The following is a 72,089-nucleotide window of genomic DNA, read 5'->3' as shown; positions in this document are numbered from 1 at the left end:
GTCTCTGTTGACCTGAAACAAATAGGCTGCCAGAAATTTCTTCCGCAAAGATGGGTTTATTCAGGATCAGCAGAAAATTGCAATTCAGGGTCTGCAACCATGGTGAGCCCTGTACAAGTCCACCCACAGCAGGGTAAGGAGAATGCTTTTTTAGAGGGCGAAATGAAGTTGGGAGGGATATAGTAAAAAACAAAACAAAACAAAACAAAACAAAACAGAGTCCATGGTTTTTCATTGGCTAAGTCCTTGCCAGGAAAGAGAAGTCTTTCTTCTTCCTGTTGGGCTCTGCTATCATCACAGGACATGAGAGCTCCCCCTTCTGCTCTCCCAACTCTGCTCAATTGAGGTTTCTGTTTATTAATTTTTTACATCTCTGAACCATCAACATCAAAACACCTGGGAATGTTTTAGAAATGCAAATTCTCAGGCCTGCCCAAGACCCACTGAATCAGGGACTCTGGGGCTGGGGGCTCAACAATCTGTATTTTAATGAATCTTCTGGGTGACTGCAATGCACGCCAGAGTTTGAGAATCACTGGACTGGGCAAATCGATCTGAGAACCACCAGTAAAATCGGGAGGGTCCTTACAGGTGAGTGCATGTGGAAGTGGGTGGACTACTGCACTGAACTGATCACTCAAGAGGCTCTGAAATGTCAGATTAAAAACTCCTTACAGACACAGTACTTCAGAATGGCTATGTGAGGGCTTCCCTGGTGGCGTAGTGGTTAAGAATCTGCCTGCCAATGCAGGGGACACGGGTTTGAGCCCTGGTCTGGGAAGATCCCACATGCCGCGGAGCAACTAGGCCTGTCCGCCACAACTACTGAGCCTGCGCGTCTGGAGCCTGTGCCCCGCAGCAAGAGAGGCCACGACAGTGAGAGGCCCGCACACCGCGATGAAGAGTGGCCCCCGCTCGCCGCAACTGGAGAAAGCCCTCGCACAGAAACGAAGACCCAACACAGCCAAAAATAAATAAATTAATTAATTAATTTAAAAAAAAAAAAAGTACTGAGTGGAACAAACATTTAAAAGAAAAAAAGAATGGCTATGTGAGAAACCTGGTGGACCCTCTCTATCCCTACCATTTCACTGGTGAAAATTGTTAAACAATCATTTAAAGTCTCTGGGGGGAAAAATTTTTTAAACAAAGTCCCTGGAAATCTACCTAAGGGTATACGGCAAATCGAGAAGCATGGATTCAAGAAAATCTCTTAAATCTCAGTGAGACTGTGAGAGTCTGTGGCATTGGGGCCAGCACTTACTGCCTACAGACATGCACACACACACACACACACATACACACACACAGAGCAGGTCCAACTACTCCTGGCAGGGGCAGCTTATAAGACAGTGACCCTTTTTCCCCCCTAGCCACAGTCATAGGGTCATAGTTTCACCCCAGAAGGGGTGTCTCTCATCCCAGCCTTCACCCCAGCTCTATTCAAGGCAAGCACAGTCAAGAAGACTGGGCCTCCCTTCCCCCACCTAACTCCCATCTCTAGGGTTCAGGTTCAACCCCAGGAGCATCAGGCTGAATATCTGAACTGTGATCACCCTCCTTCCCCAGCTCCCACTCAGAGGCAGAGTTTCCAAGAGGCACAAGTCAAGAAAACAAGGCTGCCATTTCCCCAACACAAGCTCCTGTAGGGCAGTGGTGTCCCTCCAGGAGAAGCTGATTTGTTCCAGGTTCCACCCAAGGGAAGGGACAAGACAGAAGTACTGGCAGCTCTGCATCTCTGCTTAGAGGGCTGTCTTTATTTGGAACAGAGTGTGGGAATTCATGCCATTGGAAACAATAAAGATCCTAGTGACAAATGATAAAAAAAAAAAAAAAGAAGGGTAATAGCTCCAGAAAACTAGTAGCAACAAAGAAAGAGCAAACCAACCAGTAGTTTAACAATGAGAAGCAGAGAAAGAGACACCTTGCAAGGACCCTACTAGAATCACATTCATGTGAGGGAGCCTGGAAGTCTGTGCACATGTGCTAGGCTGCACCCACTCAAGACCAATCAGCACATGCACTTGAAAGCTACTGGTGCCTGATGAACCTGGAACAAACTTGATATATAATTGGAATATATGTTGTGTAATTAATTAAAGAATCCTCAGCTAAAACTGGGGTCAGGACAGGCTTGTCGGGGGAGCTCTCATACTCTGCCATGCATCATCAATTACTCCAAACAGAGACACATGCCTACAACTCCAACAAGAAGGTGTTGCCTACTTTACTATCCAGCAGGAAGAGGAAAACTTCTCTCTGCCCAATGGACAGCCCAGTTAATCAGAGACTGTAGCAGCCCAACCAATGAGAAACATCCATCCTTTGGATTCCCAGATTCCTCCAATAGACTCTTTGGTTATTACAGGCTCTCCCAACTCCTCCCTTTTCCCTATAAAAGCAAGTTCCCCTTCCTGGTTTTCTGTGTTTGCCTGTGGTTTACCATAGTTGGCGTATCCTGAATTGCAATTCCTCTGACTATTCCTGAATAAACTTGCTTTTGCTGGTGAAATTACTGGCTATTATATTATTAAAGTAGATAGATAGATAGAGAGATAGATAGATAGATATCACATTTTCTTTATCCATTATATTAAAAATAAGACAACAAGCCCAAAATGGAGTCACTTATGCTAAGCCCCATGTCACCAAAGCAAGACTTGACTTAATTACTGTTCCAACCTCTTCAGAAATGAAACCTTAAACCAGGCAATCAGGAATCACCTGGTCACCTACTGAGGTGATCTGCCTGATTCATCCCTTCCATCCCATAAAGGAAAGTGACCTTGCCACAACTAATTTACTTTTTGCTAGTATAACTTCCTTGTTCCAACTCCCTTCTGCCTATAAAAGTCTTTTATTCAGTACAGCTCCTTGGAGCTCCTTTCTACCTGCTAGATGGGATGCTGCCTGATTCATGAACCATTGAATAAAGCCAATAAGATCTTTAAAATTTATTCAGCTGAATTCTATTTTTTTTAACAATCTGTTGATGGACACTTAGGTTGTTTTCATATCTTGACTATTGTAAATAACCCTGCAATGAACATAGGAGTGCAAATATCTCTTTGAGATTCTGATTTCACGTTTTTTTTTTTTTTGGCTGCATCAGGTCTTATTTGCGGAATGTGGGATCTTTTTGTTGCAGCACACTGGCTTCTCTCTAGTCGTGGCACATGGGTTCAGTAGTTGTGGCACATGGGCTCTCTAGTTGTGGTGCACGTGCTCAGTAGTTGCAGCGCAGGCTCAGTTGCCCTGCAACATGTGGAATCTTAGTTCCCTGACCAGGGATCAAACCCACATCCCCTGCATTGAAACGCATATTTTTAACCACTGGACCACCAGGGAAGTCCCGAGATACTGATTTCATTTCCTTTGAATGTATACCCAGAAATGGTATTGCTGGAACATAAGGTAGTTCTATTTTTAATTTTTTGAGGAACCTCCATACTGTTTTCCATAGTAGCTGTACCAGTTTACATTCCCACCAACAGAAATACACACTTTTTTAAAAAACACACAATAAGAGTCATGGAGCATAGCAATAGGAAATTTGAATGTATCCATTATCTATGGCTGCATAACAAACCACCTCAAAACTTAGTGGCTTAAAATAACAATGACCTATTATTTTTCACATTCTGTGTATTCTTTTGTGAATTTCACCTAGACTCACTCATGCAGCTGCATTCAACTGATGACTGGGCTGGGCTTCATCCACAGGTCTGGAGCATTGGTTTGCCTCCTTAAGGCCTCTCATCCACTAGTAGGAAGACAACTTTATTTGCATAGCAACTGGATTCCAAAAGGGCAAAACCCAATGCACAAATACTTATCAAACCTCCTTTTGAATCAATTACCCATTGGCTGGAGCAAGTCAAGTGGCATAACGTATTCGATGTTGGAGTGACAACACAAGGATGGGAACACTGGGAGACATGATTCCATGAGGACCATTCAAGCAACAGTCTAACACACTCTTTCTTCTAGGCACTAATAATTCATATCCTTCCCACGTGCAAAAAATATAATCACTCCCTCCCAAGACTCCCAAACTCTCATCACATTATGACATCAAGCTTAGGAATGAAGACTAAGATCTCATCATCTAAATTTTAGAGGTCCAAGTATAGATGAAGTCCTTCACCTTGATCCTCTTGATCCAGAGACCTATGAACTAAAAAGGTGATTTGTCTGACCACTCCACACATACTCTTCACCCGAAGTACAGTGGAGACACAAGGATGAGATAGTTACAGTTGACATTCCTGTTCAAAAGGGAGAGGGTGGCAGGATGAGATATACACAGCAGTAACTGGTCCAAAGCAATTTTTAAATCCAATCAGGCACAGACTGACAGTTCCCTACACTCTGGGAACAGGGAATGTTCTCGATTAGTAAGCAGTTCTGTGCCCTAGGAATGATTCCCTAATCTGTTTTTCACTTCTACTGTTAGCTCTACCCTCTGGGCACTTGGCTTCACCTTGTGAGACATATATATATATATATATATATGTCTAGGATAAGATATATTTATCTTATCCTACTTCCTACCCGTAGTTAGTTGGAGCCCTAGAGGAATCCTTTAACTTGTAACTCTCAAGTCTCTTTTATCAAAGAGACTTGATGACTGGTGATATCAAAAATTTTAGGTGTTGAATCATATATAAGCATAGAGTTGGGTTTGCTTTATGATCTAATTGGAAATTTTTTAATAAATGATTTAAACATTTACATTTATTGATAGGGCAGATAAATATTTAGTCTGAATTCTGCAATATTTTTAAGTATTTTTTATGTTTTTAAAAAATTGTTCACTATGTGGTCTTGTTACCGGGACTGTTGCCCCAGAATCATACCCCTGCCCCTCCCTCGAATAGAAACCAATTACTCTTATCCAAGTGTCAAGAGGAAGCTGCAAAGAGATAAAACAAGAACTGGTTAGAACCAACTAGGCCCAAGATGGCGGAAGATTTGACTCCCAGTAGACCTTGAGCCTCACTATATGCTCATTGTAATACATTAGCTAAATGACACACCCACCAGCACCATGACAGTTGACGACTACCAAGACAACTGGAAAAACCCATACAAGGACTGAAAAGGAGAGCTGCATCAGTTCTGGGTCCAAACCTCACCCCTATTCTCAGATAACTCATGAACATTCCTCCCACTCTTTCCAATTCCCTCCCTTTTACCTCGATCCTCCTATGTATTTGGTATCTCTGCCTGATCTGGTTTGAGAAGTTGATTTGCAAACTAGGTTCCTGTTTGGCCGTTGTTTGGCCACTGAGTAAAGCTTGTGCTGTTCCAGTCTCAGCATGGGTTTCATTACTGGCTGAGTGAATCCAATCAGAAAGAGAACCTCCCTGGCTGAGACAAAAGGTCTTGGCCCAGGCTAGGACCCTGACGCGGGTCCAGCCGACCAATTCAGTAACAGTGTGTGTGCGTGTGTGTGTGTGTGTGTGTGTGTGTGTGTGTGTGTGTGTGTGTGTGTTTGGTTTTCTGGTATTTAGGTAAAAGATATTCAATTAGATTTGGCCTTTTGAGTGATCATCTTTATAACTATATAGTACTGCTGGCACAGTGAGACCAAACAATACCAAAACGTCAGAGTTTGGAGCAGAGAAAGGTTTGTCGCAGGGCCATGCAAGGAGACCTGTGGCCCATGCCCAAAAAAGAAAAAAAAAAAAAAACCTGAACTCCCCAGAGAGTTTCAGCAAAGTAATTTTAAAGGCTAGGTGAGGGAAGGGGGTCACGGGATGTGTGATCAGCTCATGCACAATTCTCTGATTGGCTGATGGTGAGGGAACAGGGTGGTGTCACAGGGGTTAACATTATCAGTCCTTAGGCTCCAGGAGGCCTGGGGCTATGTGCTCATGGTCATTAAGTAGTTAACATCTTCCATTGGGGGTGGGGGTGGGGGGGTGGTGATTTCACATCTGTAAAACAACTCAGGAAATGTGCATTAGATACTGTTATCTAGGTACTTCAGAGAGGAGCTAAAGCAGAGGATACGGGGGAAGGGCCTGCCCTGGGAAGGCCCCATAGGGTCCTGCTTGGTTACAGTACCCATAGACATCCCTCTCTTTTTTAACCAGTATCTACTAGTTCCCCATTGGAGCAATGATATAATTAGCATATTTTTTCTTTCTACCCTCTTTCCACCACCATCTATGTCAATACATTATCTTTCTTAATGTTATTTCTATATGGCCAAATATGCTATATTTTTATTACTTGATTTTTCAGCCTTGATTGATGTTGTAGGAAAGCAGTACCACCATAAAATATGTCTCTTTGGCATATTAATTACTTTAAGCTGGTTATTTTCTAAGAAACGGCAGACATAGGAAAACCAAGTAAGAGTTACCCTTTTGTAAGAAACATTTACATTTACAAGGAAAATCTCCATTTGTAAGGGTGTCTCCCTCTCTGCACCTGGAAGAGGAGGATGAACAAATCTCTAAAAACTCTTATCAATAGAGAAAGCACTGGCTTAAATCTACATAACAACCTTACCTTTGTTTGCTGTGCTTTTCCTGAAGTTCTCACTTCTGTCTCTTGGGATGCTTACCTTTGAAACCCAGACACCATTCTGTAAGGAAGCCCCATGTGGAGAGGCCTAAATGAAGAGGAATCAAGAACACTGACCCTCATGCCCAGTGAGTTTCCAAATGACAGTCAACACCAACTTGGCAGCCTTCCTGGAAATGGATCCTCTAGCCCCTAGCTGACATGCCCCAGCTGACACCATGTGAAGCAGAGATGAGCCTCTCCAGCTGAATCCTGCCAAAATTGCAGATTTATGAGCTAAATGAACAATTGTTTTGTTTTAAACTTCTAAGCTAGTTTGTTACATAGCAACAGATAATTGGAAAAATAGTAGCACTTGAAGCTCTTTCCTAAACCAGGTGCCCAGATCAAATCAAGTGGCTCCTAGAGTGCTAAATGGCATGCCAATGTCAACTATTCTACCTATTCCTATATGCAGGGAATTTATTATTCTAACTCATTTAGTCAGCTGATGTTGACTAGTACACAACATGATGTATTGGTCAATGTGCATGTGCCCCCTTGGCTGGCCAACAGAGTGAAGAGAATTCCATTGGCTATGATACCCAGGCCAAGGAGCCCAGGCTGGTCTATTGTTGATCTAAGGTTTGGATGACTTCACTGGTGATTTTGTCTAGCATGACTGACAGATTGCATACTTTTGTTTTCAGCTTAATTTCCCACTCCCCATGAATCAGACCACAGATGAAGGTGTAGAGGGTTATGTCTCTTACTCTCCCCAGGACAGTCATTCATTTACACCTGCTCCAGAGGGTAGGTGTGGGAGCATGGAGGTGAGTCCTGAAAATTTTGTAATGAGTACTGACTCCTCTAGTGTGTGGTTATGTATCCACAAGGCAAACAAGAAAAAGTCATTTTTATAAATTGGAAGAACATCCCAAGATGGATATAGTGACCAGTCTGGAAAATGTCATATTTAGTCATTAGAGTCAATCAGTTAATGACTGTTATTCCTACTGGTGGGCATGAACATGGTGTGGAAATGGACAAGGTCTGCATCTGGGTCAAACTACTTCAGGGCTTGTTGCATTATTCCCAAAAAATGACAATAAAATAAAATGCTATATGACCTAATCAAGAAAATAAAAGATAAGTGATTGTGGACCTGAAGTAGCAGCAACACTAATGTTAGAGGAAAAACACATATCCCTATTTCTGGTTTCCATGACGAGAAACTTTCCCTAAGCACATGCCATGCCTCTCTCCACCCTTTTACATGCTACATCATCAGGGAATAAGGATGACTTATCTGATGGTAAATTTGAAGAAAATTAGTGAACGTGTTCAGATCAGTTCTATCCTTCTTTCAAATTCAAAGAGTGGAACAAGTGTTAGGGACTCACAATTCAAATAAGATTCTCTCTCTCTCTCTCTCTCTATATATATATAGATAGATAGATAGATAGATAGATAGATAGATAGATATAGATATAGATATAGATATATCTCTCCTCCCTCTGTATTAATTCCATTCTCTCCCTCTTGTGGTGGGGAGAAGGGCAAACTCAGCATATATCACATGTCCATCATTGTGACCAGAAAGACAGAACACTGTGAGAGCCAGACTGGGTCAAATAGCCACACCTATGTCCAACAGGGTAGGCTACTGAAGAACCATGTGGAGCAGAGAAGGGACAGTCCTCCAAAGGAGATGGAATGAAATTTCTAGGAGGCAGAAGAATTGTGAACCAAGAAAATACTATCCAGATGCTAAGCCTGGATTTCTGTTAGCTAAACCCCTTCTCTTTCTCACCAAATCCAGTGCCAAGTACTCAAAATCTGCCTTCAAATATAATAAATGTATCCCATCCTTTCTGTTTCTACTTGCAGAAACCAAATCAAATCATCTTTTACCTAGACAAATGCAACAGCTTCCTAATACATTCCCCATTTCCTAAATCAACATAGCAATAACTCATGTTTAAATGGTATTTTACATTTTACAAAGAGTGGTAACAGTAGCAGTGGTGGTGGCAGTTGTGGTGGTAGTAGTAACTGCAGTATTAGTAGCAGTAGTAGAAGTAAGAGTCACAACAGTAGTAGCTGCTACCACCATAACTCTCTTGACATGCCATAATGATCAATAATATTGTTCTTATTTGACCTTCACAACAATAGGATAAAGTAGGCATGGCCATATCTTTATTTTATAAATAAACTCAGAGAGAGAGGAGTGGTGGCTTGCCCAAGTTGACACAATGTCTCAGTGGCAAAGCCAGGACTTCTTTGACTAATCTGGGGCCTTTCCCATTGCATCCATAAGCTCTGCAAGAGAGTGAAGATGAGGCTACTAGACAGCAAGTAGATAAAAGACATTGGAACTTATTGATTAAGAAATTGGACCCTGGACACATGAAAAGATGCTCAACACCACTAATTATAAGAGAAATGCAAATCAAAACTACTAAAACCACCTCACACCTATGAGAATGGCTATCATTATGGATTTAACAGATACAAACTACTATGTATAAAATAGATAAGAAACAAGGATTTACCTCATAGTACAAGGAATTATACTCATTATCTTGTAATAACCTATAATGGAGTATACTCTGCAAAAATACTGAATCACTATTCTGTGCACCCAAGACTAACACAACATTAGAAAGCAACTATACTTCGATTTCAAAAGAAAAGGAAGAATTCGGGCCCTCGAGTCAGGATCCCCTAGGCAAGTGGCTTATGTCTCTCTGCCTCCACCTGCACACTGTAAAATGTGGACAGCACCAGATCTACCTGACAGGGTGGCTGAAAAGATTAAACGTGATGGTCCACTAAAGCATTTGGCACAGTGTCTGCTACGAGGTCAATGCTCAGTAATTGTGAATCATGGTTGTAAATATGCAATTAAGGAGATAATGTTAGGAGCCGCTGGGAAAAACTTGTCAGAGATCCTTGTTCTTTACTAAGAGAAAGGCAATTTGGGGTGGCGATCAAGGTGTCCCGCCCTTTTCCACTGATTGGTGTGGCAGTGGACAGGGGACTTCGTTTTGATCACTTTTAAATGTATGAGGAAATCTGTCAAGTGGCTTCTAGGAAAGCCTGATAAAGGGCCAGGAATGCAAAAAGAAGTCTCCCTTAGCCACCCCTTCCATCCTCTTATTTGGATGTTCTCCTGTGCAGACAAGATGCTTCAAGCGCTAGAAGCCAACTTGTAACCTTGAGAATAGATATGGCTGACTCAATCAGTCAGCAGAGAAACCACAGCAGTTATGTGAACATGGAAATTTTAATATGAAGAACTGTTCTCTAGCACTTAACTACTAAAAGGGGTAAAAAAGGATACTAAGAGGTCCAGAAACAGCAGATGGGGAAAAAAGCAACCTCTAGGCTGAGGGAGAGTGGACGATTGACTACGGACCTCACATACTCTCTTCAAAGAGGGCGGGCTGCACAGGGCAGTGATGGAGAAACTCACCAGGGGGAGCTGGCCAGAGCTGATCCGTAGAGGTGGCCCCGGGGGGAGAGCAGCTGCCTGAGGGTGCAGCCAGGGCTGCTACTGAAGTGGCCACCAGGTGGGAAGAGCATGGCCTGAGAGTGGGGCTGGAGCTGGTCTGTGAGAAACACAGGGCTCCTGAGCCGAATTTCAAATGGAGAAGTGGAACTGAGGAGAGAAGTAGCTTTCTGCCATCATCCTGCCAGAGTTCTTCCAACACCCTCTATTGATGAAGCTTAACATCAGGCCAGCTGGCAAAAGAAGCCATGTTTCCAAGGTCCAGATCTAGTATCGCAAAGCAGGGCAAAGAAGGATAGATTTGGAGCTGAGAAAGCACATCTACATACTGAGGATAGCAGAGAGAAGGATCCAAGAATGACTTCATCCAGCCACAAAATCCCTCCCTTTTTTCTTGTTGGCTAAATAATAAATATTCCTATGGTTTAAGCCACTATCCGTTGCGTTTTCTGTTTCTTGCAATCTAACACATTCTTAATAGGAACAGCAAGACTGTTGGGGTATCTTTAGTGAGCTGTCCACCTAGTAAGTGAAGCTCTGCTATATGCTTCCAGTCAGGTCCAAATGCATTGTGGAGGACCCTCTGTAGTATCTCAGGCCCCTGAACTAGCACCTTAAGGACTGCAAAATGGAAAAACAACCATGTTGCTGTGGACAAACACATAGTTCTTTACAGCCTCTCCTTCCTCCATCACTGCTGTTCTTTCCCCTGAGATGTGAAGTTCAGCTCCCTGCAGGGCCAAGCACACAACCATTCCCACTCCTCCTAGTCACCCAACACCAGACTGGACTCACAGAACAGGACTTTTCTGCTTTCCTTTATGCCAAAGGCTCTCTTGCTCCTAGGACCTCCTCTCTGTATGGGACAGAGAAGGAAACGAGGAAACACGATTTGCTGTGCTTTTCCGCTCTACTCTCTCAGAGAGATATCACTTTTGATAGTCAAACCTCATCTAGAGACAGGCACATTTTTTGATGCCAATGGTAGCAGGGTCCAGAGGCAACCTATCTCCCTGGAGCCTCTGAACACCTTTAAAGACATCCTTTTTTTAGTTGTGGGTGCCACATATGCCAAGGAGGAGCCAGTTCTCATCTCTATGACATCTGGTCTCTTAATAATAGTATTATTATTATTATTATTAATCTATGCACTAAACCAGCAGTTCTCTAAGTATAGCTGGGAACTCCCGGATGTTCCAAAGATACTTTCGGAAGGTCCTTGAGATCAAAATTATTTTCATAAGAATACTAACACACTGCCATTTTCACTCTCATTTTCTCCCAATGGGGTTCTCCAGGGACTGCATTGCATGCAAAGTCACAACAGATTATAAAGCACAGTAGATATGAGAATCCAGCTGTCTTCTATTTAGCCATATTTTAAAGAGATTTGAGAAAAGGTAAAATAATGCCATTATTCTCAGTAAATTTGTTTTGGAAAACCAGTTGTTCATTAAAATTATGTTATTTATCATACCGTGTAATGGGTCTATTATATTTTTTTTTAATTCTGAACAATTTTAATCTTCCCTTAGAAGTTTCTTCTTCTTTTTTTTTTTTTTTTTGCTGCGTGGCACATGGGATCTTAGTTCCCCAACCAGGAATCGAACCCATGCCCCCTGCATTAGAAGTGTGGAGTCTTAACCACTGGACCACCAGGGAAGTCTCTAGAAGTTTTTTCTTTAAACAAGAAATTCCATTCCTTGCTTAGTTAAATTCAAATTCCAATATTTTGTTCAATAAGCATTTCACTGCTATTTAATGGCTGCATGTAGGGTCAAATTTGTATTGTCCTAAATTTGTAAACAGTCACCATGCCTCATGCATGTTCTAAGTAATGGCTAGTGTACACAGTGATCTCTCAGTTGTTTTAATTAATTGTAATTTTTAATAAATTAATAATTTTTTAATTTATAAAAAATACTGTATGGGGTTCTCAAAAATTTTTAGGTATGGTAAAGGGCTTTATATGGATATTTTTTATTTCACATTTTTGTTAGTGTTTTTTAAAAAGCAAGAATAAGCACAATTATAAAATTTGATGATTACCTGGAGTTGGAAAAATAGTGAATATGCAAGAAGATAGAATCAGAAGTCTCAATTAGCTATAGCAATGGTCTGAACCCAACAAAATGAAAAATATAATTGAAACATCCTTGGACTTAGAGCTAAAAATCATCCACAGGAAGAAAAGGGAGAGTCTAGCAGAAGTCCGTGTGAAAAATGCTTATTCCCTGGAAACCCTAGGGAATACTTGGGAGCACACACACCATAAATGAAGCACTCTCAAAAAAAGAAAAGAAAAGAAAAATTCTTAGATTTTTTTCATTGACAAGCAGTGGTCAGAAAAAGAGCGAGTAAAGTCTTAGGTTTGTTTTGTTTTATTTGCTGCTTTTTTTTCTTTTTTTTTTTTTTTTTTGCTGCATTGGATATCACCTATACAAAATGCTGACTAAGAATGCATAACCTCAATCCAATCACAAGGAAACATCAGACAAAAACAAATGAGGAACATTCTCTTAAAGCAAAAATAGGGAGAACTGTATTATTCAAAAATTACAATGTTATAAAAGACAAAGAAAGGCTGTAGAAATACTCCAAATTAAAGGAGGCTAAAGAGATAAGATAAACTGAAATAGGTTTTACTGGGTGTTATCGACTGAATACTTGTGTCCCCCCAAAATTCATATGTTGACGTCCTAACCCCCAATGTGACTGTATTTGGCGATGGGGCCTCTAAGGAAGTAACTAAGGTTAAATGAAGTCATAAGGACAGGGTCCTGATCTGATAGATTAGTGAATTATAAGAAGAGACACCAGAGGGCTCGCTTGCTCTCTCTCCATGCATGAGTACCAAAGAAAGGCCACACAAGGGCATGGTGAGAAGGCAGCTCACTGAAAGGTGGGAAGAGAGCTCCCACCACAAACCAACCATCCTGGCACCTTGATCTCAGACTTCCAGCCTCCAGAACTGTGAGAAAATAAATTTCTGTGTTTAAGAAAAGAGAAAGAGAGCTTCCAAGTTGGTGAACACATGGAGATTCAAGGAGGGTAATATACTCATAGAGCATGTTGCACCCCTTCCCACATACTTTGCCCTATGCATCTTTTCCATCTGGTTATTCCTGAGTTATATCCTTTTATATATTTCTCCTTTTAGGAGAAATTAGGGAAATAAATCATCATTAGAACATCAGAGTAATAAACACTGTGGACATGATCCACAAATCAATACTAAAATTAATGGGTGCAAGTTTAAGAAGAAACGAGATATTTGCATAGTCTCAAACTATCGCTTTCCCAATCCCAACGAAAAAATTATTAATTGCAAAGGCAAAAACAGTAACTAAATAGTAACTACACAGTGGAGAAACCTGTCAGATACTACCTTAACTTTGTGCTCAAGGTAAACATCTAATAAGATTATCTATATCATATACCCCAATATGATACATTAAGAAGAGACATTACTTCTATGGTATTCTCCCCAATAATGCATAACTTCAATCTAGGTATAATATCAAACAATACCAGAAAATATCATACAAACCAAACCAAGGGACATTCTGAATAACTGGCCAGGTTGCTTCAAAAGTCTCAAGGTCATGAAAGACAAAGAAAGACTGAATAACTGTCACAGATTGAAATGAAGAAGACATGACAACTAAATGAATGCCATCCTGATTGGATCCTGGAACAGTAAAGGACATTAGTAGAAAAGCTGGTGAAATCCGAATGAAGTTTATGGTTTAGTTAATAAAAAAGAAAAAAACTGATAATCTAGTAAGTAAAATGTTTCTCTGAGTTCTGTGAGCCACTCTAGCAAATTATTCAAACACAAGGAGGGGGTCATGGGAACCTCTGATGTATAGCTGGTCAGTCAGAAGCACAGGTGACAACCTGGACTTGTGATTTGTATGTGCTGGGATGGAAGGGGAGGTTTCGTGGGACTGAGCCCTTAACCTATGAGACCTGATGCTATCTCCAGGTAGAAAGTATCAGAAATGAGTTATTCGCTTGGTGGTATTAGAAAACACACAATTGGTGTCAGAATTGGGATTTACTAAAACAGCCCTAGTTCATGAAAACATGTGGCTTGGGAAGAGAAAGGATGAAAGGACAGGGGATGAGGAACTTTTGATTCCTGGGTGGCTGTGTGGTCACCCATGGTATAGAGAAGCAGCTGTGCCACAATCTGTTACTAAAGGTAAAAGTTATCAGTGGAATTTAGAGATAAATCCAATTCCCAGGGAGTTCATTCACTGATTGCATAAGGAAATAAAAACAAATAAGAGAAAGGCAAGATATTCAATCGCTTGGTGGGAGGAGGACAAAAGCAAGCAACTATTGAAAACAGGGGTTACAGTGTAAGGAGTTGTTTCATTGTGAATCAGTCTTATCAGCTTCCTGAGGAACCTTCTAAAATGGATTATGAGAATACTAACTTAGGAGCTGTGTCTTTGGTTTTGAATGGTGCAGAGTGGAAGAGTATGTTTGGGTTGATCAAGGACCCACAGCTCACTATGGAACTGAAGGGGAGCAGAGTTTGCCACCCCAAAATGTCTCTTTGGCAGGATTACTTTAGGCTGATTATTTTTAAGAAACCAGCAGACATAGGAAAAGCTCTGAAAACTGAGAAGTTACCCTTTTGTAAGAGACATTTACATTTATAAGGGAAATCACCATTTGTAAGGGTGTTTCCCTCTCTGTACCAGTAAGAGATGCATGACTTTAAACCTAGAAATTCTTATCAATGGAAAAGACAGTGACTTAAATCTGCACAACAACCTTATCCTTGTTTACTGTGCTTTGCTTGATAATCTCCCATAACTGGCTTCCCCCACTCCCAACAACTTCTTTGGTCCTTAGCTGGAGATGGTATTTAAGGTGGTGTCTTGGGCCATTTCTAAGAGTTACTCTGTTTTCCTGGACACCTCCCACGTATATAGGAGGTATATGTGTTATTAAACTTCAGTGTGTTTTTTCTCCTGTTAATCTGTTTTTTATTACAGGGGAGAGTCTCAGCCAAAAACCGAAAAGGGTAGAGGGAAAATTATTTTTCATCCCCAACAGAGTAATCACAGATGGTTATATGTGATCCAGACACAAAGCAGTTTATTCCTGAAGGAAGAGACAGCCCAGTGGACTGGATAAAAGACACAGTAAGGTCTGTTTACCTTGAGAAGGGAGAACTGTCCCCTCCCCCTGTGAATGCCAAGTGGAATACCAGATGAAGCCACTGATATGCTTTGTATGAAAGCCATGTGGGACTGGCTTTATGTTGACTGGGATATTCACCTGCAGATTGCCCAGGTCACGGTAAATGTTGTGGTTAAGGGCGCCCTTTTCACATGGACACCCCATATAAGCTTGTTGCAAAACCAGAAACCAGTTCAAATTTGCTGTCTCAGTTTCCCCTCTTAGGTATTACAGATAATAATAAAAACGTTCGATTAATGAACAAGAGAATGGGGAGAGGCTGAGGGGAGAGTCTGGGGACTCTTCCCAACAAGGTTAAAATTTTTAAAGCGTTCTTAAGAAATAAGGTGAATAAAGCAAATACTGATAGCCTCAAAACAAAGAGGAAACAGAAAGGGGAGAGTCTCGGGACTCCTCCCAGAAGGTGGAAGTCTTTAGATGGTTATTAAGAAATGGAATGGGGCTTCCCTGGTGGCGCAGTGGTTGAGAATCTGCCTGCCAATGCAGGGGACACGGGTTCGAGCCCTGGTCTGGGAAGATCCCACATGCCGTGGAGCAGCTGGGCCCGTGAGCCACAATTACTGAGCTTGCGCATCTGGAGCTTGTGCTCTGCAACAAGAGAGGCCACGATAGTGAGAGGCCCGCGCACCGTGATGAAGAGTGGTCCCCACTTGCCACAACTAGAGAAAGCCCTCGCACAGAAACGAAGACCCAACACAGCCATAAATAAATAAACTAAAAAAAAGAAATGGAATGAATAAAATGGACATTGATGAGTTAAAACCAAGGCTTTAATGCAGCACCACCAAAGGCTAGGTGAGGCAAAGCAACCCCCTGCTGGTCCCCCAACATTAAGGACCCCAAACAAGTCTGCTCTATTTACCTCAGTTTAGAGAAATTTTAAAAGCTGGAAGGCAGATATTACAATGGGAAACCTGACCCACAATCCCTTGGGACAGAGGTTAGGCAGATTAATCAAAATAAAGATTGACAAAAGAGTCAGGGATGGGGTGTTGGGTGGCACCTGGGGGAGTGTGTGTGGTCCGTCTTAGTTCCCGAAGAACTACTCGAAGATATGTGTTAGATTGATACGTATAACCCTTGAGGAGGAACTAGGACTGTTTTATTGCTGAACTATTGTCAATACTTTTTTTAGTTTTTCTGTTTTTCCTTTGTTTCTGCATTCCCTCCCTTCCCAAATTAGCAGCTGCCTGTGCCTGCTCTTTGGAATTCAGGAAAGGCCTAGGAAACTAAAGCTTTTTTTTTCCATTAACAAGAAATGGGGGACAGAGGGGCTTTGTACCTGGGAGGGCCCCTCAGGGTTCTGCTCAGTTTCAATGAGAGTATTCATATTGAAACTCAGGCAAAAAGTAATATTCCTATAGAAACAGCTTCTCTTTCTCCAATCATGAAAGTGCACATAACCTTTCCCCCAAAACTCAGACATTATATAGAGAAAGACATATAAACAGATGCTTCTTTTCAAAGATTAAATCATACTAGGTGTATATTTTGTAGCCTATATTTTTACCCTTTACAATCATTTCTAATGACTGTATAGTGTTCTATTATATTCTATAGTCTGGTTTTTTAAAAATATTTATTTATTCATTTATTTTTATTTGGCTGCACCCAGTCTTAGTTGCAGCTGGCGGGTTCCTTAGTTCTGGCATTAGAACTCTTAGTTGAGGCATGCTAACTCTCAGTTGTGGCATGCATGTGGGCCCATGGCGGACACAGAGTGCTGAGACAAAGTCCTCAGATTTGATCAGAAGGTGGTCCCTGGTGTATGAATGCAAAATACCCTGTCAGTAGCAACCATTATTTTCCCTTTAATGCTTTTGGAGAATGATTTGACTTTTTTTTTTTTTGCCCTGGGTTGACTGATATTGACGAGTTTATAGTCCCTGAGAACAAATGAGGCAGAAACACCATTAAAAGAGAAGATGTGGGATGAGTAAGAACAGCCCCAATTCCCCATTCAAATGTTCAAATTCCTCCCGGACAAGGAAGACCTGGCTTCCCAACCCCCATTTTCACCCATACATTCTGTGGTACCAACTATAGCAAAATGACAGGGCTTAGCTAGCTGCAAAGGTGCAGACACTGGCAAAGACAAAGAGCTCTTCAGAGTTCCCAGGGGCCGTCCATCAAGGGAAATTCTGTTTCCTCTTCAGAGTCCTTCTCAAACCCAATTTGCCTGATATCTCAAGCATACATCTGAGGATAAAAAGCCCCAAGCCCTTAGGGACTTCCCTGGCGGTCCAGTGGTTAAGAATCCGCCCTTCCACGGCAGGGGGAGCGGGTTCGATCCCTGATTAAGAACTAAGATCCCGCACGCCTCGCAGTGTGGCCAAAAAAAAAGCCCCAACCCATTGACAGTCCCTCTGTTGTTTCTAACCTTGAATTCTCCATCTTTTCCTCTCACTTGCAGCCAGTGGGGGTGGGACAAGTTGTGGGCACAAGATCCCAGGACACTGTAGGCTGCAGTGCGGCTCCCTGGAAAGAACAATGTTCATGTGTGACAGGTACAAACACTGCTGTGTCAAAGGCCTCTTCGTGGCAGAGCCCATGGTGCCACCATCTGTCCATAAACCTAAGAAGCCATACGAAAAACACACAACCTGCCGAGACAAGAAGCAAAAAATTTCTACAACAATATAACCCCTAGAATCTCCAAGGATTCAAAGTACTATCACTTCCCCATAAATTGTTGGGCTTCCTCCTTCTGGGGCTTCAATTTATGACCAGCCTCAAAGCTCCTGTTTCGTTATATCTCTCTGTCATTCACTCAATAAACAATTTGTATCTATCCTACAAGAATGACTGCCATTTGGACTCATCCGTGGGGTGTTTGTCAGCTTGGGTCTTCCAAGAGCCAATGCCAAGACAGAATTAGACCCGAAAAGATTTATTAAGGGGAAACGCCTGTGATGGAGGGCGGTGAGAGGGAGCAGGAGTAGGCAGGGAGATGCTTCAGACTGCAGTGCTGGTCTGATACCTGTAAAAGGAGAGACAGACAGAAGGCGGATTGGATAGGAGGAGCCTGAGGCTGCAGATGTAAGAAAGTCTCAGCCGGGCCCATGGAGAGGCCCAAAACAAGAATTGCTCCTCGGGCTTCCCTGGTGGCGCAGTGGTTGAGAGTCTGCCTGCCAATGCAGGGAACATGGGTTCGAGCCCTGGTCCGGGAAGATCCCACATGCCTCGGAGCAACTAGGCCCGTGAGCCACAACAACTGAGCCTGCGCGTCTGGAGCCTGTGCCCCGCAACGAGAGGCCGCGACAGTGAGAGGCTGGTGCACCGCGATGAAGAGTGGCCCCCGCTTGCCGCAATTAGAGAAAGCCCTCGCAGAGAAACGAAGACCCAACACAGCCATAAATAAAATAAATTAAAAAAAAAAAAAAAAAAGAATTTCTCCTCAGAGGAGCCCCTCCCAGGGCAGGGCTGACCAGGCACTGGGTTCAGTCACCGGCTAGCCCCTGGAGAACATGACCTTGGGAGAACGCTACTGTAGATCTGCAAGTACGGCAGCTGAAGGCTCTCCACCAACTACATCCTCAAAGCAGTTCTCCTGAAGGGAGATCTGAGTGGTATACCCCATGGCTGCCACAGAGCATAAGAGAGAGAGAAAGGAGCTGAACGTGTATGTTTAGCCTGCCACGTAGGTTGACTGATGAGGTACTCATTTACTCATTTGTGTAATAAAATGGACAACATACATAGATCCAACATTGGTAATACTCTCTGAAAGCAAGGCAATGACTTTTGTGACTCAAATGTGCCCACCCATAATATAAAATTGGCATAACCCTGTCGGAAGGCCGAGTGGAAACATGTACAAAGAAACAGGACTTCCATTCATTCAATCCAGTTAATGCTACTTCTGGGAATCTATCCAACGTAAGTTATTCAAAAGAAGCAAAAAAGCTCAATACAAAGTTTTTAAAATGGCAAGAAAATGGGAAAATTTTAAATGATGAAATATTATATACTAAGAACATGTATAAGTATGGGCAAAAGGAAATGTATAGCATTATTCAAAATAGCTTTTAACTATGGTCGCCATTATGTCAAAATTGTCTCTGCAAGTGATACACTGAAAATTATGACTGTTTTTTTGGGTTGGAAGGCAGTATCCTGCATAAATTTCCTCTTACACTTATTAATTTTGTAATAATTAATTAATTAATTATTAATTTTGTATAACATTTATGTAACAGGTACCAAATTCCACCTGAGAAGAACAAACCACGACACTCAGACATAAACAATCCAAGGCAATCCTGGAAATCAGCCAACCATACGAAAAAAAATTTTTTTATTTTCTGTTTGGACTGGCACATGCCACTCTAATTTCCAATCAGGAAGAGGAATTTCCCAAAGGATCGTGTTGCCCCAATAACCAGAAAAGGGCCTGAAGCAATCCTGAAGCTTTGTGGCTGGTTCTTTTTTTTTTTTTTTTAACATCTTTATTGGAGTATAACTGCTTTACAATGTTGTGTTAGTTGCTGCTGTACAACAAAGTGAATCAGCTATAGGTATACATATATCCCCATATCTCCTCCCTCTTGAGTCTCCCTCCCACCTTCCCTATCCCACCCCTCTAGGTGGTCACAAAGCACCAAGCTATCTCCCTGTGCTATGCAGCTGTTTCTCACTAGCTATCTATTTTACATTTGGTAGTGTATATACGTCCATGCCACTCTCTTACTTTGCCCCAGCTTACCATTCCCCTTCCCCATTTCCTCAAGCCCATTCTCTACCTCTGCGTCTTTATTCCTGTCCTGCCCCTAGGTTCTTCAGAAACATTTTTTTTTTACATTCCATATATATGTGTTAGCATACAGTATTTGTTTTTCTCTTTCTGACTTACTTCACTCTTTATGACAGACTCTAGGTCCATCCACCTCACTACAAATAATTCAGTTTCATTTCTTTTTATGGCTGAGTAATATTCCATTGTATATATGTGCCACATCTTCTTTATCCATTCATCTGTCGATGGACACTTAGGTTGCTTCCATGTCCTGGCTATTGTAAATAGAGTTGCAATGAACATTGTGGTACATGACTCCTTTTGAATTATGGTTTTCTCAGGGTATATGCCCAGTAGTGGGATTACTGGGTCGTATGGTAGTCCTATTTTTAGTTTTTTAAGGAGCCTCCATACTGTTCTGCATAGTGGCTGTATCAACTTACATTCCCACCAACAGTGCAACAGGGTTCCCTTTTCTCCACACCCTCTCCAGCATTTATTGTTTCTAGATTTTTTGATGATGGCCATTCTGACTGGTGTGAGGAGATACCTCATTGTAGTTTTGATTTGCACTTCTCTAATGATTAGTGATGTTGAGTATCCTTTCATGTGTTCCTTGGCAGTCTGTACATCTTCTTTGGAGATATGTCTATTTAGTTCCTCTGCCCATTTTTCTATTGGGTTGTTTGTTTTTTTGATATTTAGCTGCATGAGCTGCTTGTATGTTTTGGAGATTAATCCTTTGTCAGTTGCTTCATTTGCAAATATATTCTCCCATTCTGAGGGTTGTCAAAAAAAGACAAGGTTAAAAGCTGTGCAAAAGCTTTTAAATTTCAGTAGGTCCCATTTGTTTATTTTTGTTTTTATTTCCATTTCTCTAGGAGGTGCGTCAAAAAGGATCTTGCAGTGATGTATGTCATACAGTGTTCTTCCTATGTTTTCCTCTAAGAGTTTTATAGTGTCTGGTCTTACATTTAGGCCTTTAATCCATTTTGAGTTTATTTTTGTGTATGGTGTTAGGGAGTGTTCTAATTTCATTGTTTTACATGTAGCTGTCCAGTTTTCCCTGCACCACTTATTGAAGAGGCTGTCTTTTCTCCATTGTATATTCTTGCTTCCTTTATCAAAGATAAGGTGACCATATGTTCGTGGGTTTATCTCTGGGCTTTCTATCCTGTTCCATTGACCTATATTTCTGTTTTTGTGCCAGTACCATACTCTCTTGATTACTGTAGCTTTGTAGTATAGTCTGAAGTCAGGGAGCCTGATTCCTCCAACTCCGTTTTTCTTTCTTAAGATTGCTTTGGCTATTCGGGGTCTTTTGTGTTTCCATACAAATTGTGAAATTTTTTGTTCTAGTTCTGTGAAAAATGCCATTGGTAGTTTGATAGGGATTGCATTGAATCTGTAGATTGCTTTGGGTAGTAAAGTCATTTTCACAATGTTGATTCTTCCCATCCAAAAACATGGTATGGGCTTCCCTGGTGGTGCAGTTGTTAAGAATCCACCTGCCAATGCAGGGCACACGGGTTCGAGCCCTGGTCCCGGAAGATCTCACATGCCATGGAGCAGCTGGGCCCGTGAGCCACAATTACTGAGCCTGCACGTCTGGAGCCTGTGCTCTGCAACAAGAGAGGCCACGATAGTGAGAGGCCCGCACACTGCGATGAAGAGTGGCCCCCACTTGCCACAACTGGAGAAAGCCCTCACACAGAAACAAAGACCCAACACAGCCATAAATAAATAAAATTTAAAAGAGATAAGCAAAACATTCTCTCTATAAATTTGATCTTTAAAAAAAAAAACATGGTATATCTCTCCATCTGTTTCTATCAACTTTAATTTCTTTCATCAGTGTCTTATAGTTTTCTGCATACAGGTCTTTTGTCTCCTCAGGTAGTTTTATTCCTAGGTATTTTTTTGTTGTTGTTGCAATGGTAAATGGGAGTGTTTCCTTAATTTCTCTTTCAGATTTTTCATCATTAGTGTATAGGAATGCAAGACATTTCTGTGTATTAATTTTGTATCCTGCTACTTTACCAAATTCATTTATTAGCTCTAGTAGTTTTTTGGTAGCTTCTTTAGGATTCTCTATGTATAGTATCATGTCATCTGCAAACAGTGACAGCTTTACTTCTTCTTTTCTAATTTGGATTCCTTTTATTTCTTTTTCTTCTCTGATTGCTGTGGCTAAAACTTCCAAAACTACATTGAATAATAGTGGTGAGAGGGAACAACCTTGTCTTGTTCCTGATCTTAGAGGAAATGGTTTCAGTTTTTCACCATTGAGAACGATATTGGCTGTGGGTTTGTCATATATGGCCTTTATTATGTTGAGGTAAGTTCCCTCTATGCTTACTTTCTGGAGGGTTTTATCATAAATGGGTGTTGAATTTTGTCAAAAGCTTTTTCTGCATCTATTAAGATGATCATATGGTTTTTCTCCTTCAATTTGTTAATATGGTGTACCACGTTGATTGATTTGCATATACTGAAGAATCCTTGCATTTCTGGGATAAATCCCACTTGATCATGGTGTATGATCCTTTTAATGTGCTGTTGAATTCTGTTTGCTAGGATTTTATTGAGGATTTTGCATCTATGTTCATCAGAGATATTGGCCTGTAGTTTTCTTTCTTTGTGACATCTTTGTCTGGTTTTGGTACCAGGGTGATGGTGGCCTCGTAGAATGAGTTTGGGAGTGTTCCTCCCTCTGCTATATTTTGGAAGAGTTTGAGAAGGATGGGTGTTAGCTCTTCTCTAAATGTTTGATAGAATTCGCCTGTGAAACCATCTGGTCCTGGGCTTTTGTTTGTCGGAAAATTTTTAATCACAGTCTCAATTTCAGTGCTTGTAATTGGTCTGTTTATATTTTCTATTTCTTCCTGGTTCAGTCTCAGAAGGTTATGCTTTTCTAAGAATTTGTCCATTTCTTCCATGTTGTCCATTTTATTGGCATATAGTTGCTTGTAGTAATCTCTCATGATCCTTTGTATTTCTGCAGTGTCAGTTTTTACTACTCCTTTTTCATTTCTAATTCTATTGATTTGAGTCTTCTCCCTTTTTTTCTTGATGAGTCTGGCTAGCGGTTTTTCAATTTCGTTTATCTTCTCAAAGAAACAGCTTTTAGTCTTATTGATCTTTGCTATCATTTCCTTCATTTCTTTTTCATTTATATCTGATTTGATCTTTATGATTTCTTTCCTTCTGCTAACTTTGCGGGTTTTTTGTTCTTCTTTCTCTAATTGCTTTAGGTGTAAGGTTAGGTTGTTTATTGAGATGTTTCTTGTTTCTTGAGGTAGGATTGTATTGCTATAAACTTCCCTCTTTGAACTGCTTTTGCTGCATCCCATAGGTTTTGGGTCATCGTGTTTTCATTTTCATTTGTTCCTAGGTATTTTTGATTTCCTCTGTGATCTCTTGGTTATTTAGTAGTGTATTGTTTAGCCTCCATGTGTTTGTATATTTAACCGATTTCTTCCTGTAATTTATATCTAATCTCATAGTGTCATGGTCGGAAAATATACTTGATACAATTTCAATTTTCTTAAATTTACTAAGGTTTGGTTTGTGACCCAAGATATTATCTATCCTGGAGAATGTTCCATGAGCACTTGACAAGAAAGTGTATTCTGGGGCTTCCCTGGTGGCGCAGTGGTTGAGAATCCGCCTGCCAATGCAGGGGACACGGGTTCGAGCCCTGGTCTGGGAAGATCCCACATGCCGCGGAGCGACTGGGCCCGTGAGCCACAACTACTGAGCCTGCGCGTCTGGAGCCTGTGCTCCGCAACAAGAGAGGCTGCGATAGTGAGAGGCCCGCGCACCGCGATGAAGAGTGGCCCCCGCTCGCCACAACTAGAGAAAGCCCTCGCGCGGAAACGAAGGCCCAACACAGCCATAAATAAATAAATAAATAAATTTAAAAAAAAAAAAAAAAAAAAAAAAAAGAAAGTGTATTCTGTTGTTTTTGGATGGAATGCCCTATAAATATCAATTAAGTCCATCCTGTTTAATGTGTCATTTAAAGCTTGTGTTTCCTTATTTATTTTCATTTTGGATTATCTGTCCTTTGGTAAAAGTGGGGTGTTAAAGTCTCCTACTATGATTGTGTTACTGTCGGTTTCCCCTTTTATGGCTGTTAGTATTTGTCTTATGTATTGAGGTGCTCCTGTGTTGGGTGCATAAATATTTACAATTGTTATGTCTTCTTGGATTGATCCCTTGACCATTATGTAGTGTCCTTCTTTGTCTCTGGTAATAGTCTTTATTTAAAAGTCTATTTTGTCTGATTTGAGTATTGCTACTCCACCTTTCTTTTGATTTCCATTTGCATGGAATATCTTTTTCCATCACTTCACTTTCAGTCTGTATGTGTCCCTAGGTCTGAAGTGGGTCTCTTGTAGACAGCATATATACAGGTCTTGTTTTTGTATCCATTCAGCCAGTGTGTGTCTTTTGGTTGGAGCAATTAATCCATTTACATTTAAGGTAATTATTGATATGTATGTTCTTTTTACCATTTTCTTAATTGTTTTGGGTTTGTCATTGTAGGTCTTTTTCTTCTTTTGTGTTTCCTGCCTAGGAAGTTCCTTTAGCATTTGTTGTAAAGCTGGTTTGGTGGTGCTGAATTCTCTTAGCTTTTGCTTGTCTGCAAAGTTTTTAATTTCTTTGTCGAATCTGAATGAGATCCTTGCTGGGTAGAGTAATCTTGGTTGTAGGTTTTTCCCTTTCATCACTTTAAATATGTCCTGCCACTCCCTTCTGGCTTGCAAAGTTTCTGCTGAAAGATCAGCTGTTAACCTTATGGGGATTCCCTTGTGTGTTATTTGTTGTTTTTCCCTTGCTGCTGTTAATATTTTTCTTTGTATTTAATTTTTGATAGTTTGATTAATATGTGTCTTGGTGTGTTTCTCCTTGGATTTATCCTGTATGGGACTCTCTGCACTTCCTGGACTTGATTATTTCCTTTCCCATATTAGGGAAGTTTTCAACTATAATCTCTTCAAATATTTTCTCGTCCCTTTTTTTTTTTTCTCTTCTTCTTCTGGGACCCCTATAATTCGAATACTGGTGTGTTTAATGTTGTCCCAGAGGTCTCTGAGACTGTCCTCAATTCTTTTCATTCTTTTTTCTTTATTCTGCTCTGTGGTAGTTATTTCCACTATTTTGTCTTCCAGGTCACTTATCCATTCTTCTGCCTCAGTTATTCTGCTATTGATCCCTTCTAGAGAATTTTTAATTTCATTTATTGTGCTGTTCATCATTGTTTGTTTGCTCTTTAGTTCTTCTATGTCCTTGTTAAATATTTATTGTATTTGGTCCATTCTATTTCCAAGATTTTGGGTCATCTTTACTATCATTGCTCTAAATTCTTTTTCAGGTAGACTGCCTATTTCCTCTTCATTTGTTTGATCTGGTGCATTTTTACCTTGCTCCTTCATCTGCTGTGTATTTCTCTGTCTTCTCATTTTGCTTAACTTACTGTGTTTGCGGTCTCCTTTTCGCAGCCTGCAGGTTCATAGTTCCCGTTGTTTTTGGTGTATGTCTCCAGTGGGTAAGGTTGGTTCAGTGGGTTGTGTAGGCTTCCTGGTGAAGGGGACTGGTGCCTGTATTCTGGTGGATGAGGCTGGCTCTTGTCTTTCTGGTGGGCAGGACCACATCTGGTGGTGTGTTTTGGGGTGTCTGTGAACTTATTATGATTTTAAGCAGCCTCTCTGCTAATGGGTGGGGTTGTGTTCCTGTCTTTCTAGTTGTTTGGCATATGTTGTCCAGCACTGTAACTTGATGGTCATTGAGTGGAGCTGAGTCTTAGCATTGAGATGGAGATCTCTGGGAGAGCTTTCACTGTTTGATATTCTGTGGGGCTGGGAGGTCTCTGGTGGACCAATGTCCTGAACTGAGCTCTCCCACGTCCGAGGCTCAGTCCTGACACCGGCCAGAGTACCAAGACCCTGTCAGCCACATCGTTCAGAAGAAAAGGGAGGGGAAAAAAAGAAAGAAAATAAATAAAATAAAATAAAGTTATTAAAATAAAAAATATATTATTAAAAATAAAAAAGTAATAAAAAAAGAAAGAAGAGAGCGACCATACCAAAAAACAAACCTGCCAATGATAACAAGTACTAAAAACTGTACTAAAAAAAAAAAAAACAAGGAAGAGATCAACCAAATCAATAAACCAATCTACCAATGATAATAAGCTCTAAATACTAAACTAAGATAAACATAAAAACCAGAAACAAATTAGATGCAGAAAGGAAACCCCAAGTCTACAGTTGCTCCCAAAGTCCACCGCCTCAATTTTCGGATGATTCATTGCCTATTCTGGTATTCCGGAGATGCAGTGTACATCAAGTTGATTGTGGAGATTTAATCCACTGCTCCTGAGGCTGCTGGGGGAAATTTCCTTTTCTCTTCTTTGATCGCACAGCTCCTGGGGTTCAGCTTTGCATTTGGCCCCGCCTCTGCATGTAGGTTGCCTGAGGTCATCTTTTGGGAAGTTGAGGTCTTCTGCCAGCGTACAGTAGGTGTTCTGTAGAAGTTGCTCCAGATGTAGATGTATTTTTGGTGTATTTGTGGGGAGGAAGGTGATCTCCATGTCTTACTCCTCTGCCATCTTGAAGGTCCCTCTCTTTGACTGGTTCTTAAACAACAAGTTGAAAACTGGTGCTCAGGGGCACTGCAATTCACAAAGCCTGCAGAGTTGTAAATGACACCTATCCTCGAAAAATGTCTTGGGGTAAGATATCTAAAAAGACCCTTCCATAGACAAAATAGGTAATCAACAAGGACGTAATGTATAGAACATAGAACTTGACTCAACACACTGTAATCACCAGAAGAGAATATATAAGATTGGTAACAATTTGAGGTAGCAAGAACCTCCTCTAACTGGCCCCCTTGATTCTGCCTTAAGGGTCCTCGGACGTGTGTGATAGCGCAGGCCCTGGATCTCTTTAGTCAGCTGAGACCAGTGCTGCCGGTGTCCCTCCAGTCCCATCCCCCATCCCCCATACCAAAAAAAATTTAAATACCAATTCCCTACCTCATATCTTAGACCAAAATTAATTCCAGGTGGTTTTAAAATGACAGTGTGAAAAATAAAAGTAGTAAAAGATCATAGCATTAAATATTTAATTTGAGAGTGAGAAAGTTCTAAGTATGACTGTAAAGGCAAAACTGATAAGAATAATCTACTTACATAGCATAAAATATTAGCTTTCTGTATGACAAAAGATATCATTTTGAAATGTATCCATATTGTTGCATGTATCAATAGTTCATTTCTTTTTATTTATGAATACTATTCCATTGTATAAATATATCACAATTTATTCATCCACTGATTTGTCGATGGACATTTGGGTTGTTTCCAGTTTGGGGCAATTGCAAATAAATCTTCCGTGAACACTCATATACAAGTCTTTGCAAGGACCTATGTTTTCTTTTCTCTCAGGTAAATACCTAGGAGTGGAATGGCCAGGTCACATGGTAGGTGAATGTTTAACTTTTTAAGAAAATACCAACTGTTTTCCAAGATGGATGTGTCATTTTACATTCCCACCAGTGGTCTATGAAAGTTCCAGCTCTTCTTCATCCTCACCAACATCTAGTATAGTCAGTCTTTTTAAATTTAACCACTCCTGGGACATCCCTGGAGGTCCAGTGTTTAAGACTCTGTGCTTCCACTGCAGGGGGCACAGGTTCCATCCCTGGTTGGGGAACTAAGATCCCGCATGCTACACAGGCAAAAAAAAATTAACCACTCTAATAGGTGTGTAGTGGTATCTCATGGTGGTTTTAATTTGCATTTCTTTAATAATTAATTACCAAAAAAAGTGTATTCTGTATGATTCCATTTATACAAAATTCTAGAAAATTCCAAGTAAGCTCTGTGGGCAGAAAGCAGATCAGTGGTTGCCTGGGGATATAAGGGGTGGGTGGAGAGGACTGGAGGGAGGGATTACAAAGGGGCATGAGGACACTTGGAGGGGTGATGGGTATTTCATTATCTTGATTGTGGTGATGGCCTAGCAGAGGTATACATAAGTTTAAAACTTACCAAATAGTACACTTTATATGTGTGAAGTTTATTGTATGTCAATGATACCTCAAAAAACAAACAAACAAACAAACAAACAAAAAACTTTAAAGGGAAATCCCTGGTGGTCCAGTGGTTAAGACTCTGCCCTTCCACTGCAGGGGGCACAGGTTTGATCCCTGGTTGGGGAAATAAGATCCCACATGCCATGTGGACTAAATAAATAAATAAATAAATAAGTTTTTTTAAAGCTGTTAAAATAAATCTCGAAGTGAAACATAAAAATTAAAGTATCATAAATAGTTAAAAGATAAAAGATAAACTGAGACATAGATGAGTGTTGATACCTTTAAAATATAACAGGTTATCATTAAGTAACAAGGAAAACATGAAACCCCAACAGAAAATGGATAAGTGACATGAACTAGCAACTTAACTGCTAAAATAGCCAAAAAAATATGGGGGGGAAAAATCCATCTTACTTGTAATCAAATTGATGCAAATTAAAAGTACAACGAGATCTCGTTTTTTATCTATCAGTTAGATATTCAGAAGATTTGCAAACCCAAGTTTGACAAAGTATAAATAGAAACAAGTCTCGTCATCAGACACTCCTATTTAGGGTTAAATGGGTAAATTCTGGAGGGCATTTAGCTATTCTGGGGAGATGTAGGAGAAATTTTGCATCACCACTATCCAGCAAATCTTCATAACAATTCGCTTTTTTTTCCAAGTTCTTTTTCAGCCACTGACACCTCAGCCCATAGACCCCAGGTCTCAAAGTCATTCTACTCCTCCCCTCAGTCCTCCTGCCCCACCTCTGATTCTCCCCCTCTTTTTGCCATTTTGCCCTCTCTCTGCTTCTCCTAGTCACATCCTTACATCCATGACCAGGTCAGCAAACAATAAATTTCTTAGTATTTAATCTTTTTAGAAAATAACATGGATTATAAATAATTTTTTTATCATATAAATACATTTCTGATAGCAAGAGGTCCTAAATTGATACAAAGATATGGGATTATGAATAGTGTTTTTTATTAATTATTTATATGTATAATTTAATATTCTAATGTTCTTTCAGAAGCACAACTATAATTATAAAGCATATCACAACTCAAATTGGCCAAATATCCTCCAGTTTTCTACTCATTCCCCTACTCTCTGTCAAGGATTCATGGGGATCCATGGAGCAGAACGGCTATAAATGCCCCCCAAAAAAACTATATATATATATATAAATATATATTCATTGTCTTTCTGTTATTCCAAATAATTGATTAAAGAATATAACTACGAAAAGGAACAATTCCATTGATACATACAGTTTAGGTAAATTGCTTCTTCAAGGCGCAATCTCAAAATTATTTGTGGTACTATCAATGGTGAACAATCAAAGGTTAAGACAAAACCGCCAAGATAGGATACCACAGCTCTTTTCTACCCCCTTCACCCACAGAGTGGGGAGGGAGACAGAATTGAGAGAATACTAGAGAAGGTGTTGTAATATTTCTACTTATAACGTTTTTCCCAGCCAGACTGTCTCCCCTAAAATTTCTTCCAGGTAAATCGCCACCAGTTCTATTAGAAATCAATAAATCAAGAACAAAAATGAAAAAATAAGGACATAGAGAAATTTTACTAAACAATTAACAAACTTGAAGTAATTAATACAGAGAGAACATTCTGCATGTCTAGGGGAAAAAAAAACATTTCTTTCGAAAGCCTGTGGAAGATTCATAAGGATTATCAACATTTTATGTTGCAATCAAATTTTTTAAATAAAATTAAAAACAGAAATTAAACACGTTGCAGTCTTTCCTCAGAGCAAAATAAGATGAAATTAATTATAAAGAGAAAAACAAATGTCTACTTCATAGACAGTATGAACAAGGAAATGCTGGAGCTGAAAGACATACTAAAATAGAAGGACTGAAGTAACACCTATTAACTAATGATAAGAGGGCTGGTTCCTTCCCCCTCTCTGCTTCAACTGGCCTGCCTGCCAGGCTTAGATTTCCTGGACAGGAGATGAAAGAATTCATTTCTGTGATAGTCAAGGATAACAAGGGAATTTGGGGAGGTGATAGAAGTGTTCTGTATCCTGATTTTGGTGGTAGTTAAAACTCATACAACTGTCCACCCAAAACACAGTGATTAACTGAATGTTAATTTTAGAAATTAAATATTTAAAAACACCATCACAAAAATGCCATTTTGGGGGGATAAATTTCTTAGGTATACCAAGATAATACAGCATTTTAATTTATACAAACTTGTCCGTCATAAAATAAAATATTAATAAAATATTAAAATATAAATTCTCAAGAGCTATAACTTAAACTTCTACCTATAACTTAAGTAAACAATTCTCCTATGAAAAGACTTGATGACTCTTTTCTTTTCCTCTCCCTTTCTCATTTTGCTACAAAGAACAGTCTTAAGACTTACTAAAATAGTAACTGTGACAAGCATGAATGCTTAAAAATGTGGAAATAGAGCTTTAACTATGCTCAGTTTTATAACTGAATAGGTATGTACTTGGCTTGCTCCTATTTCTTGGCTAGTTTTCTGCCTTTCAAAGAAAAAGAAGAAAAAAAATTCTAAATTTTTTTATTTCAAAACTAATTGTATGATGATTGGCCAAGAAGAAAAGGAGAGAGGGAGAGAGAGGGAGGAGGAGGGAAAATATGTTAAGAGGTTGTACTATTAATCTACTTCAAGATGAATTTTAATCAATAAATCAAAATGCCATTTGTATTTGCAGGGAAAATTGATCCTGTGAGTTATCAAACTGCAAATTGGCAACAAGTCATGAAATTGATAAAAACATGACATTTGCCATGGCATTATGCCCAGAAAAATGGCACGGTAGCTGCTGTTAAGACATTCTTTTCTTTTTTTTTTTTAATTTAATTTATTTATTTTTTATACAGCAGATTCTTATTAGTTATCTATTTTATACCTATTAGTGTATATATGTCAATCCCAATTTCCCAATTCATCCCACCGCCACCACCACAAACCCCTCCTCCCCACTTTCCCCCCTTGGTGTCCATATGTTTGTTCTCTACATCTGTGTCTCAAGACATTCTTTTCTCAGGCTGAAATTCTGAGGTTTTTGAAAATGATTATTTTCCTTTTCTAAAAGGTACATGTAATGGCCCTGGTATTTAAGTTGGAATCAATAAGCTACCACTCTTTAATATAGCCTATGTATAGATTGACTTCATAATTTTAATAATTATCTTATTTCCAAATTTAAAGGCAAATAATAAAATGCATGAAATACAATGTAAATTTTAATATTTCTTAGTACATTCATCTGCTCAGGCAGCCATAACAAGATATCAGAGCTTAACAAAAAAAATATATTTCTCACAGCTCTGGAGGCTGTAAGTCCCAGATCAAGGGGTGGCAGGGTCAGTTTCTGGAGAGTGCTCTCTTCCTGACTTGTAGATGGCCATCTTCTTGCCGTGTCCACACGAGGTAGAAAGAGAGGGTTGCTCTCCTGTGTCTCTTCTTATGAGGACACTAATTCTGAAGGATCAGAGCCCCACCCTTATGACCTCATTTAACCTTAATTATTCCCTTAGAGGTTCTATCTCCAGATGTAGTCAAATGGGGGGGGAGGTGGGATTTACAGTTTCAACACATTGTTGGAGGAGATCATGGAGAGGACATGACCGTCAGTTGACCCTGAGCTGGAGCCAGGCAGTCGGAGGCTCCTCACCCTCTCCCCATCCTTGGAATGTACCTTTGGTCCACCATTCCCCTAGTTGGAGCCATTTCATGGTTGCAACCTTGAGAGCAATGTGTTGTTGAGGCCATCTGGACTGTGTACAACACTGAACCCCATAAAGGCCTCCGCACAAACTTTTAAGATTCTGGCAGGTAGGTGTGGAAACCTACCTGTCTTGCAGACACCCAAGACAAGCCTCGAATGTAAGTTCCCTTGCTTATTTAACCTGCCACCTACCAACCTGGAGGGGCTGCCTTGTTCTCTGGTCTCTCCCTGCCCTCCGTGTACTGGGGCCAGGCTCAGATTTCACCCTGGAAATTCCCAAGTTTGCAAACAGACACATATGAATTTGGGTGGGGGGTGGGAGATACAAAAGTCCATAACACTCAGTTTTGGTATTTCAGTACTTAATTTTACCAACTGGCAAAAAGAAAAATACCTATTGGTAAATAGTTGTAACTGAGAAAAATGAATATAGACATGCTTCAATTATGAAGGTGCATTGATTACACAATGTAAAAAGTTTTGAAAGTACAGACATGGCATGTTTAATTCTTTCTTTTTTTTTTAATTAGCTTTTAACACTAAAGCAAATCTGTCTACAAACATTTTAATTTCCTTTGCCTTTCTATAAAGCTTGAGATTTTCCATTACCTAAAATGACACTCAAGGATATGTAAACGTAATGCAAACATGGATTTTGTGACAAAATTCTAACGTTGCCCCCCTTCAAGATTCCTGTCCCCTGGTTATTCAATCAAACACTGACGTAAGTACCATTACGAAGGGACTGTACAGATATAATTAAAGTCCCAAGTTAGTTGGTCTTAATATACAGATTATTCACATGGGGCTATTCAGTCAGGCCAGGCTTCAGAAGTAGAGTTTTCTCTGGCTGGTAGCAGGAGTCAGAGAGCTGTGAAGCGTGACAAGGATCTGACACAGCCTTGCCGGCTTGAAGATGGAGGGGGGCCAAGACAAAGAATGTGGGTGGCCTCTAGGAGCTGAAAGCCGTCCCCAGGTAGCAACCAGAAAGGAAACAAGGAAACAGGGACTTCAACAACATGAATGAGCTTGGAAGTTGACTCTTTCTGAGAGCCCCCAGAGAAGAGGCCAGCCCAGCCGACACTTTGATTTCAGACTTGTGATACCCCAAGCACAGAACTCGGCCAAGCCCACCTGGACTTCTGACACACAGAAATGTAAACTAACAAATATATAGTGTGTTTTAAGTTGCTAAGTCTGTGGTCATTTGTTATGTAGCAATGGCAAAGAAAAACAGATCTCCAATTAATATTATTTGCATTGGGATGTTGTATCTTCTGCTTTTTTTAAAATGTCTTTGAGACTTTAATAAAATACAGTGATAAGTATCTGTGTATATCTAAAGACATTTTTTAATTGGAATTTAATTCTAAAGCTGTCAAATTATAAAAAGTTAAAAGAAAAGGATATAGGGGGCTTCCCTGGTGGCGCAGTTGTTGAGAATCTGCCTGCCAATGCAGGGGACACGGGTTCGAGACCTGGTCTGGGAAGATCCCACATGCCGCGGAGCAACTGGGCCCGTGAGCCACAACTACTGAGCCTGCGCGTCTGGAGCCTGTGCTCCGCAACAAGAGGCCGCGATAGTGAAGAGGCCCGCGCACCGCGATGAAGAGTGGCCCCCGCTTGCCGCAACTAGAGGAAGCCCTTGCACAGAAACGAAGACCCAACACAGCCAAAAATAAATATAATAAATAAAATAAAAGATTACTATTAAAAAAAAAAAAAAGCTTCTCTTTAAAAAAGAAAAGAAAAGAAAAGGATATACTGTAACCCCATGTCTCTGGGTAAGCTTTATCAGTATATATAGTCTAAATATAAACACCTTGACTTTTCTAAAACCCAAAATGAAATAGTGCATTGTAGGTATTATCTTAATAATATGCTTAATTTAGCTTTAATTGTGTTTTTAATTAAGATTGTTTTCAAGTTTTAATAATGTTATAATTTTAACACATTCTTTGATATGACAATATAGATAAGATTAAGATGCTAATAGGATACGACCTAAGGTTTAAAATAGTAATAGAAGTTATAAGTGAGAGGAAGAATGAGAAAAATTAGAAAAAAGAAAAAAAGTAATTGAAAAGCTTTAATATTTGGACATTTTTTATTTGTAACCAGAAGAATGGGTACTCATTTTTCTTTTCAAGGAAAAAATGACAATGTAGTTACATGGGATAACTACAGCCACCTGCAGCCTCTGACCACATGAAATGTCATCACCTCCATATCTGTTTCTCCAGTTACTGACTTGATCACAGGGCAGCTGAATGTGAGGTTACAGCTCCTAGAGCAGAAAGAATACACAGCCCCTTTTCCCTACTAAAAATGACAATTTTCTTTTTCCATAGGAAAAGTGACAAAATCAGCCTAACTAGTCATCAAAACTAATTTCTTTCCCTCCTGGGTACCCCTCTAGACTACATCTCATGGACTTCTTTGCAGTTAAGGGGCTAATGTGACTGAGTCCTGGCCAAGAGAATACAGGTGGAAGTGAGTTATACCACTTCTTGGTGACCTGTAAAATCCTCCTGTGTTATATCCCACTCTCTTTCATCGAATATCCTTCCAGAGGATGGTGATACCTGGGGTCACCTTGGCAGCCACTTGTTGAAGACGGCAGAGCCTCCATCCGCTTGAGTCCCTGAGTGACTGAGTAGAGGAACAAACCCCACCCCTCACAATGCAGATGAGGATGTGGGGAGTATGTACGTGGGGAGTAAGCTGCTGAATTGGGGAATTTGTTTGTTATACAAGCTAATGTTACCACATAAGACAAGATACAGAGACAAAATATTTACAGTACTAATCTCTCCTCTGTCAAAGAAGAAAGCCTTCAAATAACAGTTACTAAGATTACCTAGACATAAGAAAAAAGAGTTACCCTGATAATCATCAGTGACCACATCAATCTTCCTAGGTTACTATCTAGGGAGATTCTGTGAGTCTAAATTTGGAAATAAAAGAGCATTTGCCACAGAATTTTTAAAAATAAAGAATTTTTACTTAATGATGTACTTATGTGTAGAAGTTACAAAGACTTAAGCAGAACTCTTTCCTCAGGACTTCCCTGGTGGTCCAGTGATTAAGAATCTACCTTCCAATGCAGGGCACATGGGTTCGATCCCTGGTCAGGGATCCCACATGGTGCACCACAACTAGAGGGAAGCCTGCATGCTGCAACTAAGACCCGAAGCAGCCATAAATAAATAAATATTTTTTAAAAATAAATTAAAAATGTGTTTATTAAAAAAAAAAACTCCTTACTCTTCTTTTTTTCCACGGCATTTATCACCTTTTTCTAAAACACTTTATTGAGATATAATTGACATACAAAAGCTGTATATATTTAATGTGTACAACTTGATGAGTTTGGAGATAAGTATACACCCATGAAATCATCGTCACAATAAAAGCCATAGGTTTCTCCATCATATTACCTTCTAATATAACATATAATTTACTTAATTGTGATGTTTATCATTGATTCTCTACCTCCCATTACTTAATAATCAAGATTCACAAGAGCAGGAATCTTCATCTGTTTTCTTAACAGGTATATCTCAAGAGCCTAGAACAGGGCCTTGCAAATAGTAAGTGTTTGTTGAATGAATGAGTGAATACCTTCTTCCAACTGTAACATCCGTATACAAAAGCCTTTAATATTTCTAAGTATTGGATCTTCTCTCACTTGCCTCATAAAACTGAGGGATAAATCCTCATAATGACAGTACCTGCTGTGTGAGATAATATGAGTAGCAATTAAACAGCCAGAGAGAAACACTATAGGTCACATTCTGAAGATGATACCAACCAAAAGTCTCCAGCAAAATAGCTTACAACACCAAATTACACCAGAGGAAAAGTTAGGATCCATACCTTGGACCAGTAGATTATCAGGAAGACAAGGAAAAATTCCATAAAGTATATTATTAATAATGGTAATAAACTATCTTATAATGCTGATTGCAATAAACCAATCCAGCCACACTGGGCCCCTGGGTATTTTGAACATAACCAGTGAGCTCCTGCACTTCCTTGTTACTAAAGTGACCTTTCCAAGCATCCACATGGCTCCCTATCTCGCTTCGTTTAGGTCTTTGATCACATGTCACCTTGGTGAGGCCTTCGCTGACTGCCCTATGTAAAATCAAATACCCTTACTCCATGAATTCCCTATTCCCTCTCCCTGTCACATTTTTCCCATAGCTGTAATGACATCTAACATGTTAGAGATGTTACCTATTTGTTTTGTCTATTTTTTGTTCCCCCCTCCACACTAGAATGTAAACCCCATAAGGGTGAATGGTTTTATCTCTTTTATTTAATGCTGAAGCCCCAGGGCCTAGAAGAATAATTGGCACTTAGCAGTGCTCAATGAATATTTGTTAAATGAATATGTAAATGATCAAATAAAAGAATATTTAAACTATGTAGCTAAAAATTATAATTCTATCAGTCAGGATAAGCTGGGGCAGCAGGTCTCAAATATATTTGGTCCAGAGACCAAAAATTATTGAGGACCTAAAAGAGAGCTCTTGTTTATATGGGTTATGTCTGTCAATAATGACCACATTTGAAGTTAAAACTAAGAAATTTTTAATATCTCTTTATTAATTGATTTTTAAATAGCAATAATAAACTCATTACTTGATAACATAAATATATTATGAAAAATACGAATATTTTGAAATAATTGAAGGAGAAAAATGGCTTTGTTTTAATTTCTACAAATCTCCTTCCTAGATTTAATAGAAGACAGCAGTACTCTCATATTTGTTTCTGTATTCATTCTGGGGCCATATGTCATTCCGGTTGAAAGATAAGTAGTTGGAAAAGGGAGAAGTATTTTAATAGCCTTTTAAGATATTTGTAGATAGTCTTCTTTGATATTACATACAAACCCAAACAAGTGGTAGTTTCTTAAAAGTTATTTGTAACATGGAGTCTGAAACCATGTCAAAGAAATTTCTTGTACTCTGTTACGTTAAAATGCATTGGTTTATTTTGTTCTTTAAATGGACCTGTTACCCATGAAGATTTGGTCACTTCATGCACTGGTCATTTGGAAAAGATTGATTTAATGAGTTATACAGGTCTTCCACATTCTGATATGTTTCATTATACACTATCAAAATTTTATATTTGTACCGTACACTAATGCACATATATGGAATCTAAAAAAACGGTACTGATGAACCTAGTGGCAGGGCAGGAATAAAGATGCAGATGTAGAGAACAGACTTGAGGACACAGAGGAGGGGGACAGGGAAGCTGGGATGAAGTGAGAGAGTAGCATTGACATCTACACACTATCAAATGTAAAATGGATGGCTAGTGGGAAGCTGCTGCATAGCACAGGGAGATCAGCTCAATGCTTTGTGACGACCTAGAGGAGTGGGATAGGGAGGATGGGAGGGGATATGGGGATGTATGTATAGTTATAGATGATTCACTTCGTTGTACAACAGAAACTAACACATTGTAAAGCAATTATACTCCAATAAAGATATTTAAAATTTTTTTTATATTTGTTAATATCACCATTGATCAAAAAGTCTTCAAGAGCTGAGAAGCTTCAAATTCATAGTGGTGGATACAGTTTGGATTTTGTCAAGACCAACATACACTATCTGTCATTGTCCTTCAAGTGACTGGCTCACTTGAATCATTTGTTAAAAAAAAAAAAAAAAAAATTTAGTAAATACCAAATTCTGGATAGCCAGAGCTTGTCTGCAAGCCATTTATCCAAGTGAAAATGATGTTTCATGAACAGAGCAGCTAGTCCAGCTCACCACTCAGTGGCACAAGAGCTTTTTCCTTGAAACACCGTTATATTTCAAAATTATTTTTGATGTACTTCCCATTTCATCATACAGAATATTAAAAAGATGTATACTCGAGTAATGAAATTTAATTTTAAAAAGTTATCATTTTCATCAAGGATATTCTTAAGTAAAACTAGTTTTTGGGGTTTGTTTGGGTGTTTTGCTTGCTTATTTGTTTTACTGGGAAGGAAGTGATGAAGAATAGACCTGGGTACCACCACATTGATTCATGCTATAGCTCCAGCAGTTTTATTCACTATTGCTTTTGCACCATGAGTGCAAATGTCAGCAAGGCAAAACAAGGCAAATAATGTCTTTGTGTCATTATGAACATAGTTTGGTCCCTCTGAGGACCACCTTAAGGGGTTTGGGGGGCCCTCAGAAGTCTACTGACCACACTTTGAGGACAGCTAGGCTAGGGTATGCTGTAGTAACAACAATCTTGAAATCTCAATGGTCTTAAAGAAAAAGGTTCTTTCTTGCTCATGTTATATGTCCAACACATGTCAGTGGGGTGCTCTGCTCCTCATTGGACCCAGGCTAGTTGTTAATATTGCCAACTACCATTCCAGAAGGAAAAGGAACTCTGCAGAGCCTCACACTGGCACTTAAATGCTCCAGTACTTGAGCACTGCAGGCACTTCTCACAATTCATTGTGAACTAGTCACTTGGTTCCATCAACCACAAGAGACAAAGAAGTAAAAACCTACCTAATTACTACCACAAGGCTCATATACCAAAATTTTTGTCATTATAGAAAATATGAATATTAAAATGATGTTTTAAACCTTAGATTTTTAAAAGTATGAAATTTATTACAGATTTTTGTTTGAAAAAAACTGAGGTTATAAAAAAGATATAGATAGGATGTGGGAAAGCTCCTTTTATTGTTAGGATTAAATTCAACTTCATATAATGGAGAAATCAAAAATCAAAAAGATTTAAGCAATATAGAAGTTTATTTCTCTCTTATGCAAAATAATTCTGTAGAAATCAATCAAGGGAATGATTTGACAGGCCAACCGGGTCATCAACAACCCAGGTTGCTACTTTGCTCTCTCACAATCCCTGATGAATAGCCTCCATACTCAAAATCACCTCATGATAGAAAATGGGTGCTGGGTCTCCAGCCATCACACTTTTGTTACAAAGAATAGAAGGAATGGGAGAGAATGGGTCCTTATTACCACCCCTTTAAGAGACCTTCCCAAAATTCCCACACAACACTTCTGATTACATACCACTCTCTAGAACTTAGTTACATGGTCACACCAGCTTCAAGGGAAGCTAGAAAATGTTGTCTTTATCTCTAGAGGCAATGTATCGAGCTAAAATTTGGGGTTCTGCTACTAAGGAAAGAGAGAATCTGTCTTTGCCATGGTCCTTCTAGATAGAATGATGGATGGATTAAGGAAATAGAAAACATATTTTAATACACTTTAAATATATACAATTATATTTGTCAATTATTCCTCAATGAAGTTGGAAAAAAAAAAGAATTGAAAGCAGGATCTTGAAGAAATATTTGCACACCAATATTCATAGCAGCACCATTCACAAGCAACCCACGAGTCTATCAACCAACGAACTGATAGACAAAAGGTGGTATGTACATACCATATGGAATATTATTAATCCTTGAAAAGGAAGGAAATTCTGATACATGCTACAACATGGTTGAACCTTGAGGACATTATGCTAAGTGAAAAAAGTCAGTTGCAGAAAAGACAAATACTGTATGATTCCACTTAACTGAGATATATATCTAAGGTAGTCAAATTCATAGAAACAGTAGTAGAATAGTGTTTGCCAAGGGCTGGGGGAAGGGGAATTTGGAAAATTGTGATTTAATGGGTATATAGTTTCAGTTTGCAAGTTGAAAAGTTCCAAAGATGAGTTGCACAACAATGTGTATATACTTAAAACAACTAAACTGTGCACTTAGAAATGGTTAAGATGGTAAATTTTATTAGAAATGGTTAAGATGGTAATTTTATGTTATGTGTTTTTAACTGTTCTTTTAATTCATAATTAATTTGAAATAAAAGAAATTCATCATGAAAAGTAAATGGATGGATGGATGGATGGATGGATGGATGGATGGATGACGGACAGTTTGGTAGCAAGTAGAGTAAATTGTCAAGAGTAGAATCTAGGTGGAGAAAGGGTGTTTACCATAAAATTCTTTCAAATTTACTCTATGTTTGAAATTTTTCATAAGAAAATGTTGGAGGAACTGAATCTGGTATTAAATGAAGGCTTTGAATAAGCTAACCACTTGTGAGGTTATTTCTCACTCACAAGTATATTTTCCTTTCACGTCATCAAAGAGAGTTTGAAGGTCTCCTAAGGCACTTCCGGTTCTATACTTGTGCCTCCTGCGCAGCTGCCTTTGATCACTGCCCCCCACAAAAGATGTCATGGCTTCCAAAAACAACTCTGTGAAGGAGGGGAGGATGCTTGGGGAGTCCCTCCCATGTATCTTACAGTTAGAAAGAACCATTCTCTCACCTGGCATTCAAACTCTCCCAGGTCCCATCATTGGTGCCATTTTTACTTAGACAAAGGATCCCTCTAAGAAGCATCCAACTTGTGAACTATGAACAAAGTGTGTCCATCTTGATATTTTTAGCAAAATCTTTGGGCCTTATTTTAACACCCATAACTCTTTGGGCATGCCGGTAAATAATTACTAAATTTAGCATGAATGTGAAAAGCTGAGTTCCCTAGAGCAATGCAAACCAGGAGAGAATGTTCCAGCAGTTATTCAAGCTCTTCTTCCACAGCATCATTTATCAGTCAAGCAACATGATGAAAGAAGTGAGAGATGTGACATTGCTCTATGCCCATGTCCTTAATCATCATCCAGTGTGCCCTGAGGCTATGAAACACAACACAGAAATTCATTCATTTTCATAGAATCGGGTGGTAGAATTGCAGGCTAATGGCATAAATCTGATGAAGAATGCACTGAGCTGCTTCTGCAAATCAACAAATGGGGGGACTTGAAGAATATGAGATTCAACTTGTTGGATTCCAGTTAGTACGAGACACATAATTCACAGGGCCCAGTACAAAATAAAAATGCAGCTCCCTTGTTCTAAAATTATTAAGAATTTCAAGACAGCTATAGTAGAATATTAAACCAAGCAGAGAGTTCTGTTGAGTATGGGGACCTGTGTGACTTCACAAGACACCCATGAAGCCAGCCCTGACTCCCATGGTTAATGAGGTAATTGTTTTTACTGATGTGACAAATCAGAAAATCTGAACTTGAAGCCATTGTAGTGGTGAAAATAGCTCATTTCTTCATGGGGGTGCTGACATTCGGACTGAGCTGGCACGCCGATTAAGCAAATGGAAACATTTAGAGGGACTTCCTTGGTGGTCCAGTGGCTAAGACTCTGCACTCCCAAATCAGGGAGACTGAGTTCGATCCCTGGTCAGGGAACTAGATCCCACATGCTGCAACTAAGAGTTTGCATGCCACAACTAAAAGATCCCATGTGCCACAACTAAGACCCAGTGCAGCCAAATAAATAAATAAATATTTATTAAAAAAAAAAAAAAAGAAAGAAAGAAAGAAACATTTAGGGACTGCTTTTATTTCCCATGGCTGAGGCGCCCTGACCTTGCTGAAATGGGAACCTAGCACTGTCATAGAGGAGGCTCATAATGTTGGTTGGATTAATCACAGAATGTAATAGCCATGAAGCTGCACTTCCAGAATTTATTCAAGTATTTTGATAAGTAAGAATGCTTCTTTAAACTTTTGCATCTTCCTTTCCTAAGAATGCAAACTGTAGAAAGTGCTTGCTATCAACTTGCAGGCATAATTACACAAGGGAGTGATTAAGCTATGGATCAGTCAAGGCTCTTCAGGTAATCTATTGGTTCACACAACTGAAAGGCCAGGGACAGTCTTCAAGGGCAACTGGTCAGGGCTCACATGATGTCATTAAAACCCATCTTCCGGGCTTCCCTGGTGGCGCAGTGGTTGAGAGTCCGCCTGCCAATGCAGGGGACACGGGTTCGAGCCCTGGTCTGGGAGGATCCCACATGCCGCGGACCAACTGGGCCTGTGAGCCACAACTACTGAGCCTGTGCATCTGGAGACGTGCTCCGCAACGAGAGGCCATGACAGTGAGAGGCCCACGCACCACGATGAAGAGTGGCCCCTGCTCGCCGCAACTGGAGAAAGCCCGCACACAGAAACGAAGACCCAACACAGCCAAAAATGAATAAATAAATAAATAAATTTATTAAAAAGAAAAAAAAACCCATCTTCCTTTCACCTCCAAAGGTAATATGCTACCTCCTGCTGTATCGGATTCACTGTCAGGCTATACATGATGCTTCAAGCAACTACAAGAATACATCAACTCTAATATCAAACCCAGTGGGAAAGAGAGCTCCCTTCCCCAGTGGAAGTCCAAGACCTGAACCTCATTAGCCCTATCTGGCCTGACTTAGGTCATGTGCTCATCGTTGAACCAGTCAGTGACTGGAAAATGGAATGCTCTGATGGCCTCAGTCTTGGTCATAAACCCCACCCCCAAACCCAGAAATAGAATCAGCTTCTTCATGGACTGAGAATGGAGTCAGGGTGGACTCCCCAAATGGAAATTTTGGAATTGTTATCAAGGGAGTAGGGTAGATGCTGGACAGCAAAAGCAGCACATGTTCATCACAAGCAGAGAGCAAGCTACCCCCACCGAGCACATACTGTGTCCCCAGAAACCCGGAAATGAGATATGAAGTGAAGAACCATCCTGAAATCTCTGGTTGTGTTTGTGTTCAACTGACTCTCTAAAGCACCTTTTTCAACTCTCATGAAAAAACTGAAATCAAGTCTGATGGGCAGTATTAGGGACACGAGTCTGGAGTCACACTGAGATGCATCATGATGGAATACACCCCACTGCCCTCAGAAGTGACTCAGGACTGTGAGAGCTAAGTGTTCTGATTTGTTTTTCATTTAGAATTGTTTTTACAGTAAACATTTCAAAAGAGAAAATTGTTTAGTCAATGTTATACCTGTGTTCTCATTGAGTTGTTCAAAACGACTCTGCCCATGACTATGCACATCTACATAAAACTTTAGTTATTTAAACACTTATTTTTAATCTATAATTTTAATGTTCCCCTTCTAAAAAAAAAAAAAATTCACCCCAGCCCTAAGATGTTGACTAGTAATAACCAAATCACCATCTTAAACAGCAAGAGCTTGTATCTGCTGATCTTCCCTCTTGCATTATCTCCCCTATTTATCCTCTTACACAAATCCTAATTTGCGTAAAGCAGAATAAATTCCATGTGTGCAAGGGCCTATTCATAGCTAGTAACAATGATGAACATTCACAGGAGGTGGAGGTAATTGAACCCTGCCCAGGTTGGGGGTGGGAGGGAGGAGGTGGGGCACTAGTTGCCGCTTCATTCTCAGGAGACAATTCGTAGGTTCAATCCAAGCAGGGGAAAAGAGCTGCACAAAAAAGATTCTGCAATGTGTAACACAGGGACAAGCCACTGAGAAGATGAGGGACAATTCAGGGTCACAAGTGTTCTGTTCATTGCCTCAGTACAATGGGAGGCATGACCAAAAACCAGCCTGCCATCACAAGCTCACAGACTGGGGACAATCTTCTAAGACAGTATCTTAGCCATATACTCCATTTTGCCTCTTCATTGGATCGTTTTCCTTGGGTGGGGGCTTCATTTCCATGGCGATGTGTCTCTGCAGAAACCTAGCTTTACAATAGCTAGAGTCATTCACCCATTTGATAATTTAATAAATATTTATTGATCACCAACTATGTGCCAGGAAGTGCTCCCCACACCACAGGTAGCAGTAAACAAGCATGACAAATTGTTTACCTTCATGCAACTCACATTATGGTTGGGGAAATCAGACAACAAACATAAAAAGAAGTAAATGAATGTGTAACACCAGATAGTAACTGCTGCTATAAAGAAAATAAAACAGAGTGATGCGATGTAAAGAACTACCTTAGAAATGGTGGTCAGGTAAGACCGACCCTGAGAACAACCTTCAGACCAGCGGACCAGCCAGTGCAAAGGCTGAGCAGGAAATGAGCTTGTCTGGCGGGAGGAAGGAAGGCTTGTGGGACTACAAATAGGGACGCGATAAAATTGGTGACAAATGAGGATGGAGGCCAGCTCAAGTAGGCAGGGAGTAGGCCATAGCAATGGGCGCATAACGAAAGCCTCCCACTCACCACACTAACGGCCCAAATGTCCAATTGTAAAAACTCAACCAATGGCGATTTACAACCTGGGGCTTCATTCCCGGAGAGCCCGCCCTTACCAGTCGTTAATAGCTTCCTTTTATTGGGCCTTTACCGCCATCTGCTGGCAGTATTCGGTATGCCCAGGCCGTGGTCAACACAGCGGCTTAAGGCGGGCATATACCTGACACTCCGGGTGGGACGCCACTGTTCAGGGCCCTCCTAATTCCTACTGGTGCCCTAAACTGGATTCACATCAAGGGTCACAATGCACTTTACAAGATACACAGAGTTGGGCCTGAGAACAGGAAACTTCCATTTATCCGATTACCTGGCCTCACTGAGCACCAGAATAGGCTTTTCAAACAGCTCCTATTAAAATTAAAAAATAGTGCCTGGTCATGTAATAGCACCTGGTTCGTGCCTGCCCGCAATCCTTACTATGCTAAACTCTCCCCCTTCGGGGCGTTCTGCACCTTAGCAAAACGCTCTGGAGACACCCCAACTGCCTGTTCTTGCCCTCAAAGGTGATATCTAGTCCTCATTTTCCCCTCCTCCTCTGGATCCCCATACACCTATTCTCTCTCACTCCTGTCGCCTGCCAGTACTCCAGTAAAGGATGGTGGACAGAGGGCAGATAACAGGGCAGGATTCTTTCATTATCGAGTATTCCACCTCCTCCCACCAGTACCACCACCCCAAGTACGCTGATTTGGAATCCTAATCTGCCTAAGGCAGAAGCTTTGCGTAAATTCCAGGATACAAGGGCCACTCATAGCTAATAATAACGATGAACTTTCACAGGAGGTGGAGGAAATTGTACCCAGTGATTAGGGCTAGTGATTAGGGAGCAGAATAACTTAAAACTGACACATGTGAGAAATAGCCTCAAATAATATCGCCTGGACCCTCCCTGCAAAGTGGTGTCACCCAGGATCCACACTCCTGCTGGAGCCCTGGGTGACTCCCCTGGCCCCCTGCCCCCTTCCCATGCTCCTGACAACAGTGAAAGAAGGAGGGAGTCCCCTACAATGTCCAAGACCATGAAAATGCCTTTTTTGCTATGCTTAGCTGTGTTGAGTCTCATTTGGCTCCTGGCACGGGTATGGGACAGTCCCAAACCAAACTGCTAAGGCCACTGGGCCATCTCTCATCCTCATTTGACATCAGGTTGTATTGGGCCAGCCACTCTCTGGAACCAATTCTACCAGGTAGATGGGCTCCTCCCACCCACACTAGGAATTCCACAAGCCTGAATGCAAGAGTGACCTCCCAGACAAATGGGAAGGTCATTAGCATGTGGAGTAAGTGTGCCTGGGTCTGTGACTCCCTGTCTAACAAAGACTCTATGTCTCAAGGTCGTTCAGAGGTCAATTCCCATTATTACTACACCTGGGCTCAGCCAGGCCCTAATGGCCTCCATTCAGGACCTGTCCAACCTTGCACCTGAGATGACATCCCCTCTCCATAGGATTTCACCTAAGGTGACATCACCCCTCCGGAAGACTCCACAGGAGACAGCATTGCCTAGGACCCCACCCTGAGCTGGGACCTTAATTTGGACTTTGGCACAAAAGCGACCCTGCCTCTCGAGCGCCCCGTGCAAGCCCTCTCTTTCCTCACAGGATCTTCTGCCTGTTGGGCTTTCCCACCAGGTGACACCCTGGGACCACTACAGCAGTTAGATTGGCCAGGCTCTTTTCTCAACCAGTTGAGCATGTCCCACGTCTCTAGCAATGCGGAATGGCCCCTGCCACACGCCAGCACAAATATACTCAGTTAAGACAGGTAGAGTCCAGGCACAACTGTCCAGCAGCCCTGCTGCCCCAGATAAATAGTGACACTTTGGTGCATTGGACCATTGTGTATTTAATCTTTGGCTTCTGCACTTAGCCTCTGAAGATGTGTCTGCCTGCCCACCCAGGGTAGCTCGTTGTCCTGCCTTTCTGTTCAGTGTCTCTTTTGTGCAAAATTCTGAAAGATAGAACTCCCTAATGGGATCCCCCCATGGACGCAACAGCCCCTAGGCAGAGAGAGGAAAATGGAAAAAGCAGAACCACTCAGGCTAATGACTCCCTGCTAGAGTGCTTTACACAAACCTGTTTTACAGATCTACCCCACAAGACCTAAAGGCTTTAAAATGTTTGGAGGCAGATCTAGATCCTCTAGATTATCTAGATAGATGTGACCACCACCTCCCTTCCTTTAAAAGAGCAAACCAACTGCTGCTCCCAACTGTCCCTGGTGGATGATTTCCAAAAATTAAGAATTTCCACCACTTTTGCCCCTCTACTTCCCATTCTTTGCAGGCTACCAAGGACCACTTGACTGCCGATCGCACACCCCTGCCACTGCCTTCCTGAAAACTCTGGCCTCTTCTTCTGCCCTCTTCTTCCATTTTTAAGAACTCTGTGATGACACAAGCCCAGAGGACTATTCCCAGGCCTAGAAAGCGGCTGAATTTCGAAATCCCTTGGGACCAGTGACTCCTTTTTGCCTTTCATTTTCTCCCTTTTTCCTTTCATTTTCTCCCTTTTGAATGGGAGACTCTATAACTTTTATGCCCACCCCACCATTGCATTTTGGTGGCAGATAACTTGTTTCTTGAGTTTCACACGTTCACAAGTGGGAAGGAATTGTGCCCAAGGATGAAGTCTTCTCAGAGCCTCCCTCTACCTGATTTAGATGCTATTTGGGACTTTTGAGCTGATAAGATTTAGATGAGTTGTTTTTACTTTGAGTTGATGCTATAATGGAATGAGACTTTGGGATGAGGTGAATGTATTTTGCCTGTGGGATGGACATGAATCTTTGGGGCAGACTATATATAGGCAGAATAATAGCCCCTAAAGATGTCCACATCCTATCCCCAGAATCTGGGAGTGTGTTACGTTACATGGCAAAGAGGAATTATGATTGCAGATAAAACTAAGGTTGCCAATCAGCAGACCATAAAAAAGAGAGAGTACCCTGAATTATCCTGGTCGGCCCAGTGTCATCACAGAGTCCTTAAAAGTAGAAGAGGCCAGAGTGATGTGATGGGAGAAAGACTCAACCTGCAGTTACTGGTTTTGAAGGTGGAGGAGGGGCCCACAAGCCAAGGAACACAAGCGGACTCTAGAAGCTGGAAGAGGCAAGAAAATAGATTCTCCTCTAGTGGCTCCAGAAAAGAAGACAGCCCTGCTGACACCTTGATTTTAGCCTTCTGAGATCTGTCAAGACTTCTCACCTACAGATAGTTCAGATAATACATTTGTGTTGTTTTATTTCAGCTTGTGATAATTTGTCACAGCAGCAATAGAAAACTAATACCAGAAGCTCAGTCCCTGCCTCTATAGGCAGAAAAGCACGATCGTTTGGGTCACTGTTCAGCAAACATCCACTCCCCTTACCCTCCCATGGGCGGGTAAGGGGAGGTGTGGGGGCAGAGCTACTTCTCTGCCTAATTGATTTGGGACCTGGACCTGTGACTTCCTTTGCCCAGTGAAATGCTAGCACATATGCAAGCAGAGCTCTTAAGTGTGGGCCTGACTCGTTTGCTCCTGTGATCCTCCTTGAGAAACGCACACCCCAGATAGCCCCAGAGCCCAAGGGCACCCCTGAGCCTAACCCACAGTCTGAAGCCAAGCCCAGCTGACCTGCAACCTAAAGCAGAGCCACCCAACCAGCCCAGCTGAGTTCAGCCAAAGTGCAGTCGACCTGAGGACCCCGAGTAAAGAATAAATTCTTACTGCTGCAATCCACTGAGTTCTGCAGTTGCTTCTCATGCAGCAGTGTTACTGGGGCTAAAGCTGACTCATACAGAGAATTCCTGACAAGACACACAATCAGTCCTTCTTTTATTGATGAAGGCAGTCCTGGTGTGTATCCACGTGCATATGCATCGATACCTGCACATGTGAGGATCAACCCACGTGCAGCTCTGAAAAGTGGGAGCACATCCACGTACAGCTGTGCACGTGTGGGGTTACTCTCTGTCACATCTGGAGGCACGATGGCTGTGTGTGATGTGAGGGAATCCGTGTGTTCTTATGTCGTTTCTTGGTTTTCCTCCTCAGAACTCAGTCATCCTCTCACTATAAGGAATCCAGCTTCTGGCCAAAAACCTATGCCTGATTTTTAAAGTATTTTTTGATTGAAGTATAGTTGATTTACAGTGTTGTGTTCATTTCAGGTGTAAAGTGATTCATATATACATGTATACACTTTTTCAGATTCTTTTCCATTATAGGTTGTTAGAAGATATTGACTATAGTCCCCTGTGCTACAGGGTAGGTCTTCGTTGCTTACCTATTTTATATATAGTCGTGTGTATCTGTTAATTTCTTAGGCACAACCGTAGGCCATTACAGAGGCTCTCCCCGGCAGGCCTGGCAGGGAGGGCTAACCTCCCCACACCAGCGTGGTACACCGCCAGCGCACGCGGTCTCTCAGTGGGTCACAGCCGAGGACTCAAGCCCCTGCCCCAGCCTGCATTCCTATCCCAGCTGTCTTCAGAGACCTTTAGTGGGAAGGGGATTGCCTTCGGCCGAGGCCGTCCTTGGGTGCCTCACCCTTATGGGGGGAGGGGGAAACCTGGAAGACACGTCTCCACTCTGCCTCAGGAGTCAGGGCCTTCCTGCTCCTAGCCCTTCCCACACTCCCTTCCCCACCCCAATGCCCCCTCCCCGTGGCCCCCAGGCCCATAAAACTGAAGGAGCCTTTTGTTCGGGGCCCCCCGGCAGTGAGAGCGCACCCAGGGTGGATCCGCCTGACGGGATGGCGCCATTCGTTCCAGGGGGGAATCCGAGGAAGGGATGCCAGTGCTTCTCCAGCTTAGCCTCTTCCTCACATGTGGAGGTGAACGATCGAAGGCTGACTGTTACTTTAATTTGCACTTGTCTTAATTGGCTCCTATGACACCTGGCGGCTCAGCTCTCTCCACCACTTACTGACATTAGCCCGGCGACTTTCAAAACAGTCACCTTACCTCTTCATGCTTTGGGTTCTTCATCTGTAAAATTGAACTGCTAACACACCTACCTCCTAGGGTTGTTCCTGTGAGGATGTGATGAGTTGATAGACGTAAAGCATAAGTAAGTTCTAGCTAATAAGCATTTGCTATTATGATGTTCAACACTGTCCATTTCTGTTTGGAGATCCATATGGTTCTGGGGGTGCCTATTGGCTTAGCCTGGGTCATGTGCTCCCCCCCACCCACCCCTTCCCCTGCTCTACGGGTCCAGCACATGATCTAGACTAAATTAGTAGGCACTCTCCACCTCCTAGGCTGGTTCCCGGTGGGCATGTGATATGAGCCTGTCCAGTCATAGCAATCTTAAGACTTTGGCTGAAAGTTCTGGGACAGAGACACTCTCTATTTCCAGCAGGACAAGAACAAGGAATCCTACACCCCAGGAGGTGCTGGCAGCCATACTGGGACCACAGGGAGTGCCGACCTCAGCAAGAGGAAACACCCTGGAGAACGAAGTAGAGAAATAGAAACTAGGTCCTTGGTGCCGTCGCTTGATCTCTGGTTAAAGCCTCACCTCACCTAGAATACTTATGTACCTGAGCCCTTTATTGTTTGGGCCAATTTGACTTGGATGTTCTGTTACCTATAACCGAAAGTCTCCCAACACACAGAGTGGATCTGTGAGCGGCCAGAGGCTCTTGGGAGTGGGAGCAGTCTGGGTCCCCAGGGAGGCCAATTCTGAGACAGAGCACAGGGCACAGGACATTGACTACTGAGTGTCCTTGGGATCGGCTGAAGGAGGGAGGAGGGAGGGGTACACAGGGCTGGCCAGAGGGAGGAGTTAAGCTGCAGTGCAGGTCCAGCGGCAGTTTCAGCCAACCCTCCAAGGAGCCCTGGAGCCAGAACAGCCTTTGGTGTTGGCACATTAAGCATCATGGAAGGTGGGAAGAGGCCCGGCTCTCTGCAGCCAAGGCAAACCCCGAAGGCACTGGCAGCTGGAGGCCACCTGCCAGTGGCCCTCCCGGTAACCGGAGCAAAAGCCCTTGCTTGAGGGGGGGTCCAGGGAGCACCCCTCTTAAGTCCACCGCGAAAGAGTATGTGGCAGGGAACAGTGCCTGCCTAGGCACCTGAGGATAAGTTGGTGTTCACGTCCATACACCCTTGGGGTAGAAGCGGTGGACAGACAGATGGCTGGACTGGAAAAGAGATGGCCAGCAGCGTGAAGGTCCAGCAAGTTCCCAGGTGTATCAAACTCAAGGAATCCCCCCTCCACCCCGGAACTGGCCTCAACAGGTCTGGGCACAAATCAGGTGGGAAACTGGAGTCACTGCACCAGGGAGGGGGTGGCCCGGAGCCCCAGAACCATGGAGACTCAGGCAGGGGGCGGCGCTCCAGCACTTCTCAAGAAGTTTGGAGCCCCAGATGCAGGCAGCACAGTTGCCCATCCCTAATCTTAAGACAAAATCCATTCCTACCTAGGCTTCTCAGGAAGCCCCAGGCACTGGCAAAGAGCAAAGGCAAACCCAGCTTTATTGGTAAAAAGGACTTGACTAGGAATTCCTACCTGGCTCAAGTAGCAGCACCAACCAAAAGAATGGAGGGAGAGGGGGACGCAGGAAGCGGAAAGAAAAAAGGAAGAACGGAAGGAAGGAAAGGAGGGAGGGAGGGAGTATGAGGAAGGAAGGAACTGCAGACCAGGGTCTGAATGGGGACGTGGTCTTGGAAGGAGAGAACTCAAGGCTCTGGGTGTGGGGAAGAGACCAGGGAGGGAGGGGTGGCCCATGGCCCCGCCATCTAGAAGGGCAGCAGCTCTTCCACAGGGATGTTGAGGACAATGTCCATGTCAGGGGTGCACCTGGTAGGAAAAAGCAAAGAGGGCTGTGAGACACCAAGCAGGGGCGCCAGAGCTGCAAGTAGGGGAGCACGGCCTCAGAGGAGCCCTGCTCTTTAGAACACGGGTACTCGCTTGGGGAGCCCAAAACACAACCTCTGAAGTGCTGGGGCCCCACAGGATGAACACTCTCTCTGGAGTCAGGATGACTGGTTGGGAAGCCTAACTCTGTGTCACCTTGAGCACACTGCTTCTCCTCTCTCAGCCTCTGGGCTTCACTGGGCACCTATGTAACAAGCACTCACTATGTGACAGACCCCAGGCGAGCCTCGTTTCCTCATCTGTCAACTGGGGAGGGTCCACCTTCAGTCACTGATGGGAAGATTAAATGAGACCATGCCAGCATGTAATAAGTGCTCAGTAAAAAACAGGCATTATTCTTTCCATAAAAGTAGCAAGAGCAGTGGGTTCCCATCTGCACTATTTTCCCATCTCAGTGACCAGCAGAACATTTATAAGGCTCCAGGATTACATTCTCCCTCCCAATTCTCTCACCCACTCTCATGGTACATACTGATGCACGCTGAAGTATTTAGACATGAAATGTCAGGATGTATGCAATTTACAACATTTCAGAAGAAAGAAAAAGGAAGAAATGAAGATGAAGCCAATATGGCAAAAATATAACTATTTCTAAATCTAGATGGGTAACTGGGTATTCATTATAATACTCTCTCGACTTTTCTGTATATTTGAAATTGTTCAAAATAATAGTGAAAAAAAAATGCATCTCTGTACTGGCAATGCCCAAATTTCCATCTCCAGTCAATATCTGTCTTCTGATATCTACACTCATACCCTCAACTGCCTACCTGACAGCTCCATGCTGAGGTCTCTGCAAACTAAACTCAGTGTCCCAGTCAACTGCTGACTGACCTGCGCAAGCATCCTTCACCCCCCCGGCCCCAGCCTTCCCTCTCTCTGGATCGGGCACCACTACCCACCCTGTTACAAAAGCCAGAAACCCAGGGGTCATTCTTGACACCTCCCTGTCCTTGACTTCCCAAATCCAAATATCACCAAGGGCTACGGATTTACCTTCTTCAATACTTCTCCACTCCATCCATCTCTCCTCTGCCTTCTGCCACCCACCCTGGCCAAGTCACTCCCAACCACCGCCTCCACACACGACTGCCGTCACACCCAACCAGACTCCCAGCAGCTCCTCTGGCTCCTCTCCAATATCTTCTCCACCCTCTTTTCAAAGTGACTTTTCTTGGAATGCAAATCTGATGTCACCACTCAGCTTAAAATGTCTTTGCTTTCAGGGTCAAGTACCAAACTCTTCCCTCGGTCTACCGGGCCCTGCATGGAGGTTCCTAGGGGCTGAGCTGTCCTGCTTCCTCCCCGTTACCCTCCCCATCACTCTGCATTCCAGCCTCATTCGGCTCCTGGTGAACACCAAGCTCCCTCCTACCGCACATCCTCCACAGCCTCACTGCTCGGCTTGTGAGCCAGGGGCTGCCAGCATCAGCCTCACCCGGGAGCTTCTCAGAAATGCTGACTCCTGAGCCCCACTCCAGACCCACTGGTTCAGCATCTGCTTTGTAACGAGATCGCTAGGTGATTCCTGTGCACATTCTGGTTGGAGAAACTCTGCCTAGGGATGCGTCATTCCCATATTTGAGGAGGAGGAAGCTTCGTCCCATTCCTGGTGTCTCCCTGCCCGTGGAAGGGCATCAACAGGCATACTGCTCCTGGCCTCTCTTTACTCACTCTGCCCCTGGAAAGGGGTACAATGACCTGAACAGTGAGTCTGGAGAATAGGATGGGGCATGGGTAGCCCTGCCCTGTTCTCTCTCAGCAACGAGCAGCCTGCAAGGACTACACCCTCCACTGCTCCAACACAGCTGACCAAGGAGCTCGATTTGCCTAATTCTGGGTTCAGTATTCGGAAGCCGACATACCTGGAGATAGAAGCTGTTGATACATTCTCTAAAATCAGCTTTATCAGAATAAAAGTGAGAGTCTGGCCCATGTCTGCCTTGCCCCTTTCAGTCTTATTTCAAGGTGTTCAGAGCTCAGATCAGGACAACGGTGCCTACTCACCACACCCCCAAGACGCCAGCACCACCACCTGGAAATGTTCTTCCTTCAGCCCCTTTTGCCCAGTGAACTTGTACGCATCATCCTTCAGACCTTGGTTGAAACTGTCACATTCTCAGGGAAACCTCTCTTGACCCTCCAGACTCCTCTCTGTCCGGGCTACGCTCTGCCAGGGCCACATCCGTACCTCTGCTTCAGCAGCTCTGGGGTCAGCTGCAACGGGACATTTGTCGGTGGCTCGTTACCGATTAATGTCGGGGCCCCTCCTTGGTTCCATGGTGGCAGAGCCAAGGGTTGCTTGCACTCACAGTGCCTGGCGCTCCATAGGCACATCATAAACTTGACAGTACTTTTTAAGGAAAGTAAGAGGAGAATGAAGAATAGGAGGTAGAGGAGGAGGAAGGAAAGGGAGAGGAAGAGGAGATAGACACAGAAGCTAAGAAGAAGAAAAATAATTTGCAGATGGTAAGATCTGCCCCACATAGAGAGGCGTGGCCTGGTGGGATCCTCACCCTCAGACCCAGAGGGCCTGACCCAAGGGAGGGCAGGCAGAGAACTGGTTTTGGAAGGAGGGAAGTCCCTCCTTTGGGGCCCAGAATTCTGCCCCACAGAGAGAACACCCTTCTCTCCCTGCAGTGTGCCTTCCAGGCCATTCTTCTCTGGAGCCGACCACCCCACTCAACACTGTCTTCCTGAACACCCCAGGAGCTTAGGGGTGTACCCACTTGGTTGAAACATGGAATCTGGAATTGGAAGGGTCCAGAGAGATTACCTAACTCAGCCTGCTGTGCAGAGACGGGACACTAAGGCCCAAAGATAGGAAAGGTCACATCTGCTACACAGTCAGCGGCAGAGCCAAGGCAAAAACCCAGCCTCCTGCCTTCTCCACCAGGCTGCCTTCCCCGAGAACAGAGAGCTTCTTCGAGTCCAGAGCATGGCTAGTTTAAGAGGTAGCTACACAAGGATCACATACTTGGATCTCCGAAGCAGAATGTCCGCAAATACAATCTCTCGGGGTTCCCAGATCTGAAACTGGAGCTGTTCCATCTCAGCCCTTAATATGGGTATTTCCTCCTCAAAATGGTCTATAAACTGAGGAGAGCAGGGGAAAGTGAGAAACGAAACATTCCCCAACCAAAGGGAGAAAAGGGCAAAATGAACAAGGATTATTCCTCATTCATCTACGGAAATGGCCTGGGCTTTGTCACTGGGACTTCTGGACTCCAGAGGTGGGGGGGCCTCGCTGTGCAGGGCAGGGCTGGCTCACAAGTTACTGACGATGTTTGATGGTGCTGGAAAGGGTGAGGGGATCGTGGAGAATGGAGACAGGTTGCAAATGGGTGGTAGCGCTTGACAGTGAGAATTAATGGGGCCTGGTGGAGATGATGAAGGCCATTCACTTGGATAACTGATGAAGGTGCAAGATAACAAAAATTACCGCCAGCGGGTGGTGATGGTGGACTTCATTAACACTGGTCATGAGTGATGCTCAATGACAAGAATTCAGAGGTGAAGACCGGGGTTGGGTAGGGAAATTAAAGTGATGGTCGTGTGGTGATGCTTGGTGATGTTGCTGATGGGTCATGGCCGCTGGTGTTGGTTAATGAGGCAAACCCTAGGCCAGCATGAATCCCCTTCTCAGATGAATGATAAGTGGCATTAATGGCACTGCCAAGGAGGAAGGCTAACACCAGAGTCAGAGACCTCATGAGCGCCAGATCAGGACAAGCCTGACTCCCACAGGTCCTGGGGACCACCCACCCTCCTGCTCTAGCCCAGGGGTGACGACCACCTTTGCTGCCCACTCACTTCTCGGAACTTGTCCATGTATTTCAATATGACCCGGCTATTCCAAGTCTTCTGCAGGAGCGCCTCCTGATGAACATGCTGGATTTTCTGCAGAGGAAGGAGAGGTCTGGCCCCCAAGTCTGGCCCCAGGGGCTACCATGCACTGGGTAGCACGGTGGGTGTGTGGGGGGCCTGGAGGCAGAGAACAGGGAAAAAAGCAGGGCTGGGGGCAGGACCTGGATACCTGCCACAGTGGCTGGCTACTCACCACGACCAGAGACCTCAGAAGGTTTTTTTTCTTATTCTGAATCTGGTTGGACATAGACGCCAGGACCATTCTGCACATCTCACTGAGGTCATCCAGCTCATCCTGGGGGTCAGCAGGAGGGTGTTGGCCACCAGCCCTGCCTCCCACATGGTCTGGCGAGGCAAGGCCATGGGCTCACCTACCTGCTGGCTGTCCTTCACCTGCTGCAGCTGGCGCACAAGGTTGGCAACCTGGACCGATTTGATGGCATACTCACGGTCCTTATAAGTGCTCACGAAGCTCACTTTCTTGTGGACCTTCTCGATCTTGGCATCCAGCTGTTCCACCTGCTGCTCCAGGTCTGAAGAGATCAGGAGGGACAGAAGGCAGGATCCTCCCTCAAGAACCCCTCTGGGGAGACCCAAGAGGCAAAGCTCTCCTTGTCCAATGAATTGGGGTCTGGGCTGAAGCAAGTTCACACAAGGCTGGGAGGTGGTGGACAGTTAAGCCCCTAGAGAGCTCTTTACCTTCACAGGAGAAGAGGCAATGCTGGGTAGGAAAGAAACTATCCCCGTGCAAGATCCCTAGGCAAGCCCCGGCTCTGTCACTGACACTGCATGACCCTCACCAAGACCCTCCCTCTCTGGACCTCAGTCTCCTCATACACATGCTCCCAAGGCAATGAGCCCAGTGAAATGGGGCAACACTGGCTCCCAAGACATGACCAGGGCAGGATTAAGACAGTCTATCCTGCCACCCTCCATGGAGGGGATCCCCAGCGTCTGAGGCTGCCTGACACACCGCCCCTCCCCTCAGAAGGCTTCTAGTCTGCTCAGGGGAAAGAAACCACAGGCTCAGCAGGTCTGTGGCCAGTGACCTGTCCCAACCACTGACTCCCAGAGGGACCCTGGCAAGAAAGAGGGAGGCTGGGATTGGATGCTGGCTCCTAGCTGTATAACCTTCAGCAGGCTACTTCACTTCCCTTACCCTCAGTTGTCTCATCTGTAAAATGGGAGAAAAGAAAAACTTCCCTGCCTTACAGGTAGTCGGAATGATGGAGAGTGAGCCCATATAAACAAAGCACATAGGGCCTGCAAGTGCTAAGTGCTTGATAAGTAAGCTGTCAGCTGTGCATCTTAGCAGTCCCATCGGCCTCAGAAGGGACGTGATGGGCCTGATGGTTTCCGAAAGGGAGGTGCAGGGGGAATGCCCAGCAGCTGACCTCCCCAGAGGGCCAGGCGAGGGTCAAGGAGTCAGCCCCAGGGACTCTTACTGTGTATCTTGGATTCCTCCTTCTCCTCCCATTCCTGAAGCTCACACTGCATCTGGTGCAGCTTCTTCTTGTTTGAGTACTCCAAGATGTCAGCGATGGTCTGTGGGAGTGGGGGGCGGGGAGGGGGGTCAGCTCACCCCAAGCCTCCACTGGTGCGGCCAAAGCACAGACTGTCAGAGGACTCAGCACTTCCTCAGAGGAGTCTCCAAACCCAACCCCACACATACTGTGTGCCAGGCAGAACTCCTCTTGGGGTGGGTGCTGTTGTGCCCCAGTTTTACAGGGCTCAAAGGTTAACTCAAAGTCTTCCAGCTAATAAGTGCTGATGGGGATGAGTCCCCACCACCCCCCCACCACCCCCAGTCTGATTCCAAAACCCAGGTAGGTGGGCGGGGGGTGGGGGTGGGGGTTGGGGTGGTGGCTTGCGGAGTGTGTAAGAGATGTATCCTCCACATGGAGGAAGCAGTTTGCGCAACAAGCCGGGAGAGGCCGGGAGAAAGCAGGAGAGGGCGCCCAAGCGCTCAGGAGGGCGGCGTCGCAGGCTGGACCGCAACGCAGGGCAGAGGCAGGGCTGCCGGGCCACGGTGGGGGCTCACCGTGAAGACGTCCTGCTGCTGCAGCATCACCCGCACTTTCAGGGCCGAGCTGTCCTCCGTGTCCTGGATGGTCTTGATCAGTTCCCCACAGAGCTTGGTGAGGAAGTCCTCGTGGTTGCAGAGCTCCTGGTGCGCGGTTCGCCGGTTCCCGAGCGTCGTCTGCAAGCGGAGGAACAGGGAAGGGGGGCAGTGTTCCGTGATGCGCGGAGCTGGCCGGAACCTCCGGGAGCCTAGGGACCACTTCCCTCCCGCCGCAATCCGCCCCCTTGCGGCCTCGACTGGTAAATGCCACCCGAGCTGGGCGGCGGTTCCCCATTGTCTGCGGGTCAGAGCACCTTGAATTATTTCATCCTTTCTGAAACACCCATTTTCCCATAGTTTTACACTCTGAGGTGGGGATATATCTTACAGTTGGTGGCGTGTTACAGTCTAATTGACAAACATTTTATTAGTGGGTAATTAAGATAAAGGTACGCCTTATTATCAATGGCTTCTTAGAATCGATGAACTATAGTACTAGCAATAATAGAAAACGCCCAAGTAGGAAAGATGATGGCCGAGGAGACGGGCCTTGTCTGGAGAAGAAGCAGGAGAGGCAGAGTGGATGATAATCGCTACCGTTTCTCGTCAGGCAGCTGAGCTGAGTGAGGACTGTTTCATACAACAGCCCCTGGGGAAAGAATGAGCCTCTAAGGGATTAAGGGACTTGCCTAAGGGCCCCCAAGCAGGTACACATAACCTACAATAATAATAACAACAAGAACAATTGCTGAGGGCTCCTCACTCAGCAGGCGGCTCAGGGTATCCGCTTACCCTCCAACAACCCTATGTTCCCCAGCTCTATTTTACTGATAGGTGGATGTTCAGGCAGGTTACATGACTGCCCCAAAGTTGCACAGCCAGGAAATAGTGGCACCGGAACTCGAAAGGCAGACTTCTGACTCCCAATGTCTATCTTTCCACTACACTAAGATGAGGAACTGAGTGGGCCTAAAGCTGCAAGGCGTGGCTGAACCTCACAGTGATCAAGACTTGGATGTTAGGCCTCGACACACCTTGGTTCAAATGCCAGCTCTGCCACTTCCCACCTAAGGGAACCTGGGCGAGTCAGTCAGCCTCCCAGAACCCTGCTATACTCATTCTGTAGGTTAGGAAACTAATACCCGCTTCAGAGAGCTGCTGCTATAAAAAACAGATGAGGTAATATTCACAATCAAGCCACTTAGTGGCACGCCTCACACACTCAGTGACTAGTCACCGTTCTCACCGGTTCTCACCCTCCACCTCTGCCAGGCTATGTGCTCTCGTCTTTATTCCTTCTGTTCTTCCTCATTTCTCTGTCCTTTGCTAGAAACTACCTCTTCCTAGCCCTCAGCTCCCATATTCCTCACACAATAATGAGTAATAGTGCAAATGCACAGAGTACTTATTATGAACTCTAAAGTATGCTAAGCACTTCTCATGCACTACCTCACTTGGGACTATTATTATCCCCACTTTAGGGAAGCAGAACTTGAGGGTCAGAGGGATGCAGTACCTTACCCAAGGTCACACATCGCAGAGCCGTTGTCCTTGAAGTCTGGGCTCCTAGCCACTCCACCATCTTGCCTTCACATCTCCAGACCAAAACATCTCCAAATATGGCCCACAGGGACCAGAAGCATCTTGTGAAAAATGCCAGTCTCTGAGTCTCGGGCCCACTGAGCCCCACTCCCAGGTGATTCTGATAAAGTGTAGAATTAATGACCTCTGCTCTAGAAATGGATCTTCCCTGACCACCAGCTCTAGGGTAGAAACCCTGCTTTGTGTCGGTCCTGACCCTTACCCAATTTGTAATTACATAATTACAGTTTGTAATCATGTCTCCCCTTTTCCCAATTTATTTTTCTCCTAGGACTCATCACTACCAAACATAACATGTTTTTCTTATTATCTTGTTTCGTGTCTGTCTACTCAACTAGAATTTTACAGCCAGGAGGGCAGGGGCTTTGGTTGTTTTGTCACAGCTGTATGTATCTCCAGCACACAGGACAGTGCCTGGAGCTCCATAAGTATGGGTTGAATAAACTGATGAGTACTACTCTTTGGGGGTTTTAATTCATTTATTATGTGTCTCCCCACTAAAGTATAAGCTCCATCACAGCACAAATTCTAAGGGCCGTGTTCACAGCTGTGTCCCCAACACCCGGCTTGGTGCCTGGCACATTGCAGGCATTCTCTCAGGAGTTGTTGACCAAATAAGTGACTGTCCTAAGGCTGAGGGGCAGAGTCAGGATCCTACTTCGTATCCAAGAACAAACCAACTGAGTCATTTCTGCTCCCTTGCTCTGTTTCCCCCTTGTCCCCACAGCCTGTTCTGCACACAGCAGCAGCAGCCCAAGGACTCCTGTGAAAATCTAAGTCAGATCATATCCCCACTCTACTCAGAATCCTCCAGGGTCTTCCTGCCTTACTCTATACAAACACAAAGCCTAATCATGGACTACAGGGCTGTATACAAGCTATCTCCTTCCCCCCCCACAGCCCACCATCTTTCTTCCTCATCACCTGGCCCATCACTGACCTCACACCAACCTCAGGGCCTTTGCACTTCCAGTTCCTCGGCCTGGAACATTCCCCCTCAGATGTCACCACCTTAGCAGCCTTCCCTGACCACCCTCCTAAAACAGTCATGGCCACTCCCTCCTCTGTGCCTCTTTAGCCCCTAACCTTATTTTACACTTCTTCATAGCTCTTATCCTCACTACACGTATTACATTTTTATCTGTCTTACTTACTGTCTGTCTCCCCCAGTAGAATGTGAGCTCCCTAAGGTCAGAGGCCACATCACTGGTGAATCCCCACACCTAGAACAGGGTCTGGCACATAGTAGGTGCTCAAATATTTGTTGACTAAACAAATGAATGATTGATTACAAGAGACAGTATTAGGAACTAGTTAGGAGCACAAGTTTTAGAGCCAATTGTCCAAGTTCATGTTTCAAACAAAAACACATAAACCCTTCTAAAGTCAGGATAAAAATAACATCAGAAATATGAGTTCCTACTTTACGAATGCAGGGCTGCCTCTAGACCATTTTTGCAAAATTGAAGGTTAAAGGGAAAAAAAGGTTTCAAGGCAAATACATTTTTCCCTATTTCTTTATATAACAGTCATTGTTCATTGACTTATCATACTAAAAACTTTCCTGAAGAAGAGTTCTTCTACAGTATTTTGTAGTATTTATAGTATTTAGTATTTTACTTTCTCCTATGAACACAAAAGCCCCCTCTTCTTCTAGTCATTTCAAATACTTTGAAACAATGTTCAGAAGCCATAAAAAAGTAATGGATGGTAAGAAAATCAATTATCAAAAGTTCTATTAGTTGATGTGAAAATTTTTAATAGTAAGCTCCTAAGCCTCGCTTTAAGATGCACTGTATTCCATGAAAGGCTAATTTACTGGAAATTTTAAAATGAACAAGCCACTAAATTGTGTTCCTAATGCAGTAAAATAAAAAGTGATTCTGCTCAGAGTGAGCACGGTCCTGCCAACACCTTGATCTTGGACTTCTGGCCTCCAGAACTGTGAGACAATAAATTTCTACCGTTTTAAGTCAAAAAAAAAAAAAATTACTGATTTGTTTCTCTGGGATCCTCCAAAGGTGAAGAGCGAGTTGGTTTTATTTGTTCTTTCATAGATGTTCATATATTTCATGTTTTAATGCATTGCAGTCATTAATGTTAAAAAAAAAAAGTGATTCTGATCATTTTTCTGAGTCTTAAACACAAAGGCAAGGGACTTCCGTAGTGGTCCAGTGGTTAAGACGCTGTGCTCCCAATGCAGGGGGCGCAGGTTCGATCCCTGGTCAGGGAACTAAGATCCCACATGCCTTGCAGCGCGGCCAAAAAACACAAAAACAAAGGCAAACTGCTGTTTGCCTAACTGGCTTTGACCCCTGGTACTGCATTTTCTAGCTGCGTGGTCTGTGTCATCTCCCTGCACCTCAGTTTCCCCATCTGTAAAAGAGGGATGATGATAAGTGTGCCCACGGGGTTGCTGTGAGGAGGAGGAGTCAAGTCAGGCACCCATGAAGTGCTCAGTGCATGTTTGCTATCACCATCCCCCGCCCCCTGCCCTGGGCCCTGGTGCCTGTGGAAAGATGCCCCTCATACTCTCATTAGTCGGATTTTGGTCTGTGTCTTCCCCGAGTCCAATTTTCCTCTGCGCAGTTCTAGTGGATTCCTCGGCTGGCTTGTCATCCACAAGGTGGGCTTGGATTGCAGCCCTAGGGTATAGGAAAGGACAGAGAGAGTGTGAGGGTAGAGGCGGATCTGGGGTCAGGTCCCAGGGAATGCACCAGCCATGAGAGACCCCAATGCCATCCACTCATGTCCTTATAATGTACAACAGTGAGACTGAGGAATGAAGCTCACATCCATCAGTTAGCTCCCAGGCCCCACTCTGAGCCTTGTTATAAAGGACAGAGAAGCCTAGGAGACTTCCACATACCACAGTGACTGTGGGATTGAACAGAGGGGAGGAGAGGGGTAGCAGCAGGAGATGGCCAGACATCCCCAATCTCTCCCACCAAGCTGGCCGGTGGCAAGCTCAGAAGGGGTAGGGGTTAACAGCAACAACTAAAGAACCAGACAGCCTGGGTTTGAATCTGGATTCTGCCTTCTACTAGCTATATGACCTTGGGCAGGTCACATGACCCCTCTGTCCCTCAGCTTTCCCATCTGTAAAACAGAAATAATCATCATGCCCACCTCACAGAGTTGTAGTGAAATTAAATAAGAAGTTACTATAAAGTATTTGGAATAGTGCCTAACCCATATTCAGTGCTAAATATAAATTACTAGTTGTCACTGTTATTACCAATGACCTGAGAATTGGGATCAGGACCACAGCATCAGATAAAGGCACAGGAGCCATGCAAAATGCTAACCAGCTGTCTCCGGAATACCTGTAAAAGCTGTGGTCCTGCCAGATGAGAAGTACACGAAAATAATTCAGATAAGAAAAAGGCATTCGGAGGGCATGTTCTGAGAATCCCTGCTTCCTCTCCACGCGTCCTGTGCAGTTATGAGGCAAATCACACAGATCATCACAAACGTTGCTGCTGCCTTGTCAGCCCCCGCCAACATCTCTGTTGGAGGTGCAACCCAGTTCATTTTTGAAAAATATTATTTCTTTTATGGATCAATATCCTCAATTTAGTATTAAGTGTTGAAGTGACAAAGTAAATTAGAGTAATTTTGTGTTAAAGTTATGAATTATCTGTATGTATCTGGTATTTAATTGTATTGTTTGAGAGATGGAGTGATTAATAGATTAATTTTGTGGTTCTAATTTAAAATGTGTAAGTGAGATTTTGATTTAGATTTGTTTTAAGTTGAAAGGTTTAATACACTCTTATTAAATGTGTATAAATTACCACAACTTTTAAATGAACATAAGATTATCCATATTTAGAAGTTTATTTATTAGATATACAAGAATTACATTAAATACCCAGTGGTTTTGTTAATCAGAACAAGTGAACTTTTTGAAAATGAGAGTGAATATATTAAATTTTAAAGGTGGCTTAAACGATTTAGGAGAATTTAATTAACCAACTTCCAAAACCCCCTTCACAAGGGTTTTTAAAAATTATAACATTTGTTAAGTTGAACTTAAATACTTAAGAAGATTTGTCGCTTTAATAAGGAGTATTTCTTTTCATTAATGGTGGTAGCCCTGATTTATCTTTTTTGTAATTAAACTTTTTATTTTTAAATAAATTCAGATTACATTTACTTAAGAAATAATGCAGAGAAATCCTATGTTCCCTTAACCCAATTTTTCCCGACCGTAACATCTTGCAAAACTAAGTACACTATCACAACCAGGACATTGAAAGACAACATTTCCACAACCACAAGGATCGCTCATGCTGCCTTTTATTGCCACACCCACTTCCCTCCCCTTCCATGCTCACCCTACCTCTGTCAATCACTAATCTGTTCTCCATTTCTACAAATTCTGTCATTCCCAGATGGTTATACAAATGGAATCATACAGTATGTCACTTCTGAGATTGGCTTTTTTCACTCAGCATAATTCTCTGGAGATTCATCCAAGTTAGTGAATGTATCAAAAGTTCTTTCCTTTTTCTTGCTGAACAGTACTACATGCTATGGAATGGATGTACCATAGTTTGTTTAACTACTCACTCATTAAAGGACATCTGGATTGTTTCCAGTTTGGGGGTATTATGAATAAGGCTACTCTGAAACTTTCATGCACTTTTTTTTTTTTCACTTTTTTAAATTGAAGTACAGTTGATTTACAAGTTGTCTTAGTTTCTGGTGTACAGCAAAGTGATTCAGTTATACATATATATATATGTGTGTATATATATATATATATATATATATATATATACTTTTCATATTCTTTTCCATTATAGTTTATTACAAGATATTGAATATAGTTCCCTATGGTATACAGTAGGACCTTGTTGTTTATCTATTTTATATATAGTAGTTTGTATCTGCTAATCCCAAACTTCTAATTTATCTCTATACCCACCTTTCCCCTTTGGTAACCACAAGTTTGTTTTCTATGTCTGTGAGTCTGTTTCTGTTTTGTAAATAAGTTCATTTGTATCATATTTTAGGTTCCACATATAAATGATATCATATGATATTTGTCTTTCTGATTCACTTCACTTAGTATGGTAATCTCTAGGTCCATCCATGTTGCTGCAAATGGCATTATTTCATTCTTTTTTATGGCTGAGTAGTATTCCTGTGTGTGTGTGTGTGTGTGTGTGTGTGTGTGTGTGTGTGTACACACCACATCACCTTTTTTTTTTTAACATCTTTATTGGAGTATAATTGCTTTACAATGGTGTGTTAGTTTCTGATGTATAACAAAGTGAATCAGCTATACATATACATATATCCCCATATCTCCTCCCTCTTGCGTCTCCCTCCCACCCTCCCTATCCCACCCTTCTAGGTGGTCACAAAGCACCAAGCTGCTCTCCCTGTGCTATGTGGCTGCTTCCCACTAGCTATCTATTTCACATTTGGTAGTGTACATATGTCCATGCCACTCTCTCACTTCATACCAGCTTACCCTTCCCCCTCCCAGTGTCCTCAAGTCCATTTTCTACGTCTGCCTCTTTATTCCTGTCCTGCCCCTAGGTTTTTCAGAACCTTTTTTTTTTTTATAGATTCCATATATATGTGTTAGCATACGGTATTTGTTTTTCTCTTCCTGACTTACTTCACTCTGTATGACAGACTCTAGGTCCATCCACCTCACTACAAGTAACTCAATTTCATTTCTTTTTATGGCGAGTAATATTCCATTGTATATATGTGCCACATCTTCTTTATCCATTCATCTGTTGATGGGCACTTAGGTTGCTTCCATGTCCTGGCTATTGTAAATAGAGCTGCAATGAACATTGTGGTACATGACTCTTTTTGAATTATGGTTTTCTCAGGGTATATGCCCAGTAGTGGGATTGCTGGGTCGTATGGTAGTTCCATTTTTAGTTTTTTAAGGAACCTCCATACTGTTCTCCATAGTGGCTGTATCAATTTACATTCCCACCAACAGTGCAAGAGGGTTCCCTTTTCTCCACACCTTCTCCAGCATTTACTGTTTGTAGATTTTTTGATGATGGCCATTCTGACTGGTGTGAGGTGATACCTCATTGCAGTTTTGATTTGCATTTCTCTGATGATTAGTGATGTTGAGCATCCTTTCATGTGTTTGTTGGTAATCTGTATATCTTCTTTGGAGAAATGTCTATTTAGATCTTCTGCCCATTTTTGGATTGGGTTGTTTGGTTTTTGATATTGAGCTGCATAAGCTGCTTGTAAATTTTGGAGATTAATCCTTTGTCAGTTGCTTCATTTGCAAATATTTTCTCCCATTTGGAGGGATGTCTTTTCATCTTGTTTATGGTTTCCTTAGCTGTGCAAAAGCTTTTAAGTTTCATTAGGTTCCATGTGTTTATTTTTGTTTTTATTTCCATTTCTCTAGGAGGTGGGTCAAAAAGGATCTTGCTGTGATGTATGTCATAGAGTGTTCTGCCTATGTTTTCCTCAAAGAGTTTTATAGTGCCTGGCCTTATATTTAGGTATTTAATCCATTTTGAGTTTATTTTTGTGTATGGTGTTAGGGAGTGTTCTAATTTCATTCTTTTACATGTAGCTGTCCAGTTTTCCCTGCACCACTTATTGAAGAGGCTGTCTTTTCTCCACTGTTTATTCTTGCCTCCTTTATCAAACATAAGGTGACCATATGTGTGTGGGTTTATCTCTGGGCTTTCTATCCTGTTCCATTGATCTATATTTCTGTTTTTGTGCCAGTACCATACTGTCTTGATTACTGTAGCTTTGTAGTATAGTCTGAAGTCTGGGAACCTGATTCCTCCACCTCCGTTTTTCTTTCTCAAGATTGCTTTGGCTATTTGGGGCCTTTTGTGTTTCCATACAAATTGTGAAATTTTTTGTTTTAGTTCTGTGAAAAATGCCAGTGGTAGTTTGATAGGGATTGCATTGAATCTGTAGATTGCTTTGGGTAGTATAGTCATTTTCACAATGTTGATTCTTCCAATCCAAGAACATGGTATATCCCTCCATCTGTTTGTATCATCTTTAATTTCTTCCATCAGTGTCTTATAGTTTTCTGCATACAGGTCTTTTGTCTCCTTAGGTAGGTTTATTCCTAGGTATTTTATCCTTTTCGATATCCTTTTGCACTGGTTTTTGTGTGGCCATAAGTTTCACTTCTCTGGAACAAATGCCCAAGAGTGCAATTGTTGGATCATTATGGGAAATGTGTGTTTAGTTTAATAAGAAACTGCCATATTCTTTTCCAGAATGGTGACTCCATTTCACATTCCCACAAGCAATGTATGCATGACTCAGTTTCTCCTCATTGCCAACATTTGGTATTATTACTATTTTTCATTTTAACCATTCTGATAGGTGTGCAGTGACACCTCACTGTGGTTTAATTTGCATAGCCCTAATGGATAGTGATGTTGAACATCTTTTCATGTGCTTATTTACCATGTGTATTTCCTCTTTGGGTGAAATGCCTCTTCATATCTTTTGCCCATTTTCTAACTGAATTGTTTTTCTATTGACTTTTGAGGGTTCCCAATATATTCTACAAAGCAGTCCTTTGTCAGATATGTGGTTTGCAAACATTTTCTCCAAGTCTGTAGCTTGTCTTTTCATACTCTTAACAGAGTCTTTAAAAGAACAAAAGTCTTAAATTTTGATGAAGTCCAACTTGTCCATTTATTTCATTTTTCTTTTATGGATCCAGCTGTTCGTGTAAAGTCAAAGAACTCTTCACTTGGCTATCAGTCCCAAAGATTTTTCTCTCCTATATTTTTTTCTAAAAGTTTTACTGTTTTACATTTTATATTTATTTTTTACTCATTTCTCCAGTGGTTGACTGTGGCTCCTGGAGCCAAACTGCCAAATATCACAGCCTGGACGTGCCCCTCCTACCTGTGACCCTGGGAGTTACACCTGTCTGTGCCTCAGGTTCCTCATCTGTAAGAGGAGGTGATAACAGCACTCACCTCATGGGGTTGTTGGGAAGATTAAATGAAGTGATAGGTGTAAAGTGTTGAGAACAGTATCTAGCACATAGTAAGTGCTTGGTATATGTTAACAGCTCTTGTTCTGGTTGTGGTTGTGTCTGTTACATACCTCACCGCTTCCCCAGTGAAAGAAAAGGGCAAGAGTTTCCTTGTAGATGCTGTTTGAATAGGGTCTAGGACCAAAGACAAAAATTCTGTCACTACCACCAGGTTTTGTACTCATCACTTTATATCAATGATTCTCAACAGGGGTGTTTTAGATATATTGGCAGGGGGGGATCTGTGGGTTCTCATTGGGGGCCCAACTGGCATCTATAGGTGGGGGCCAGGGACACGAGACATCCTCCAGAACAGGACAACCCCATAAAACATAGAATTCTCCTGTCTGGCATAACTCTCCTAAGTCCTACTAGATATGACATAGGTAAAACCCCTATTTATAACAATCTGATCCCAGAACCTGACTCTGTTTTACATATAGCCACAAAGAATATTTTTCAGGGTTTTACTATAATGCTGAATTTTCCAAGAAAGCAACTACAATCAAGGGAAAATTGTGCTTTTTTTGTTTAGAACTTTACCAAGAGATGGGCACCACTTTGGAAATCTCAGTTGCAATGAAAAATCCCTCTTGGTATGTTATTTGAGTCCCTGATTTCCCACCGTGTGTCACTCTGCATTTGCAACTGTTATGTTCACCATAACATATGACTCCACATCTATGAGTAAGCTTCTGATGACTTTCTAATGTCTTCTAGTGGACTCCATCCTGAGCATTTACATACTGAAATATACTTTATTTAACTATAAATAACTTCCCATTTCCTTTACAGTTATGGTATTAAATTAATATTTAAAAATTATATATGTAGGTAGGTTATATTATCTATGACATTTATTTCAGGATACTAAAGGAATATTACAAAATATTTGTAATATTTGTCATTAAAAGGAGTGTTGGGTCTGAATAGCAATGCTTTACACAGATCTTCTCATTTAATTCTCACAGCAATCCTATCAGGTAAGTATTAGTGTCCTCATTTTACAAATGAGAAAACAAAAACTCATTCATCTCTCTCACTTTCCCAAGAGAGTAGATGGCAGAGCCAAGGTTTGAACCCATGTCTGCCTGAGCCAAGGCCTCAGAACTCCCCTGGAAGGCATGACAGTGATGTGGCAGAGATTATCCCAAGTTCACCAAACCCTGTTTTCTCTTCCTCCTGGACACAGAGCTGGATTATATTTCCCATCTTCCCTTGTGGTTAAGGGTAGGCATGTGACTGAGTTATGGACACTAGAATATGAGTAGAAGTGATGTGTGTCTGTGCCCTGAAAAAGAACTACCCACGGGATCATCCATACTCTTGCTCTCTCTCTTCTCTCTCTGCTGGATACAAAAGTACCCAGCAGAGGACTTCAAGGCCTTAAAAAATGTCATTGCCACAAGGTGAAGGAGCCTAGATCCCTGAATGATCATGTGAAAAAGATTACTCCCTCCCCGCTAGATCCACAAATGTACTTTGACATAAATGAGAAATATGTTTCTGTATTAATACTTGAAATCTGGGGATTGTTTGTTATAGTAGTTAGCCTACCCTGATATAAATGTTGTCACCAAGGGCCAAGAGCATCCACTCCATCCTGCCCCCAACTCCACCAGCACCCAAGTGCCTCTGCCCACCTGGCTGGATGGTAGTCCAGGTCTTCATTTTGCTTTTCTTAGTGTTGACAGTTCGTGGGATTGGAGGCAGAGTAGATGGCTTGGCTTTCTGCTTGGACTGCTGCCATGGAACATAATCCTACCAGACATAACACAAATCAGTCACACAGCTCATGGGCTCAAATCCCAGCTTCCCCCCTTACAGATATCTGTAACCTTGATCAAGTGGATTTACCTCTCTGAGCCTCAATTTTCTCATCTGTAAACTGGATCTAATTATAAAAGCTACCTCCACAGGTTGGTACAAAAATTCCAAAAGATGATATTTGTAAAGCATGTGGTAAGTGTTCCGTAAGTGTTAGCTATCACTTTTTCAGCAGCCAGCCAGAATTTACTAAGCACATCGGCTGGGAGGTGCTAAGAACTGTGAGAAACAGAAGGCATGGAAAAGACCCAACAGGAAAGCAATCAGAGATAAATAGAGAACAGTATAATACACCCTTACATCCTGATAGGTGGTGAGAAAACTGAGCTTCAGAGCCACGCCCTCGGTCCCACAGCAAATGCGTGACAGAGCCGGGCCTGGATAAAGCTGACTGCAAGCCCAGGGTCAGCAAGCCCCACCCACATACCTTCCCTAGCCCTCCTGGACTCACCAGAACCTGGAACTGGGGGACTGTGGAGCAAATCCCAGCGTGATTGAGTCTAGAAAGTGTTGGGGCGGGAAAGAACTCCCATCATTCCCAACCCACGGGATGCAAGCAGCAGACATGAAACTGGCATAGGGTCTCGAAGCCGAAACCTCATCCACTAGGGACACAAGCCAAGCAGGAGCTGGAGAGCTCGAGGGAGAGGCGGGGCTAGGGAGATAAGGGCGGGGGCGAGGGGTGGGGAGGGCGAGGTCAAAAGACCTTGGGACAACACCCAGTAAGGACCCAGCCAGAGATAGGTTGGGCGCACGCATGCGCGGTCCACCGCCCCTCCATACGCCTTTTACGTACTTCGGAAAGACGCGCGCCATTAGGGAGAATGGAAGAAGAATCCGGAGGCCTTGGGGCCCCGATCTTTTGGGATGCCTATTTGTTCGGCTTCTCCAACTTCCTTGTCTCAGCGTGGGTCGCGCGGTAACCAAGGCCACTCAAACTTCCCAGCGAGACCTGCCGCTTTCTTGCCTGTCTTGGTCTCCAAGGAAACGGACGCAGACTACCGAGCGCCTAGAGGAACTAATATCGCAAGGGAAAAAGTAGCTCTCTCCACATTTTTCTCATCGTGGTTTCAAATTCCCCTCAGCTGGCCCAGCCTATCATGCTAAAGAATTATGTCATATTTCTCTCAGCAAACCTCCATCACTTCCTTCTCCATCCTTACTCTTGGCTAATGACGTTGCTTCCTATTTTACGAGGAAAATCATGGGGCTCAGTAAACTCACAATTTCACATCACTTCATTTACCCACCTACATGCCTCCCTCCTGAGACTATGTGTAAACTGCCTACTGACACCGATTCCTACAATTGTGAACTGAATCCTGTCCTCACTCATTTTCTCTAAGATATTACCCCGGGCAATTCTCCCCATTTTCTCCATCACCCTTTCCTCTGTATTATTCTCATCGCTTTACCAACATATTTTAATTTCTCCTATTAAAAAAAGCGACCACATACCATCCAGCTACCCTCCCGTTTCTGCTTCACGTTACAGCAAAACTTCTAGAGAGGTTTGCCTACTGTTTCCCATTCCTTTCAGCCTGTTCAGTCAGGCTTTCACTCTCCACCTCTCCTCTGGAACTGCCCTTGTCAACGCTACCAGTGACCTCCGTTTTGCTAATCCCCACGGTCACCTCTCAGTCCTCATCTTACTCAGCCTGTCTGCAGCATTTGACACAACGGATCATTCCCTCCTTGACACACTTTCTAAACTGGTGTCCAGCAAACCACTCTCTTGTGTTGCTTCCTACCTACTTCTCTTCTCCTTTCCTGGTTTCTCCTCTTCTCCCTTTACTCCCAGGTCGCCCCAGGACTCAGACAGATCCCTCTCTTTTTCTCTGTCCATTCTCACTACATTTGTGCTCCCTTCCGGTCTTGTGACTTCAGATGCCAACTCTAGATGCCTCCCAGACTCACTTCTGTAGCCTCTCCATCGAATTCCAGACACATACATCCAACTGCCTACTCAACATCTCCACTTGGGCGCCTAAGAGGCAACTCTAACACTGAATATTTCCCCAAAAGCATTTTTCCCCAACTCAAAGTGGCAACTCTCTTTCTGGAGTCATTCTTTTTCATTCTCCACCCCAACTCTCCTGCACCACAGGGCATGAGGGATCTTATTTCCCCCCACCAGGGATCAACCATGCTGCCTGCAAGCACGGAGCCCTAACCACTGGACCTGTACCTCCAGGGAATTCCCCCGCAGTCATTCTTAACTCATCTTTTGACTCATCCTCATCCCACAACCAAATCTGTCAGCAATACCTTCAAAGTAATCTGGAATAAGACCGCTTACTACTACCACCACCCATACAAACATATACCCCACTTTCACTCTGGGACTACCGTACCAGCTCCCACCCTTACCCCACTCCAGTTCTCTCTCCACACCCCAGACTTGCTAGATAGAACACAGATTTTAAAGTGCATTCCAGTTTAAAAAATAAATTGGAGGGAGCAAATAATTTGAAAGCACTCACACTTCAATAGGGGAATGTTACTATAGAACACAAGGCCAGAGCTCCCAACCTTCTCCCCCTCTTAAAAATCATAGGAGGGGCTTCCCTGGTGGTGCAGTGGTTGAGAATCTGCCTGCCAATGCAGGGGACGCGGGTTTGAGCCCTGGTCTGGGAAGATCCCACATGCCGCGGAGCAACTGGGCCCGTGAGCCACAATCACTGAGCCTGCACGTCTGGAGCCTGTGCTCCGCAACAAGAGAGGCCGCGATAGTGAGAGGCCCGCGCACCGCGATGAAGAGTGGCCCCCGCTTGCCACAACTAGAAGAAAGCCCTCGCACAGAAACGAAGACCCAACACAGCCATAAATAAATAAATTAAACAATTTTTTTTTTTAAAAAGCTTTAAAAAAAATCATAGGAAAATGTTATAAATAGCACTGCACGCTGTGGTCAACAGAAGGGACTGCTATGGCAAAAGCAATCAGCATGGATTCTCTGGCCATTCAAGACCCTCCCAGCTGCCCCTAGGGCTGAGGGAATCACTATGTCAGGCACCCGATTTGCAGAGCCACAGTACTCCAGCAAGGAAGCTCTGCCAGGAAACCAGTAAGAAGTAGGAGGTAGCAATATGTGGTAGACCTGGGGGGTTGTCTACCCAACAGCCATTCCTCCCCTTCATCCCAGCTAACGGACCCTCATCTTGTTCAGGTGCTCACTTGCTTTAGAGGAGGCAGGTCCCAGCCCCAGCCCCAGTTCCAGCTCCAGTTCCAGCTCTGGTAGTCATGATTGGTCTGAGCTAGGCTTGGTGGGCCCATTTCCCTTGCCATTACAGGTTTGGTCATAGGCATGGGATAAAAGTCTGACCAAGGAGATGGGGTGGGAAGTCTACTCAGCAACTTTGGGGAAAGACTGTCATCACACTTTTATAAAAAGACATTGCAGGGCTTCCCTGGTGGCGCAGTGGTTGAGAATCTGCCTGCTAATGCATGGGACACGGGTTCGAGCCCTGGTCTGGGAAGATCCCATGTGCCGCGGAGCAACTGGGCCCGTGGGCCACAGCTGCTGAGCCTGTGCGTCTGGAGCCTGTGCCCCGCAACGGGAGGGGCCGCGATAGTGAAAGGCCCGCGCACCACGATGAAGAGTGGCCCCCGCTTGCCACAACTAGAGAAAGCCCTCGCATGAAACGAAGACCCAACACAGCCAAAAATAAAAAAAATAAATAAATATATAAAGTAGCTATTAATTTTAAAAAAAGATAGGGCCAATTCTGCCTATAAAAAAAAAAAAAAAAGACATTGCAGAAAAACATTCCCTTGTCTATTACTAGACATCATCATACCTGTGTGACATTGCTGGAATTGTGGGACTGTGAGGAGAGTTAGCTGAAGAGGACATCCTGGAAATGGAAGAAGAAAGTTGAAGAAACCTGTTCCTTAATAGCAATGCTGAGTCATTAGATTAACCAATCCTGTC

General features: G+C 42.8%; 1 protein-coding gene across 4 annotated transcripts; it reads right to left on the bottom strand.

Annotated features, from left to right (window-relative positions):
* Positions 1-50,357: 50,357 nt before the first annotated feature.
* On the bottom strand, positions 50,358-68,885 carry C15H20orf96 (chromosome 15 C20orf96 homolog). Of its 4 annotated transcripts, none has more exons than XM_057530191.1 (10): positions 68,607-68,881; positions 67,972-68,089; positions 60,841-60,953; positions 56,686-56,844; positions 56,090-56,189; positions 55,020-55,177; positions 54,838-54,939; positions 54,591-54,677; positions 53,755-53,873; positions 50,358-50,699 (listed from the first exon to the last, which is right to left on the bottom strand). In XM_057530191.1, the coding sequence occupies exons 2-10, from the start codon at positions 67,997-67,999 to the stop codon at positions 50,639-50,641; spliced, it is 927 nt and encodes a 308-aa protein (XP_057386174.1). In that variant the 5' UTR covers positions 68,000-68,089; positions 68,607-68,881; the 3' UTR covers positions 50,358-50,638. The 4 variants fall into 4 exon arrangements, with proteins under 4 accessions (XP_057386174.1, XP_057386172.1, XP_057386173.1 ...); XM_057530189.1 differs by lacking the exon at positions 50,358-50,699 and adding an exon at positions 52,827-53,130 and having other exon boundaries at positions 68,607-68,885; XM_057530192.1 differs by lacking the exon at positions 50,358-50,699 and adding an exon at positions 52,863-52,994 and having other exon boundaries at positions 68,607-68,879.
* Positions 68,886-72,089: the final 3,204 nt, after the last annotated feature.

This window comes from Balaenoptera acutorostrata, chromosome 15 (assembly GCF_949987535.1).
Source record: "Balaenoptera acutorostrata chromosome 15, mBalAcu1.1, whole genome shotgun sequence".
Classification (NCBI taxonomy): domain Eukaryota; kingdom Metazoa; phylum Chordata; class Mammalia; order Artiodactyla; family Balaenopteridae; genus Balaenoptera; species Balaenoptera acutorostrata.
The sequence above is the reverse complement of the archived record's forward strand: the minus strand, read 5'-3'. Positions and strand labels throughout refer to the sequence as shown.

What these genes read in the sequence shown, in the direction of transcription:
- C15H20orf96 (XM_057530189.1), bottom strand. Translation starts at nt 67,999, where the DNA reads ATGAAGACCTGGACTACCATCCAGCCAG. An exon ending in GGAGGAATCCAAGATACACA is followed by an intron (nt 55,178 to 56,089) that starts GTAAGAGTCCCT and finishes TGATCTCTTCAG; the next exon opens with ACCTGGAGCAGCAGGTGGAA. An exon ending in AGGTGAAGGACAGCCAGCAG is followed by an intron (nt 54,940 to 55,019) that starts GTAGGTGAGCCC and finishes GCTGACCCCCAG; the next exon opens with GATGAGCTGGATGACCTCAG.